Below are 72,089 nucleotides of genomic sequence, written 5' to 3'. Positions count from 1 at the left end.
AAGTGAATTGTTTCACAATTGAGTAGTTATCTTGGGAGATATATGGTGAGCGATCTTGGGGGCAGATTCTTCCCCACCCTTGCTATGATATTACAAATGTCGGGATACTAACTCGGCTCAAAGTTTCTATGTTAAAGTTCTTAATCAGGCTTCCCGTTTGGTCATCAGTGATAAACTCCCTCGAGAGGCTTCCCAACCTTTAGAACAAAGGCTTTACATATCACAAGGATACTGGGGGAAGGCTAATCGCTGCGCGCAACCATTGAAAAGGACTTTTGTCACTTTCCACTTTTGATTATAGTGGGTTGGAACATTTGGCTTCAAAGTCATTCCCCACTTAGGTTGTTCCCTTCACACCGGCCAAAGAATGACTTTAAGAGTTTTTGAATCCCTCGAGAAGGCAGGCCTGCTAAAGGATTTAATGCAATATCACTGAAAGCGTAAGAGTGGTCTGGTTTTTTGATCACCCAGTTAAGGGGAGAGCATATTCCTTCCACTTTCGAAATAAGACAGACAAGGTTCTTTTTAACTTTTCACTTCAATGATTTGCTAAAATCTATATGGAGATGTTGCTCCACGAAAACATGGTGTTTATTTTATCCTTTTAAGAAAATGATTTTCTGATTTATGAAAAAGAACTTGGTCAACAAAGTAGATTTGATATTTTGGTCAACAAAAGAAATCGATCAAAAGGGGAATATCTTCCCTCTCTAGTTGAAAATAATTTTGGACATGTGATTCTTTTACGTTGCAAAAACTTGAAGTGGATCTTTTTATGCACCAAAGGATGGTGAAGTTCTTTTTAAACACCTTTGTTTGCAAAAATGGAAAAATTGCCTTGTTCTTTTTAGAGCCCAATTGAAAAAATTTATCCTAGAAAAGCAAGAAAAGATTGTTTTTGTGGTTCTTTTTATAGCCCCAAATAAGGTGAGTTCAATTTTATTTAACAAAAACTAAAAAGACTTTAAATTCTAACTAACTTAAATAAGTTAGTAAAAATTTAAACTATTTATAATTCTAAAATAACATTAAGCTCCTCACTGCAATAAGATGTCAGATATAGGCTTTTGTGGACTTCAACAACCCTGTAAAATACCCACCAAAGTAGTTAGGAAAAATATAGGCTTTTGTGGACTTCAACAAGTCTAACTTTAAACTCGGTTACAATTTTAATTTTTGCCTTCTGTCTGTGATGCGCTACAGAAAGGATTGCACGCACTATAGGATAACTGGGATGCGTTATCGGACAGACCTGATGCGCTAAACTATTTTCGAGATGCATTTCTCTGTTGTTTTTCCGCGCCGAGACCTACAGGACAATGTTAGTAAAGTTGATGCGCTAAGTTATGGTCTGTATACGCTAGGGAATGAGTCCCACACGCTAAACAGTGAGCCAGATGCACTGGAAGATTAACCAGATGCACTAAGGGATGCTCCCCAAGCGCCGATTCTTGTTTCCCGCGTACTTGCAAAAGTGATTATATTTAAAAATCAATTTGATTAATGGGCTAGTGCCCCATGGTGGGTGCCAGAAATGTGTGCGGGAAAAGCGGGTCAATGAAACTTAAAATGCAAAAAATGCATTTAAAGAGACTTGTCCACATACCCATGGGACTTCTTGGTGCATTATGGAGTCATGAAGAATGACTCAACTTCCCAAGGTAGGTTTCATGGTTCTCTATTTCACAAGGTCCCTCAAGTCAATGCCTTTGCTCTTAGATCACTGAGCAAAGTGACTTAGGGATGAAGAATGCAAGAATGAGGGATGCTTTAGATTTATTTTAGCATTAAATGCATCCTATCTATGCATGATTTTATAAATGAAGTAAACTAGATTATAAGATGACAAGGTTAGGAGCAATACTATCCTAACATGATATACTAGTTAATGATTTAATGTAATGATAAAGGAAATACTCTAAAATGCTTATTAGATTAATTCCTATTACAAAAAGAAGCTAGATGTATTGATAAATTTGAGCATAAATGAGATACTAAAAGCTTGCATGGATCCTTAAAATGGAGGAATGGGAGCTCTATTTATAGTGAAAATACGGCAATGGATGGTCAAGATTGAAGGAGTTAATCAAGGGTCAGGATTGAAAGTTATCAATCCATGTTTACTTTTTTCACCAATTAAATGGTGACAATTGTCAACATAACACTGCTTGAGAGGAGATGAAAGAAGCATTAAATGCTTGAGAAGACCTCATGGGTACCTTAGAAGGTAAGGGATAAGGTTAGGTTAGGGTTATCCAATGGATAAAGCTTTTACCCAAAGGGTAAACTCTTGTGGAAAGGTTAAAGGGATAATCATGGTCAAAGAAATGAATGCTTGATGAGACCCCTAGGTTAGATGAGGGTTAAGTTAGGCAAAAAGTCTCTAACCATGCCACTAAGGGTTAGTTAATCATTAATGATTTGAAGACTTTTGGGAAAAAAATTGTAAGAGTCCTTCCAAATTTGGGGGTATTCAACAGGTTAGTTTGTTGAAGGCATAAAGGCTTTAATGCCTTTTGAAGACTTTACTCCAAATTTGAGAAGTGACCTCCTCAAATTTAGGGAAAGGGGATAATTGATGGGTTTAGGTTAATTGATTAGGATTAGATGGATTCTAGAAGAAATTAGGAATAGGGTTAGGATGCAAGTGGGAGATGTAGGAAAATGCAAGTGGATGAGGGATAATAGGATTAACTAAAATAAAATTGTTTTATTTCAATTTGGTTGCAAGTTGGGAAATTAAATAAATTAGATTTATTCAATTGGGGTAAACTATTAATTAAATGTAAATTTAATTAAAAAGTAAGGAGAAGGGATTTAATTAAATAAAATGATTTATTCAATTAAATGACATAAAGGGCTAAGTGAATTTAACTAAATAAATTGAATAATTTATTTAATTAAATAGAAGAATGTGGGTGATTTAATTAAATTAGATTTATCTAAATAGAGGAATGAGAATAAAATGAACATTGAATATTCATTTAGGAATATGGTCATTTTTATACGTCTACAGTGTCTATGGGATGTATTTATTTTAATGACTTGACTACAAAAAATTGTTGAGGAGAGCTATTATGATATTCATCATGCAGTGTTTTTTAAAATAAGGCAGGGTTCCCATGAGTGGGGTTTAAGCTCTATTTTTAAGGAATAGGTAGTCTCATGAATTATTATTTTTTGTGCTACGAGATTATTGGGAATCTTTTGCCAAAAAATAGGAGCCCCTTCTTTTTAGGCATGCATATTTGAGTGGGTGAAAAAGGGGTAGAGCTTGAAATTGCCCCACTACTTAGGGATGTTATCTGCCACTTGTCAAATATCTAAATTAAATTTTTATTAAAAAATATTTTTGGAGGGAAATGAATTATTTTTAGTTGTTTTTATTATGCACATAGTATAGAAGGCAAATTTTCATATAGTGTTGAGTATGTATTCCAATAAGTGTATTTCTAAGTTGGTGCACAAACTGAGGTTGGTACCTTAGTTGATCGAAGTTGGTGTTTCGAGGAGAGTTGGTGCTTTCTGTGAGTTGGTGCTTATTTATGTAATCTAGGTTGGTGCCTATTTTGGTAATAAAGCTTTTGGTGTGTTGTGGTTTTTTACTCGAAAGGGTTTTTCATGAGAAATTTGGTGTTTGCATTATGTTACTTGCTCTCTCAAAGTTTTATATGGCTTCATCTTTTTTTTAAAGTTTAAAATACTAATTCACCTCTCCATCTGTCCTTGCCCTTCAGTATCTTCTATGTTTTGCACTTACACAATACTGTGCCTAACATACATCTACTGATGGGATGTAGTCTATTCTAATAAAGACCAATCATAGTTGTGGTTTATTCCAGGCCAGAAAAAATTGATCTCAATTAGATTAGGTGTAGCTCATTGGGGTTAAAATGGCTTAAGCTTGGGAAATTTATTGAGTTTTGTTAGCTCATACACAAAAAAATGTTGAATTAAACATTCAACTGGACATCAGAATAACATATATGATGGAGTGTTATTCCCGCTCTAATGCTCTCCCGCTCTGCAAGTTCAAAATTCAAACCTATTTCGTTCATGGTGGTGTCTGCTGGTGGGGATCTCCCACCACCACCCACGGGCTCCATTTTGGACCCTGCGATACAAACACTGTCTGTCACATCCTCCCTTGGTCCCATGGCGGTTGCTCCCTCTGGTTCAGTGGTGCCTTAGATTGACGATTCTTCTTCGAAGAGCTCTCTGGCCACACCCGTGGTTTTTGATTTTGATCATATTCCCGACTTGTCGATTGTTCTAATCACGGAGCCTCTGGCTATTAACACGAATCTCAAAGGTTGGAAAAATGTGTTGGTTGGAAATACTAAGGCTGTGGACCCCAACATCGTCCCCATCTACTCGCAAACTGAGGAGGCTTTAGAGCTTCCTGACATTGCTTTGGACCGCATTTTACAGAACATGGCCAATACTCTGGTGGGAATGTTTGATGTAGAGGAATTCTTACACATAAGGACAAGTCCAAAAGGTTTAGTTTGATCCTTTCCAAATGGTAACAAGGATCCTACAAGAAGGATTCCACACCTTTAAGTTTGTACTACTCACACTCCTCTAGACTGGCACCTACTCAAGATGAGTAAATAGCCTCAACATTCCCAACATGCCTCACCATGATTCCTGCTCTTAGGGGGCTTGGATTTGGTGCACTCATGACATCTAAGAACTTTTCCAAGCATTGGTTTTAGACTTAGGCATTGATGCCCTATACCTCCTTTGGAAACCTACCCCCTAGGCTAGTAGCCCTATTTAGCGGGTATTTTTCCCTTAACTCTAAAATATTGCACACAACTTGACAAACAACTTACCATTCTAGATACCCTTTAAGGAGTTATACTCATCCCCAAAATGGTTTGGCAAGATCTTCACTTTAAGGGTCTGAACCCCTTAGAAGCCTAGAGACCTAATTAAGGCGATTAGGCCTATTTTACAAAGCAACCATCATTTCTTCATTCCAAACTACAAAACAAACTACATGGAAATGTGGGGGATGGTAAATAACTTCTAATTACAGGGTTGCATGCCTAGAATCCACCGCTACAAGGTTTTAGGGTGACTGTCTTAATTTTGCATGAGGTAGTCACATGGAGATGCCTACCTAGATTTGCCTCTTACTCCTCAAAACCAAGTCTTCCCTACAAGAACCCTTGAAAATACTAGAATACATAGGCCAATCCTACACTCCACCAAAGGAAGAAACTTCTAGGTGAAAGGAATGCAAGATATGACCATTTTTGGCTAAAACCCTAACCAAACCCTTACTTTCCGGGTAACAGTCAGAAATTTGAAGGGTTCTCCTTACTCACAAATGTTCACGACCTCAGACCATCACCAAATCAAAGGTGATTCAACCCTCCAACTATTCCATGAATAGTTTTGTCCAATTCAATCCGTACAAGGTCGTACAATCTCTGCAAACTCAGAATTTCTGGGAAAACTCAGTTTATTCAATGTTTATTTGCTTCCAAACTTCAAACCACAATCAATCTAACCTTGGGAATCATGTCCACAAGGTTTATATCCCTCTCCAATGATTTCCAACCGAAGTTTGAAGAGGTTGGATCCATAGAGAGGCTTACAACAACCCAACTTTGAAAAGTTGCACTTTTGCTCTCAAAAGTTACATTTTCAAAAGTTGCATTTTGACACAAAAGTTGTCAAACACCAAGCTTGGGATCCACACAAGTTGGATCAACCAAACACCATTAAGAGACCCTAAAAACCTATCAAACACCAAAACAAACATCCTACTACCCCTATTGACCAAATTGTCCAAATTGGCTTATCAAGATGCCTAATTTGTGACATTTGTTTACATGGTGGGGTCTTTATTGAATACATGAAAAGTTCACACACAAAAGACATTCACAATGACCCTAATATCCTATTCTTCATCATTAGTTGCATGATTATCTTGTTGAAGAGGTTCTCCTGCACCAAGTTTTTCTCCCTGTGCCACATGGTGGAGATGGTCAGAAAATGGGTCAAGGACAAATGGAAACTGTGAAGGAGTGTTTCTATTAGCGCCATGTATGGCACCCTCTTCCTCTTCAAATTCATTGTTGAGGAGGATGTCACCCTTTTCCTCTCTGGATGTTGGTCCTATGGTCAAAATAACATTTCCCTCTATCATTGGAAGGATGGCTTCGACCCTACGGCTGACTTGCAGAAAATTGCTCTGGTATGGGTTTGGCGTCTGGGGCTTCCCCTTGAATACTAGGATGAGTCCATCTTTAAATGGATTGGGAACTCCTTTGGTCATTTTGCTAGTGTTAATGATATCACTAGAACCAAATCGCGCCTAGTCTATGCTTTTTTCTGTGTTCAAGCTATTGTGAGCATGAATCTCCCCAACTTCATAACCCTCAAATCCAGGCTTGATAGCTGGACTCAAGCCCTGGTTTATGAAATCGCCACCCCCTTCTGCCAAAAATGCCGCAAATATGGGCATGTTATTTCTCAATGCAAGGCTCTGGCCCCCCTTCCTCTCAAACTTAAGGGCTCGGCCCTGGTGGAAGATCCTGTTCCAATTGCTCCTATTATTCATCAAGACCTGGTTGTGGGGCCTGTTGTGACTCCTACTCCTGGCCCGGACCTTCCTCCCTCAGCAGTCGAGGACTCGGTTATGGAAGAATACCCCTTTGCGTAGAGTATTAACAACCTTCTCAAATCTCCTGTAAAGAATGTGGAGGAAGCCTCTGATTCGGCCTGGAAGGAATAGTGCATCTTTGCGACAGTCAACTCGGTTTCACTAGTTGATCAATTGGAAGATGGTGAGATTGCGAGAGACCCCTCTCTCGCCCTGGAGACAACTCGCTCCCCATTGATGTTTCCCACCCCGAACTAGGGTATCCTCTCACCTGGTGCTCCTGGTGTGTCATCTAGTGGTTGCACAACTCCTGTTGATGAGGGTTGGATTACTCAAAGACGCAAGACCAAGAATGCAAAGCCTGATGTGGGGACGGACCTCAAAGCGGGTCGGCCATTGCAAAGACTATCAAGACAAAAGGAAGTAGCAAGGGATATTGCCAATGGCAGGCAATGGACCTTGGAGACATCCATAAAATGTAAGAAATGAAGGTCCTCTCCTGGAACATGAGGGGCCTTAACAACCCCCCAAAACAATATGCTCTTAAGAAGTGTATTTTTTAAAATAAAATTATGATCCTTCTTCTCCAAGAAGTTAAGATGTCTATGTCTTCCTTTTCCCTTGTTGCTGGGAAAATTTGGCCTGGTGCTAAGTTTGTTATTAGTGATGCTACTAGAGCCTCTGGTGGCTTGGTAACGATGTGGGACCCCTCCCATTTTTCTAGCAGTCTTCTCTCCTCCTTGACCAACCTTTTGGTCTCAAAACTCTCTTCCCCGATGGACTCTTGCATTCTTGTTAATGTTTATGCCCCCAATGTCAGATCGGGTAGACTAAATCTCTGGAATGACATAACTGCTCTGATACAAAATAATGTCAATGCCCACTGGTTGATTGCGAGTGATTTCAACTCTCTTTTGATCCCCTCTAAGAAGTTGGGAGGCCTTCCAGAGTACTCTGATAGCATGACTGGTCTTGCCAACTTCATTGGTAGGAACGGGTTGATCGATGTGGATTTACTAGGGCAAAAATTCACTTGGTCCAATCTTAGGAAGGGAAAGGATCTTATTCAAGGTCAGACTTGATAGATTTCTCATCTTGGGCAACTGGGGAATTGGTCCCTCCTTGAAGCTCACTGCCCTCCCTAGAACGGTCTCCGACCACAACCCCTTGCTCCTTTGGAATACCACAAATTCTGCAAGGAAGAATCATTCTTTTCAATATGAAATTATGTGGAACTCTCATCCAGAGTTCAAGGATTGCATTAAAAGATGGTGGAGCACCAACATACCTGGTACTCCTATGTTCAGGATTGCCCAGAAGCTTGACTTGGTCAAAAGAAACGTCTGGGGCTGGAACAAATACACTTTCAAGGATATCTTCAAGCAAAAAAAGGTGCTCAATAGTAAACTAATTGTTATCCAATAGCGTATTGATCAAGGTGACTCCCTTGAAGCCACCCATATGGAGGAGGCTTCCCTTTGTAGAAAATGGAAGGACAACTCCCACAAAGAGGAACTCTACTGGAAACAAAAATCCAGGGTTCAATGGCTCAAAGAGGGTGATAAGAATACAACTTTCTTCCACAGATCTGCTATTATCCACAGTTGTCGAAACCACATCTCCTCCCTCATGGACGACAACAATCAAGTGGTCTACGATGTTGATAGTTTGAGTAGACTGACTACCACCTATTTTGCCACTTTATCTAGGGATGATGGTGACCTGAGGGCCTCTGCTGGAGAGGATCTTCTCAACTGCCTCCCACCACCCCTCTCGGTGGAAGATAACAACCTTATTTTGGCCCATGTTTCTGAGGAGAAAGTCAAGTCTATTGTTTTTTCTATGGGCCCCTTCAAAACCCCGGGTCTTGATGGTTTCCCCCAAACTTTTTTTCAAGATTTTTGAGATGTGGTGGGCCCTGATTTTGTTATGGCTACTAGAGATTTTTTCAGATCAGGAAGGCTCCTTAACAAACTCAAACACACCTTCATTGCCCTTGTCCCTAAAACTCAGGAGGCATCTACTCTTAAGGACTTCCGCCCTTTCAGTCTCTGCAACACTATTTATAAAATCCTCAGCAAAGTTCTTGTCAATAGGCTCAAACCTTTCTTGGATCCTTTGATTAGCCCCTCCCAAAAAGGTTTTGTTCCAGGTATACAGATTCTTGAGGCGGTCATCTCTACTCATGAGATTATTCACTCCAAGGATAAGTGTCATTAGCCGGGGATGGTACTCAAGCTCGACATCTCCAAGGCTTATGACAAGGTCAAGTGGAACTTCCTTTTCAAAGTTCTCAAAGCTATGGGGTTTGGAGACAAACTCATCAAACTTATTGGGGAATGTATATCTGTTGTCACCTACACTATGCTGCTAAACGGGAGCCCCCTGAAGAAGTTCAGGGCCTCCAGAGGGTTGCCACAAGGGGATCCTCTATCCTCTTACCTCTTCATCATCCTTGCTAAAGTATTGGCCTCTAACTTGAACTCTATGTTTCGCAGGGGCGCTCTTCTAGGCATCAAACTTGCCTCTATGGTGCCCCCCAATGTTCTACAATAGTTCATCGACAACACTCTTCTTTTTGGTATCTCCTCTGTTTGGGAAGCTAAGGCTTGGAAGTTCTTTTTCAACACCTATGCTCTGGCATCTAGCCAACACATTAACTATGAAAAGAGCAACATTTACTTCTTTCACACTAATGTCCAACTCCAAGATAAAGTCTGCAAAATCCTTGGTTGTCAAAGGGCCTCCCTCCCTGGCACCTACCTGGGCCTCCCCTTAACTATTAAAGATGTCTTTAATTCCTTCTGGATCTCTATCCTTGAAAGAATGTAGAAGAAGTTGGCTAGTTGGAAAGGTAGATTCCTAAGTAGTGTTGGGAAATTGCAGTTGCTCTCCTCCCTCCAGGGGATCCCTGTGTACTTTCTCTCCCTCTTCAAGATATCTGCGGCTATGGCTGCTAAGCTAGAAAACATCAAAAAGACTTTCCTCTAGACGGGAATGGAAGAAAAGAAGAGGCTCGCCTTGGTGGGCTGGGACAAAGTTTCTCTTCCCAAGGCCATGGGCGGTTTGGGAACCTGTAAGATCTCAAGGTTCAATAAGGCCCTTATGACTAAAATTGCCTGGAAGCTATTGAATAAGGATAAAGATTGGAGTAGGATCATTAGGGCCAAGTGCTTGGGTAATGGAGACTTTTCCTCTGTTCTGAAAGAGGAGGGTCTTCTCAGGGGTTCCAAAATTTGGAATAACATCTTGAGCTACAGGGACCCTTTATCTCATGGTTTGAGGTGGCTTATTGGAAATGGCAGGAAAATTCTCTTCTGGGAAGATTGCTGGTTAGGAGAGAGACCCCTTGCTTCTTCCCCCTCCTTGAGAATGCTCCAGGATGCCACCAAAGGCTTCTTTGGTGAAAGAGTCAGTGATTACTTCAACAACTGCACTTGGAGGGTTGTTGCATTGACCATCCCTTCCTCCTCCCTATTGCTAGAGAGCTCCACAAGCTTTTGGCCGGTATATTCCTCCCCCTTTTTCCTAGGGAGGACATATTTATTTGGAAGTGGGACCCCTCTGGAGACTTATCTGTCAGAACTGCCTACACTAGCTTACTTAGAGAACCTATTTACTCCTCTATCTGGAAAGAGGTATGGAATCCCCAACTCATCCCCAAGGTTAATTTCTTCTGGTGGACTTCTCTCCTCAACAAAATTTTGACCCAAGACAACTTGGTCAAGCGAGAATTCCAATTCCCTAACAGATGCATCCTCTGCAAAAATGATGAAGAAAGTCCTGCCCATCTCTTCCTCCACTGTGCTTTCACTCGGGAGCTATGGGGGATGGTCTACAGTAAGGTTAATATCTATTGGATTATGAATGATAATTTGTTAAATCTGTCTTAGAAGTTTCAGGGCCCCTGTTCCAACCCCCTTATCCAACAACTATGGAAGTAGATCCCCCCCACGTGAGCTGGTGTATCTGGAAGGAAAGGAATGACAAGATATTCAAAGACAAAGAGGCCTTTGTGGAAACTATGTTTGCTCAATTCCTTAAATTGGTTCTTGAGAATATCTTTATTTCTAAAACCCGGATGGTGTCCAAGCCCCCCTCTACCTGGGACTGGGAAATTGCTCGATGTTGGAACCTTCCCCCCTCATTCTCTCTTGTTGACTGCTCTAAGAGACTACTACAACAAAGCATGGTATGGTTCCCCCTGGCTACAAATTTTAAACTCAATTTTGATGGGGCTGCTAGGGGGGCCTGGCTGCTGGCGGAGGGGTTATTAGATCCCATATGGGGGCCCTTGTTGCTACTTATGCGGGTAACCTGAATGGGCATTCCTCTAATCAGGCTGAAGCGATGGCCTTAGCCTAGGGAATCTGCATTGCCCTCTCCATCAAAATTAGGATTATGGACATTGAGGGAGACTCCAAGCTTATCATTGATGTTGTCAAAGGGCAAAATAAGATTAATTGGACAATTGAGGGAACCATCAGGGACACCCTGAGGCTCATCTCCAGGCTTGACTCGTTTAGAATTATGCATATCTTCAGGGAAGGAAACAGTGTGGCGGACGCCATGGCAACTGTTGGCCTAAACCTCTTAGGTTTGAGATGTTGGAGGAGTCACAATTCCCTCCCAGACCATGTTAACTTCCTTCTCGAGGAAGAGAAATCCAAAATCTTTACTAATGATTGAGCGGCTGTCAAGTGCTTCTCTTACCCTCCTCTCTTCCCTCGGGGCAGTTTGGAGGTGGTGGTTTCATAATTCAAATATTGGGAATATCCCTCTGATCCCTTCTGATGTGGTGGTGACTCATTCGGCCAGGCTGGCGATGATGCACGTGTTGCTGTGTTGGCAATTCCCTTGGGCTTGCAGAGTCATGATGAGGTACGATTGGATTGGAAACGTGATGGTTGCTATCGATATTTGCTGGCTCTTAATGCCTTGTAACTAGGAAATCATTTCTAAAAGTGACTTCATTTTTTCCCATCTGCCCAATTTCATTTCTCATTTATTGATGTTGGGCTCGCACACTTCCCATTATCTCTTCTTGGCTTGCTTCTCGAAGGGTCTCTGCAACTTTCTATGTGCTAATTTTTTCATGACTAAAGAAGCTCTGTTGGCGGAGGATATGGGGGGCGACAGAGTTAGATATGAACCGGATAATCCAGATGATTTTAAAAACTACCCCCTGGTTTGGAATTTTTGTGTTGAAGGTGGTGTTGCCGATTTTCTGGATTGCCTGAAGGGCCATGATGAGCAGCTCTCGACTGCTTTTGCCTCCTCCTGGTCTGGGAGGCGTGTCTCGGTTGGCAGCATTGCCTTTGATGTCTCTGAGGAGACTATTGCCCAAGCTACGAAGCTGACCCTTGATGACCGCCGCTGGAAGCGTACCAACCATGTTGCAAACAACGAAGGTTTGAAACAGTTCTTCTGTAACTGCGAAGAACCCGTCAAGCTGCAAGGTGGGTTTGCTTGGGATGATCTCAAACACCCGTGGAACATGATCTGCTTCATGATCATGAAGTACTTCACTCTCAAAGGCAGGCATAAGGTATTCTACTACTATCATTTGCCCCTCCTCAATCACTTCCACAACAATGATTTGCTTTGTCTGTCGTTTTATTTACTGCACTCTATAGAGAGTTCTGTTAAAGACACAATGGACCCCAAGCATGGGGATAAGCCACCCTACCTCCTTCACCAAGGTCTCATTTATAGGTTGTATAAATTCCATGAGGCCTTCTACCCCCCCCTGGAATCTTTTGCTCTCTCAGCCCCCCATGCTGACTCCTCAACAGCTTGCGGCCCTATCTATGGCTTTCCCTAGATTCTTCCAATATCCCCATGAGGGATTTGCTACGACCACCATCTCCCTTCCTGCTTATGGCTCGGTTGTTTCCTTATCGCCAGTCTCCCTTAGTTAACTCTATCTGCCTCTCCCAGTGCTTCCTGCTCCCTGTCCAAGGGCAAAGGGAAAACCCCCATTAAATGCAAACGCATTGTCTTTGATGATAATTCTTCCTCTGAGGATGCTGAGAACGACAATCCTTCCTCTGATTTTGAGGTTAAAAGGAGATCCTCCAGACTTGCTTCCAAAAGCCGCAAAAAGAAGACCCTGATGATTGAGAATCTGGACTCTTAGGAGGACCCCATTAGGGACAAGGAGGAAGAGGGCCCTAATACCACTATGGGGGGCCCTGATGGGGATGTTGTGGATGTGAATGCGTCTAGGGACCCCATGGTTCCGACCACTGTTGGTGCCGCTGACATGAGTATCTCTTAAATGTAAACCCAAGACCCCATTGATGTTAATGATACAACCCCTATGAACACGAGCACTGAGGGTCTTATGGGCATGGAAATCTCTGATAGCAAAGCCCTGAAATCTAGTAATTTGGACCTGGAATTAAAAATGGTTGAATAGGTGATGCATTCTATCCCTCTAATGGGCCTGGTTAATGATAGTGATAACTCCCTTGCTGGTGGTGTGCCCAAAGAGACTGAAGAGACTACGGATGACATAGCTACTGAGAACCCCCAGGATGTCCCTACTCTCCAACAAATGGAAAAGCTGAGCACGGATGTGCTAGACATCACGTAGAGAATTGAAAACCTCGACCCTATGCTTGATCTGCAGACTATCAAAGAGGATGTCAACCGACTCAAGAACAAGATGGAGGCTTGGGAAGCCCAAATGGTGGGCCTTAACAAATTCCATGTGCAGGTTTTACATAGCTCCGCGCTCACCCTCTCTCTATTGAGGGAACATTCTGCGGACACTGAGGAAGACAAGCAGGAGGCTAGGGACCTCTACAAGTTCATTTCCAATGAATGGAACAGTGCTATGGATGCCACTGAGGTGTGCAAGGCACCCCGTAGTTTGTTTTTTGTTTTCTGCAGTTGTTTCTAATTTCTAAAGACTTGGTTCCTTTTTGTTGATAGTTGTTGTTAATTGTTGTTATAGTGTTGTTTCTGCACTATGATTTTTAATAGTTTTGCTATGTAAAGGGTTAGTGCCCTTGTTCTCATTGCTTTTTTAATCAAAAACATATATAACGACAAGGCCAAAACCCCTGTATAATGAAAAAAAGGCAAAAATATGCCCTTTTTATTACACCACCACCCTCGACACTATCATTATAGTACAAGAGTTATTTGACCCATTTTACGCAGTTATGCTATTGATTTCCTCGAATTGTAATCAAAGTTTTAAGTTGCAAGACTTAGAACACCCGATTAAGGAGAGCTTTCATTAGCTTTACCCATCCCACCAGTCAGCTATGAAGAATGAAATAAAATAATAACTAGAATAAAAGAGAAACTTTTTGTTTCTTGAAGGCTTCCATTTATTTGACATGAATCTTCTTGCTTGCCATACAAGGCCTAAAGACTTTTAATAAGATCATGATCTATGCTAGATTAGGGCTGAAAAAGCCCATTATAGGTGTATTCATTCTTTATGTGTGGCATATCTCTACTGGCCCACGGTTGCTCTTTGTTTTTCTCATCAGTTTTTTGTATTCAGATTTTGGGACTACGTAGATTAGCCGTGGATGCTGTAATGCTGGTCTTATTCATGGTATCTTCTGAGCCGTACACTGCTGTTTATCTTGTTTTTAGTTCAATGTCTCTGCGAAAGCACCTCATTGGGCTGCGGTAGTTGAACCTCTATGGGCTGTAATAGCTTGGCTATACCACTGGTCTGCTGATTCTTGTTGATACTGCTGTGTATTCTCTATATTTTTATGCTAAATCCAATATAAAAATGTATTCTGCACATTAAGAAATGGAACAATTGCCATGAGAATAAGAGAAGCCTTGTAAATGAGCACCTCAAATAGAAAGAATAAAATTGGAAATATATTGTGTTCAAAATTTTACTTTCAAAATGTCTTCGAGGAAGAATAGGAAGTATTACATTCAATGCTGATCACTCCATCTGCAGCATGCTAAGCCAGCTCATTATGATTGGATGGGTGCATGACTCTACTCAATATGCACAGATGTTGTTCCGGTATGTTACTTCTTTTGTTAGTGTGGAAGGAATCTTGAACAGCTCTAGCGTCTTCTTGTCCAGAAGACTTTCAAAAGCAGGGTTTAATATACAATCAAGCACAAGATATCATTTACAAATTACAACAAACAGGACCAGATCCCTGCCGTAGCTTTCGCCAAAGGCATATCATTTTCGCAGGTCCTTGGTAGTGTGCAATTATGTAGTCTCGTTCACAGCCCATGTTAAAAAACTTATCATCATTAATGTAATGAATGTCTTGCCCACTTTTTTTGTACTCCTCGATCCAAATGCCCATAGCAACATCTTCCAGCTTGAAAAGCTGCAAAACCAACAATGTCTTATTTGGATAACTGTAAAATAGCTGTCTACGCAAGCTGAAATTCCAGCACCGAATTTTAACAAAAGCAGCTAGACAAGAATTCAATGCCTTTCATAAAAATATTTCAGTGTCGAATGTCATAGAAAATGACTACCAAAAGAATAAAGGACGGACCTTGAGATGCTTCTCTTGATGACCTCGGATGACAAATTCGGCTATGTCTTTTGAAATAATATAACCTGGGCCATGAGCCCATGGAGGATAGGAATCCTGAGAATATTCCTGAATTTAAATGGGAAATCATGTTATGATAATTTTACACAAGGTAACCATCAAACAGGTTATACAAAATCATAATGTTTTTTACTGGGGAATTAATTCCAGCTTTAAAATTTCAAATTGAAAATAAAATGCTTCATTGTACCTCTCGGCTTATGTACCATTTACTATCTTGACTCCTATGTGGATGAGATTCAAATGACATTAAACCATACAAAAGACCCTTTTTGGTGCCTGTATTAGTGACGGCTGAGAGGACTGCATCTACTCGCACAAATGTATCATCATCTGTTTTCATTATATACTGTGCAGATACAACTTTGATCTGCTGGTTCAGAAAGCATATTTCAATTAACAGAAATTCAAAATATATAACACCACCATAATCTTATATTTCTCAAACTATAACAATGACAGTTCGGTGTTACAAAAACCACTAAACCTCCTAAGCGTGACCCTACCCCATAAGTGCAGATAGCAATGGTCTTTAATGTAATCAGATTGTAGTAGTCGACAAAAGGGACAAGCTGAATATCCCCGTATGTCCGTGCTTCTTTCCACAGCTCTTCATTGACCCTCTTGTTCTTGTCCTGTAAGCAGTAATGAAAGCAATGTTAGCTTTCATTGTTTTTTCTCTCTACAAAACCAAAATGTCAATAAGAGACAAGCAAGACTAAACTCCTCTTGATTGCTTCACTTAAAACTGAATAATAAAAAACAGATCATAATTTTAACCATCAAATGATTTACTTCTTAAGTAGGCTAAAACCTCCATGAGTTGCTTTTGACATGTGACTTTTAAAGAATAGCTACCAAAACGATTAGAAATCTTCAAATAAATCAATAACAAAAATTGGTTAAGAGTTTCCCAATGGGGGAAATGTTATTAAGGTTAACATGAGAGATGAATTCGTGAATTCATCCCAAATTTGCACCTAGTCAAGCATAATTTTTATGAAGCCTCTACAGGGGTAACCTGAGTCTGGCATGAGTAGGTGGCATTCTACACTACTCCCTCAGCTTTTGTTTACAGGCTTAATCAAGCTTAGCACAATATCAATAACAGGAAGCAGTGGGTTTGGCTGAATGTGTCAAATTTATAGTGTCTCTAAAGATAAAATGCCTTGGAATTGAACAGGAATTGCCAGATGTGTTTCGTGCCATGTTAGAAGGCCCCATGCAGTTAAAAGCTTAACTCCATCCTAGAGGCGGGCACTTTCCTTGCATCCTGTTTTGAGTTTCTTTATTGGACTCACACTTAAGAGAAAGCATCACACAGCAGACTGACTTGCGAACTTGGACATCAAAATCATGGGCCATCTTTCTCACCACTTGCTCTCATCAAAGTAAAGAGTAGGGAATCTTTTCTTGGACGCAGCTCATATTTTCACCATTCTACCAGCACACTTATCTAGGCAAGGACTCATCATTCTTTAAAGTGTTTATTGGCATTATGAACTTAGGAATCCATGCACATTTCACATGGAAGCACCACAATATTGGATTGACCATTTCTCTCCAATCTATTCTTCTGCTCTCTTTGGTATCTTGTGTTTCTTTGCATGTTAGGATGCATGCTTCTTGAATGTGACTTACAAGGGACATGTGGGGGGCATCATGTTTACGATGGCAATGTCCTCTACTTCCTACATAACATGTTTGGAGATGAGGAATAAACAGCAAGTGCTCCTGCACAGAGCTTTAATCCTTTCTCTACTGGCATCTCAACAGCAATATTCAGTGAGGAAGCCCAACTTTCCTTTGTCATGTATAATTAAAAAACACAAGGAATTGTTACTATGGTTCTAGAGGACCCAAAACCCATTCTTAAGGCCCAAAAGTTGTCCTGGCAAGTGGAGCTTGCCATAACAAGAGATTTCTCAATTTATGAAAGATATTCGGCCCTCTATGTCTCCTCTTGTCCCCTTGCTTTCTCTGCCTTCTCCCAGCAGCACTAGTAATCCCTTGGCTGGATTTGCAAAATGCAGAAGAGGTTGAACAGCAGCACAGAAAGAGGAAGTCAAGCTCAGAGAAGCTCAAGAAGCCCTGTTCCTGATGACCAAGCTCCACCTTGACAGTGCTTTTGGCAGAGGTGATGATACCAATCCAAGTCACTGCCAGCCCTCGGCATAGGAAATGTGGTTTCCAGTGACTTTTAGCATATTTTCACAGTTTTTGGTTTCCCATATAGTGGGATGCTTGCTCTGCCCACTCTATTTCACAGATGGTTGTTTGCTTCTTCTTTTAGTTGCAGTCCCATTAGTTCCTCTGCAATTTTGTTACCTCTTTTTTGAGACAGCTTCCTTGCTTTTGTTTCCTTTCTACATTTGGTGTTGAATTTCTTGCTAGTCTGTGGTTTGCTAGAGGGCTCAATTATATTAAGCTTTAAACCATTTTGCTCTGTAATATTTTTGGCTTTAGTAATTAAAGGGAGAAGAAACCTAACCCATGAACCTAGCAAAAATAGCCAGTGAAGAGTTGCCATACTAGGTCAACCTGATGTGTAGCATCAACTACAACCAGTTCCAAGAAAATAACATAGTGAGAATGCAATCATGGTTCGTCCTTAGCACTACAAAAACAAATTCTACCATACTCCAGTTATTACAAACTGTGTTCAAGCACACAATTAACGAAGGAATCAATTAAGTCATATCTTACATCTTGAGACAGCAGCGATTGCCTGAAATAAAATTTCTAATGAAGAATAACTATAAGAAACAGTCTCTTTGTAGTTTGTAAAGAATACAAAAAGAGAGAGAAGATGTTGTGGTCTTACAAATGTGTGTAGGTAACAGAAGGATGGTAAGTGACTTCAAAGTATATTTTGAATATGATAACTCTTTTATTTAATTTATAGAATAACAATGGACCCAAGACCTATTAAAATGCAATACTGAGTATCGTTAGCGATGATTGAGTGGTGAAAAACTTTTAGCTGTAAAGCGTATATATCATCTGGCCTATACGGATTGCATCACACTCAAAGTCAAAAACTTACAAATTGAAGTCCAATATGCACCAATAGGAAGACTCAGAATGATTTTGAGCCAATGATGTAATTTAATGTTAGATGGATGGATACACATGGTGATTATGCACTTGCCCATACATTTCAAGCTTGTATTAAACAACATTCCATGGAAATGACTATCGAGACCCTAGGATGCACCAATGCATAAGTTACCCTCATACACCATAACTTATATGTTGGTGCATCCTAAGGGCTGGATAGCCACTTCCACATTCCATGGGGAAGCATCCCTAGGCTTTGATAGGTATCTTATACATCTTGGAAAAAAGTCACAAAACATACTCCAATCATTTCCAAGTGCTAACTAACAAAAATAGCATTTGGGCATATGCTATTTCTCCTTGAATTTGGGGGCATCTTAATGTCACATGAACACTATCAAAAAATTGGAAAATATCTGTTGTCCTAAAAACACATCCCCCCTTCCCATTCCCCAATCCTAGAAATCTTAAGAAACATTGTAGTTATATGAATATGAGTTAGTGATAAAGAATAGATAATACCTTTAACCATGCAATGAACTCTTTCCTAAGTGCATATTCCAAAGGATTCCTTCATCAACATTTCAAGATCTCATATTCCCACTCAAAATTTTGTAACATCTATGTTCATAGTTACTAGGAATATTCAATATAAGAACAAGGACTACATCCCTATCATTGTACCCACATTTTTCTGTAGCAAATTTATATATAATATAGCTTTACCCTTATTTACTCAATTATCCTAATTTCAATGGTGTCTCCATCTCACTGATTATTTTGTAATTACCCTAGGTTTTTTTAAGTTGCCCTAAATTGTTAGAGCTTACATAACTGTAGATGTTTGAAATTGACCACTCTTATTAAATAAATTATTTATTATTATTTAATTAATTATATCTTATTTAGTCTAATAATCTATGTTACACTGAGTTTACGGGATGGGAGGACGAGGGGAAGGGATGTTTTTTTTTCCCGAAGCAAGGGACGGCAGGGGACAGCTGTATATATATATATATATATATCTGAAATTTTAAATATATTCATGAATTATATATTTATAATTTTATATAATATTGTAACATAGTAACATTCATCATAGCAACATAATAACATTTATAAATCAAAATCTAGATTCTAAAATCATTGAATCCTAGGCATTGGACTAAAACGTGAAATAAAACACAAATCCTCAATGCTCAACGATGCAAGTAAATGGAGTACCATCTGGTGGGGCTTGAGCGATAAACCGACGGTCTCAAGCTAAGACTGTGTAGAGAAGTCATTCCCGAACACAAATACTAGGGGAGAATGCTTTGAGCATATGCTAGGCATCAGGGCATTCACTAGCTGGTAGTGTCCTCTGGGCCGGATCAACGTCTATGATTTGCCTAGCTCGGTCGAAAAAATTGTGACTAGCTACTTCCCTTCGAGATAGAATCACTTCACTGAGTTCACTTGGATAAGTCTAATCATAATGGAATCGCTTTAGATATCCATATTTAGGTTTACCATTTTAATATTAAAAAAACATTTTATAAAAAAATCATTTTTATCCCTCTTGCCGCCGGAAACGATTATCCGTCCCTAGGACAGTCGGGGGACGGCTTGGTCCTCCCTAGCCATTCGGGTGACGATCAACAGTCTTCGACTACATAGTTGGTCGTTTCCGCATTTCTAATACTGTTTCCGAAAATTTTGCTTGATTGGGGATGGCTTGGAAACATTTTCGAACGTCCCCCATGCCTGAAACTGTTTTTGTTCCCGAAACGTGTGCCTTGAGGGTGGAAACGTGTTTCCGAGTAACACTGGTAATAATTAATTAAATTACAGTGAATTAATTATTATTTCCTCTTTTATAATTAATTTCAGAATTAATTAAACTCAACCTTAGCCAAAACTCCAAAATTCCTCTAATCTTGGTTAGTTAATTAATTCCTTGATTAATTAACTAATACCTTAATTCCTAACTTCATTAACATTTCCTCTAATTTTTAATTCTCCCAAATCCCCAAACTTGTAGTCGTATGACATGTGTCCTCCAAGCCTTCATAAATGCTTGCATGCACATATCATTTTCCGACTTCCAAGTTATCTTTTGACCAAATATTTTATTTGGTGCTCTATTGTGACATTTTCACACATCGCCCCATTGCAAATGGGGACCCCTGCTTTTTGCTTTTTAGGGTTTGTTTTCTTGGTCTTTTAGGGTTTTGTTTGTTAGCCTTTGCATTTTGGGTGTCGCCAAGGGGATCACCTGGAAAGCAGGTTCTGCTTGAGTTAGGTCAAGTTGGTGAGTGACGAAGTCTAGAATGTCCTGGTCCTGAAATTTGGCTAAGTCTGAAAGTCCTGATCCTGAAATTTGGCTAAGTCTGGAATGTCCTAATCCTGAAATTTGACTAAGTCTGGAAACTAAAAAACCTCCGAAAACTAGATTTTGCAATATAACTCCTGGAGGTCTGAAACCACTCTCAAACATCCTGAAAGTATATATGGAATATAACTTAAAGTATAAAATGTTATATTCCATAAAATTATCCTGTCGGAGAGTTCAAAAAAGTCAAGACTCGCTCCTGACCCTTCCTGAAGGTCCAAAGCGAATCTCGCTCCTGACCCTTCTTGAGGGTCCAGAGCGAAATTCATTGTAGACATCATATGCCAACTCGCTTGAATTTGAAACCTTGTTCCTGGCCTTGAAAATGATCTTACCTTGCCCTGTGAAGTGGTTTGAAACTAAAAGATTGAGCAATTTAGCCTAGATTGTAAATTTCGCTCTTGACCCTTGTTGAGGGTCCAGGGCGAAAATGTTGTTCAAGTTTATTTCTCGCTAATTTTGGCTAACTTGTTTTGTGCAAGGTTTCCCAGAGAGAAGATTGGACGTTACTGGATGCATTTGAAAGTTTGAAAGTTTGAAAAATGGTGAATTTTGGGCAACAAAGAGAAAATCGCTCCTGACCCTCTCTGAAGGCCCAGAGCGAAAATTTCAAAGGCACAATTTTCTTGCAAGGACAAAGCAATTTTATGATTGAAATGAATGAGGAAGGGTGTGTTTTGCCCGTCGAAGATAATTTGGAGGGCTAACAAAAGATGGATAAGCTTGAATTTGCAAAATCGCTCCTACCCTCTCTGAGGGCCCAGGGCGAAAAACCTAATATCCAACCTTTTTCTCCAAAATTGAGCAAAGCTAAGCCTAGGCACAAGTTAGAAACGGTGTTTGAAATGCCTTGAAGTGGAATTGAGATGCTGAGAGTGCAAATTTTGATGACAATAGGGAAAATCGCTCTTGACCCTCTCCAAGGGTCCAGGGCGAAATTTCCAAGAGTTCTCACTTCCCTTGTATTTCGAGATGGTATTTTGTTACCAAGACTCAAAAGGGAGTGAAGAATGATATTCTACGCCTTGAGGGTAATTTGAAGTTGAAGTGATCAAGAATTTGTGCAAAAGACTCAAAATCTCCTGACCCTCACTGAAGGCCCAGGGCGAAATTTGCAAAACCAACAACTTCCCTTCAAGATTGCGCTAAGGCAAGGTTGTGCTAAGGTGGAAAGGTCCTCCAAAACGTGATGAACAAGGATTTACCTCCAAAACTTGATGATCCTAGCCTAAATTGCAAAAGTCGCTCCTGACCCTCACTGGAGGCCCAGAGCGAAAATCTTTGAAGCCCCTATTTTGCATTGCAAAAGCAAATCAAGCATGCATGGAACGAGTAAAGGAGATCATTGCTTACCCCACAAGGAGAATTGACAATTAAACAATGAAGGATTAAGAGAAAAATTGAAAAATCGCTCCTGACCCTCTCTGAGGGTCCAGGCCGAAAAAGTCCTAATGCCACTTTCCTCCTAGTGATCAAATGAAATCAAATCCAAGACTTCAGTTAAAAATGCCATTTAAATGTCTAGATGAAGTTTTGGGCCAAAAAAGGGAGGTATGCAAGGTCTAGATTGAAAAATCGCTCCTGACCCTTGCCAAGGGTCCAGGGCGAAATTAGTGATATCCTTCATTTTTACATTATTTGAGCATGATATTCTTAAAAAATTCACCAAATTTGCTAACTTTGAGGCCTTTGGAGATATTGAATCAAATTCGCATTAAATTAAAGGCATTTCAATTTAATAAATTAATTTTGTACCTTGAAATAATCAAAATAAACATCTTAGAGGTATTAAAATTAATTTAAATAATTAAAAGATTAAAGGTTGAGCGCACAAGGCATTATTTTGTCTTTATTTATCAAGTTGGCCTTCTTAGTGTTTTTTATATTTTATTTTAAGGCTTATTTGCTAGGTCGGCCTCATGGTTGAAGAAGGTGAGCGCTCTATATAATGGGAGAGGTTCTTTAGCAAATTCAAATCATTCTTGCATTATCTCTCATGCAAACTTGAAGAGCATATTTTGAGGAGCGAAATCCAGAAGATTGAAGGTGAAATTAAGCAAGTTTGAAGGTGAATTTCCAGATTTTGGAGAAGCTAGTGGAAGGTGAAGCTCTTTTGAAGGCTAAAGGAGGCGTATTTCATCCAAGGGAGGACTATAAATCTTGCCCAACAAAATCCGGTCTTCTTCCTTCATTTTTCAAGGTTTTGTACTTAAGTACTCAAGGGAAGGTATGAAGAATTACTTTTTTGAAGATCTCATTCAAGACTTATTATGATCCCATTGCAATTTTGTAAAATCTAAGTCTTGAAAATCCAATTTCCATTCATGATTAATTTGAAAATGTATAATTCTTGAATTATCATGACTTTTTTCAAGTTAATATCTTAAGTTTTACCTTTGAAAGGTCTTAAATTTCATGCTTTGAGGTTTGATGCTCAAAAGACTAACTTTAATATTTTGTGTAGGCATCAAATGGAGATCCCGGAGTTGAAAAATCAAGCCAAATCAAGGACGGTCTCCTCCGAGAAGATTAAGCAAGGATAAGGGCGACCTCCTCCAGTCGAGCATCGACAAGGATGGCCTTCTTCGATCCGGCATCATCAGGAATAACTTCTTCCAATCCAGCATTTCAAGGCAAGGTACATCATCATCTTGCACATCAAGGATAGAATAAGTCAGAGCAAGGGTTCGTTGAAGAAGCAGATAGTTTCAGAAGAGTCAATTAAAGCTAGCTTCTCAGCAACATCAAATCGGCATCAACCAAGTGTCAGATGAGTTGGCATCCCAGTCATCACTCCTCCAGTTGGATTGGTCCACCTTAGCATGTCCAAATTCAATGTACCTTACTCATGGAAGGTGGCACAAACTTCGATGTACCTACCCCGACTATTCATTGGTGGAATTTTTCAGAGAGGACATGTGTCCAAGCAATACAATTATTTCATTGGTCAACATTAAATTTTTTGTAATAAACCCTAATTAGGGTTTTCATTGTAAAATCTTGGCCATTGATCTCGAATTGATCTAAGCCATCGAATTGTATTGAGGGCACTATATAAGCCCTGACATTTCATTTGTAAAGGCTAAGAGAAAGAAGTTAGTGAATAGAGAGTAGTTAGAAGGTGATTAGCGAGTTGATAGAATAGCAATTAGAGTAGAGTAGAGAGAGAAGGCAAAGATTGTTGCCAAGATGTTGTTGTAAAAGACTTGTAACTTCATTGAAGAAATGGTGAAATTTATGGGTCGATTCGACAATTTGCATGGTCTCTATACTTCTCATATTTGATTTCATGTTATTAGATGGGTGGAAGAAATGTGTTTGATTGATGGTGAAATTCGTATATCCATACTACTAGCAGTTTGTTGATTGCAGACTTGCCTTGTGTAGTCAACTGGAATCATTCAGCTTAAGCTTAACTTCAATTGTCGCTTCTTCATTGATATGCATCGGCCTGATGGTGTCTATGCCTGCAGTGATGATTTGAACATCATAAAGCTTTCCTTCGAAGATCGCACCAACCTTGTGGAGATGGTCCTGGGATGTCAAAACAAGACTTAGTTAGAATTTCATCAAAGATCATTCATTGCTCTTACATTCTTCGTATCAGAATTAGATCCTTTCCTCGCCCTCGTCCTTTTTCCCTTTTTTTCAAATCTAAGTTAGTAAAATTCTGTGTTCCAGCAATATTCAAAGCAAATCAGACGTTTAGGTCATTGAAGTGTAAGTCCCCTTGTGATTCCAGCAAAATCACATCATACCACAGAGAGTTTATCCACACGTAGAGATCCTACAATAAAGAACCTTGAAGTCACCCTGATTGATCCTTTTCACGATATCTTCAGCATTCAGAGGCTTTATTCAAGAGAGGATAAGGTACCCTTAGGTATTTTATTCTGTGTTTGATAGTGTACAAAATACATGTCAACATGCTCTCACATGTGTGAGAAAACTCTTCCCAAAACACTTTCCTCTTTTCTCTATTTGTCATCTTTCCACTCAAACACCTCTTCCATTTTTGCCACTTTTGCTTACACTTGTCATCGCCTTGTTCTTCCCAAGATGTGCTCACATGTGTGAGCACACCTCACTCTCTTCCCTATGACAAGTATTATTCCCAATGCCCCCACCTTGTGACATTTGTCACAAGGTTAAGCCTTCAATCCAACTCATCTCCTCTCCTTCAATCTTAGCCCTCCATGCCACTTTAAATCTTTGCCCTCCATTACTCCATTTCAAATTCTATAAATTGGAGCCTTCTCCCTTCATTTGATCATGACTTGCATTCATACTTCTACCATGCTCTAATCTCCTTGAAATCCATATTAGTATGCTGCTTGGAGAGAAATCCACATATCTACAATCAAAAGAGAAAATCGGGTGAGTTGGGTACATCACTTTAGCTCAATCATAGAGAAGGTATAATTTCTTTTTGTGTTCAAATTTATGTTTGTTCATGTTTTTGAATTTATATTTTCCTCATCCACAATAACCACACACTCAGTTTGAAGAGAAAATGAAATAACATAATATTATTGTTTGCAATGAATTAACACATAGGAAACACCCATAATAGATTAGAAGTATAAAAAGTTCAAAATCTGAATCAAATTTATTATTCATGCACCTGGTACATGGTGAGTGATCTCACTGTTCTTTTCCCTTTGAGTAATACACTTTTTTGAATGCTCAGGGCAGAAAATAGACCTCTATAACCTCCCCAAGATATGATGGTTCGTTCAAAAGTTAATTAGAAATATTGTCAGCTTGCTGTTGATGATAAAATCAAGAAATGTATTAGCCTGAAACAATAGAAATTATCCAAACCAATCTAACCTATGACTTTTGAGAGAAGGTGCCAAGGGAATGGGTTACTTTTTCTGTTCAATGCCTCACAGGGAAGATTAGAGGGAAGTCTAGAGGGTTCCAGAATTTCCTAATTGAAAATTACAAATTTGATCAATGGAAGTATAAATGATATGTTGCTCAAAAATGAGGAAAAGGATACTCCTTTAAACCCATTGAGATGATGTTAGCACCGCCAAAATCCTTTCCTTTTCAAATCCATTAAGGCACTAACTTGGAGGACTTATAAATTCAAATGCAATTTTTTTAAAACAAATTAATATTATTATTTTGTAAATAATGAATATTTTATTTTATTAATAATCTAATATAAATAGAATGTTGATAAACGCTTTTTATTTTTATTATGCTAAGTCTCAAAAGGGAGATTTGGGAAGGACATGACAATGCCTACCTCTCAAATTTTGCTTGTCCTCAAGCAATTTTAGATTTGGGTGATTGAAGATTTCCACCCCTTCTCAAGTAGCATCCTCTATAGGTAATTTTTTCCATTTCACCAAATATTCTAGAATAACCTTGTTTCTTAGTTTCTTTACTCTTACATCTACGATTGTCTTGGACTCTAAAATCAATTTCCCTTCATCATCAAGTGGGGGTAGCTCTAATGGGGTGCCTTGTTGTCCATGGGCCTTTTTAAGGTATAACACATGGAAAATGTTATGAATCCTATTGCTCTAGAAGTTCCAACTCATATGCAACCTCACCAATCCTCCTTATGATTTTATAAGGTCCATAAATCATGGATTTGGCTTTTCAACACCACTTCCCTTGAGGAAATATTGTCTTGAGACTTCTAGCCTCAAGAATACCATGTCTCCCACCTCAAAACCCTTTCAATTCAGTGGTGAGTAGCATACAAATTTTGCTAGTTTTGGGGCTATTGTAGGTATTCTTTGAGTGCATTCACATTTCTAAGCTTTGTTGAATCAAATCTCTATCCCCCGGTTCTCTTCTATTTGAAATAATTAAATCCATGAATGAAATAGAATCATAACGATAGAGTGTCTTAAAAGAAGCCATACCTATAGACACGTGATGAGTAGAATTGTAGTAATATTCCCCAAGGTGCAACCACTTGACCCATGTTGTTTGCTTCCATATAACACAGTTTTTGAAGTGACCCTCTATCCCTTCATTCACTATTTCCATTTGTCCATCAATTTGAGGATGATAGCTAGTGCTTGGGGTCAATTTCGTACTTGTCAATAAAAAAGTTCTTGCCAAAAGAAGTTGATAAATTTGTTGTCCCTGTCACTTACAATGTTCCTTGGCAGCCCATAAAGTCTGATAATATCTCTTAAAAAAAGGCCAGCCACTTATGAGTCCATGTACTCTAAAGATATAGCATGGAAATTTGCACATTTAGTGAGTCTTGGACCTTTGGGAGTCTTGTGATGAAATCCATGGAGATACTCTCATATTTCTCATTTGGAATAGGTAGGGGCTACAACAAACCAGATGGAAATACATGCTCTATTTTGTTTTGTTGACAAGCCAGACACTCCCTAACATGCCTCAACACATTATTTTTGAGCCCTTTCCATGAAAATGCTCCCTTATCTACTTGTATATCTTGTAGTACCCTAGATGGCTAGCAATCGATGTGTCATGACATGCACTCAAAATTTTCTCCTTCACCTTTGATTTTGGTACAAGATACACCTGGTATTTATCAAAAGTGGTCTCATCAGCTACTTTCTAACTGTCATCTTATAAATTCTCGTCCAAAATGTCAACAACAAATGTAATCTTAGCATATTCTGCTATTATAGAAACTTTCCAATCAATAGATATATCAGTCATTGAGCATAAATAAGGTTCATCTACCACATTATTCTTTCCCTTAACATATTCAACATAAAAAATATAAGGTTGTAGCTTGCTTACCCATTTTTGTTGCCTACATTAAAATCCTTCTAATTCAGGAAGAACTTTAGGCTATTATGATGCATTTTCACCAGAAACTTCCTACAAACCAAGTCATCTGAAATTTTGATAGTGCATGCATGATGGCTAACATCTCTTTGTCATAAAGAAATAAGCAAAGAAGCTCCTCTATGTTTCTTGGAGCTTCCTACTCTCAAATGCTAAATGGTGTCTATTTTGCATCAACATTTCTCCAATTGCCTCTCCTAAAGAATCACATTCTAAAACTAAAGGAAGTGAAAAAACTAGAATAGCCAAAACAAGACATGAACTCATTGGCTCCTTGAGCTTGTCAAAAGCGAAGATCAAGTGCCCATGCGAAAGCTCCCTTTTTCATCAAATCTGTCAATGGGGTTGCAACCTATAAAAACCTCTTGGGAAACCTCCTATAGTAGCTACAAAGTCTCACAAATCCTCTCAAATGTGACAACATCTTAGATCTAGGCCATTCAGTTATACCCTTAATCTTCTTCTCACCCACGCTACCCCTTGAGCACTAATCTTATGAGCCAAATACAATATCTTAACCTTTCAGGAATACACTGGAGGTCTAGTAAGATTTGGAGATGACAAATCTTGTTTGATCAGAGGAAAAGACACTATATCTTTTGATGGTAAGCACAATATTGATAATGTTTACTATGTTGAAGGTTTGAAGCATAATCTTTTGAGTGTTGGTCAATTAGTTGAAAATGGATTTCAGTTACAATTCAAGAATGGTAAATGCAAAATCATGAATAGAATTGGTTTGGAAATTGCAACCGGTGATCAGACTAGAGGTAATATCTTTCATTTGAATAACAATGAGAAGACATGCTTGATTGCACATATTGATGAAAGTTGGTTATGGCATAAGAGACTTTGTCATGTAAATTTTGATTGCATTATGAAAATCAGTACAATTAAGGCAGTAAGGGATTTACCTAAGATTGTTAAACCTCACAATCCAGTATGTAAGGAATGTCAATTTGGAAAGCAAGTTAGAGCAACTTTTAGGAGTATTCCAGAAAAATCCAATAATGTTCTTGACTTAATTCATACTGATTTATGTGGTCCAACAAGAACTAGAAGTTTACAAGGAGATAGATATTTTATGCTAATCATTGATGATTATTCTAGAATGTGTTGGGTTACTTTTCTCAGGGAGAAATCAGAGGCTTTTGGGAAATTCAAACTATTCAAGGTGATGGTAGAGAATGAAACCGGTAAGAAATAAAATGTTTGAGATCAGATCAAAGAGGTGAATTCACATCTAAGGAATTTAATACATTTTGTGAAGTGAATGGAATCAGAAGACAATTATCAGCACCTCGGACACCCCAGCAAAATGGAGTTGTGGAAAGGAAGAACAAAACTATTTTGGATGCAGCTAGAAGCATGATATCAGAAGCAAACCTACCTCATGTGTATTGGAGAGAAGTAGTCAATACAGCTGTTTATACATTCAACTATGTTCACATCGAAGGTGAAACCGGTAAGACCCCTCATGAACTATGGTTTGATAATACTCCTACTCTTAAATATTTTAGAATATTTGGAAGCAAGTGTTATATTAGGAGAGATGATTATATTGGCAAATTTGATCCTAGAAGTGATGAAGGAATATTTCTTGGTTATTCATCTAAAAAGCGAGGCATATAGATGTTTTAACAAGAGATTAAAGAAAATCATTGAAAATGCAAATGTGAAGATTGATGAACAGTTTAGAAGGTCTATAGACTTTGAACTGGCAGTTGAGATAATCACAAATGAACCTACAATAAGTACACCGGTACAGAATGTTGATCCAGTCACACTGACATCATCTGAGAATTCCATAGTGACTGAAGAATAGCAGCAAGTGAATACACCCAAGTATGTAAGATTGAATCACTCTAAAAGTCAGATAATTGGTAATAAGTATCAAGGAGTTATGACTAGAGGAAGACTGGCAAATGAAGAGGTATGTCTAATTTCTCAAATTGAACCAGCAACTATTAATGAGGCATGTGAAGATAAACATTGGATTAAAGCTATGGAAGATGAATTGGAACAAATTGAAAAGAATAACACATGGACATTGGTTCCCCGACCTAAAAACAAAAATGTAATTGGAACTAAATGGGTATTCAGAAATAAACTGAATGAAGATGCTAAGGTAATCAGAAACAAAGCAAGATTAGTGTGTAAGGGATATTCACAGAAAGAAGGAATTGATTATAATGAAACCTTTGCACCAGTAGCTAGAATTGAGGCAGTCAAATTATTCTTAGCTTTTGCAGCACACAAGAACTATAAAGTATATCAAATGGATGTTAAATGTGCATTTCTGAATGGTGATCTTGAAGAAGAAGTTTACATTGAACAACCTGATGGATTTTCTTTGACAGATGACAAAGATATGGTTTGCAAGTTAAGGCAAGCTTTATATGGATTGAAGCAAACTCCTAGAGCTTGGTATGCTAGATTGGACAAATATCTTTTGAAGCTTGGTTACACTAAAGGTAATGCTGACAACAACTTATATTACAAAGTGACTAATGATGACATCTTGGTTATTGAAGTTTTTGTTGATTATATCGTTTTTGGAGGAGAAGATGGATTGTGTAAAGACTTTTCTAATAAGATACAGGAAGAATTTGAAATGTCTATGATTGGAAAGATAAAATTCTTTTTAGGATTGTAGATTTCACATACTGATAAAGGTATATTCATAAATCAATCAAAGTACTTGAAGGAATTACTCAAGAAATTTGGCATGGAAAACTCTAAACCGGTAAGTACACCTATGACTACAACTGATAAACTATCATTGAAGGATGAATCAGCACTTGTTAGTCCGACAAGATACAAATCTATGATAGGAGGTTTACTGTATTTGACACAAACAAGACTTGATATTATGAATGCAGTATGTATTGTTTCAAGATTTCAAAGTAATCCTAAAGAAAATCATGAATCAATAAGAAAAAGGATTTTCCGGTACCTACAAGGCACAACAAATCTTGGCTTATGGTATCCTAAAGATGAAAATTTTGATTTATGTGCATACACATATGCAAATTGGGCAAGAGATGTAGATGACAAAAAAAGCAACACCGATGGAGCATTTTTTCTTGGCAGCAGACTAATTTCATGGTTGAGCAAGAAACAAAATTGTACATCACTATCAACAAAGGTGAGGATAATGAGTAGTGATGATGGGTTTCACTCCTTCCTCAAGCTCAATCACATGCTGAAAGCCCCTATCTGGTGGTAAAATTGGACAAATTTCACTAGACACCTTGCTTTGTTTATCCAAGATGGATTGAATGTCAACATGATAAGACCTCTCATCCTTGGATGGACTTGTATTTGTAATCGAACACTTCGCTACCCAAGCTACTTGATCCCTACGAAAGTCCTCTCCACCCCCTTACCTAAAACAACAATGGGACCCTCACTAGAAAGGCCACAAAAGAATACCTCCTTCCCATCAAGTTCTAATAATTTTGTGTGTATTCTCCAAGTTAACGCAACCATTCTACTCCCAAGACCAAATCCATCTCACCAATGCCAATCACATAGAAATCATATCACATCGTATGCCCTCCAATAGACAACTCCATCTATTGAATCTTTCTATTGCATAGACTAGTAAACCCATTAGCCACTGTAACATCAAATCCCTCAATTTATAAATAGATAATGTTAGTTTTATTATTAGTGAATAAAACAAGTAGTTAGGTTAGTTGGGAAGTTATATTCGCATAAATAAGTAAGCACGGGATTATATTTGGCTTTAAAAAGCCATGATGCATTATATTGAACATCCGATTAAAATCAATATACCTTTGTATTTCTGGGCAATAATGATTTAGCTTTTCCAGTATTTTTTATGTTCTACCATTTCAATATGGTATTAGAGCAATTACATCTTTGTGCCTAAGAAGATAAGAAGTTCCACACTTGAAATTCTATTGCCTCTAGAATGGGAAGTGCCAGCGATTGTAGCTCATGCATTGGACAGGTTGTCGCTGATATGGATTAACGACCATTATGTTAACAGTACATTTGAAGATTATTCTTATGCATGTTTTTTTAATTAGTGTTTGATGACATCTGTGGAGGCATAGGTCTGTGGAGATGGTTACAGACTTACATTTCAGTTTGCGGCAGTGAAAAGAAAGCATAGAAAGAAGAAATTTTGTTTGTACTGCAGTCCAACAAGCACATGGTTTAGAATAATGAATGGATGAATAAGAGAGTTGGAGATGCAGCCAAGAAGAGATGCCTTGTGTGCAGTTGCTACCCTTTTTACAGTCATCGTGCCAACCAGTGAAGAAAACATTGTAACAGCTAGATAAAAATGTGAAGCCTGGATGTTCTAATTTGAGGGATTTTTATTAATTTCTTGAAGTTATATACAGTGGGGCCAGGGTTTCCTATTGCATTTCTCTCTATCGTTATTGACTGAGGTCTATTGCTCCCATTATTTGATATGTAGAACCATATAAAAGATGGTTTAAAAAGGAAGCCAGAGTAGTTGGATGAATGATAAGCACCAGGTTTAGGTCTTCCTTATAGTTAGCACATCAAATTCGAAATCAAAATAAACATGTACAACATAATTGAGAACTCTATTTTACAGTTTTTTATATACCCACCATATGAGAGTCCTAAAATTTAAACCGATTACAGGATATCGAGCTGAGGTTCAAAAATAAAATGAGTTCAAGAAAAATATTTCTTCTAAATGATCCAAGTTAAAATTGAAACTAAAATTTGAACCAATTGACATTTTTAATTCATTCTAAGAAAATAAAGACAAAGCAAGTAATCTTATGTAAATTTACCATCCCAACAAAAAAACGCACTGCTACAACTCCAGATTTAATAGCATCATACTGCATCCAAGATCTCCGAATTGCCATTCTGCGATTAAAATTGTTCCCTGTAGAAAAAACTCCTATAAGCAGGGTAAGCTTCTCCTGAGGAGCAAAAGGGCGTGCCTTAAGTGAGTCCAAGTCAAAGACATTATCATGATCTTCAGACATAGGCAATCCACTTGCCAATACAGAAAGGAGTTGCAGATCTCCTGCAAAGCGTACCCCACTGACCAACCATGGTTCAAGACTCTGCACAATAAAAGCAAAGGTAGAATTCAAACATATCAATAAAGAGGAAAATAAATTAAGAGCCCTATTTCATTCATGTGAAACATCATATAAAGCAGATGATTTAGCTATCTACTTATGTTCACCTCACGGTATTCAAATGATGTAATATGTTTCCCATTAACAGTCATATGGAAACCATCCTGGCCCACCCATATAGTTGCTGCAAATGGATATCTTTCCGTAAAAGGAAAATAGATACGTTGTTTAGCACCCTTTCTTATAATGCTCAGCTGTTTGTCAATTCCAGTGTGATTGCCATTGACATATTTTCTGTTAGCCGGTTTTCCCACTCGTTCACTGCATTTATCCAAATCATCCACTGCCAGACAACATTTCGCTATATGGTAAATGCTATGTATGAGGTGCTTAGCTCATTAGTTAAGTTCTTTCTTTCTGGTTATAAACAAGCCTAGAGATAAATATAGGTTAAACTTGTAGAACTATTCCATGCATCCTATTCTATAGAAGTACAGCTCTATCTAATTTTTGAATATGTACCATTTAGAGTCCAATTTACCCATTTTTCATTGGAATTTGGATGTAAAATTATAATTCCTTCTAAGAAATAGACAACATTGATACCATGCTTGTAATTTCTCTAACCGGTGTCTATTGCCCAAGTAAGGAAAGAGGTGTTACATCAGGTGAAGCTTTTGTGCTTCTACAAAGAGATTCCACCATCAAATCCCTAGAAGGTAGTTTCAGTCCAAAACCAAGTGGAAGCTATTACAGGCCTACTGTGGGAATAATGGGAATGATAAATATTAATGTGAAAGTTTACTTTTAGCACAAACAGAATGGCTAGTACCTGGTTTAGAGTTAAAATATATTTCAATTTAAAGATGTTCTTCACAGCAGAAGTCACTATCTATTTCACAGAAAACAAAGTCTTTATTTAAGATTATCTTTAAGAATTATAAAATGCCTTTTAATAATAGTTCCAAGGCAATACAAAATATTATATTCAAATTCCATAAGACTATAAGGAATGTAATAAAAAATAATTGGGACACACTACATATTGACAATAGTACATTCTGTTTGATAAAACATAAATTATTTTAACAGAGATGTCAGCTTTTCCAAAAAGCCATAATTATACTTTACAAGGTTAGAGAATGAATAAGCATCCCATAAAACAGAAAATGAGAGAACCCAAAATAAAAGAATGTGTAACAGGCTAACAGCATTACATAGCATTAACAATGACTTTATAATGTAGAGCAGCCAAATACAACCAACGTTGTAAGATAAGGAGGAGATTGCACCATTTTCAAGAGATTATCAAAAAAGTCAATGATATTCTCTCAAAGCCTCTTCTATGGATTCACTTTCTACCTTGTCCCTTTCTGTTGATCTCCACCCTGAAGAAGACGCCTTTGCAGTGGGCTTAAAGAGACTTATTCTAGAATTTGGTTCCATATAGTTGATGGCAAAGGTGAATTTTTTTACAGCTACTTGTTACATTTCCTCATGGAGATTCCTCTTCTGTTTCTCAGATGTTACGGTTGACTCAACTGCCTCAAGTGTGTCTGAGAAGATTGTGATGGTTAAAGAGAGATAATCAACACAGACCACAAGCTTTTTATTACTTTTCTGAATACTGTAAAAACATTTTAATTGCTGATGTTGAAGACTTACTATGATTTTCATGAGAGTTTTGGAGGCATCCTTGTGCTTGACCTGGATTTCTATAGCCTTGGCCAACTGTAACAGATTGCATTTGTGATAATTACGATCATGAGTAACTGACTTTTGGCATGGTGTTTAGTGAGATGAGGGTTACCATTTTAAGTAGTTGTTGGGTATGGATAGCGAAGGGAACAGAACTATTAACACGCTGACAATTGCAGCAGGGGTTGAATCAAATTGAAGTGGAGAATTGTGACAAACTTTAAGACAGGTGATGGCATTGAGGGCAATAAAGTGGGGGATGGCCATTGCTCTGGCTGTGGAGGGATGAAAAATCTCTCTTGGGTTAAGGAATTGAATGGATCTAACATACTCCCCTGCAGATATATGAGAATATAAAACAGCAGAGAAATTAGTGTAAATTTCTAGGTAAACATTGCCCTGAACTTGGAAAAAGGCCTTGAGTTGAGGATTTAATGTCAATGCTGCCTTTACTCATCTACACTAATGAGCTAGTTCGATTTAGTGGAACTAGGAGACATAGCAGGGCATTGTATTCTATTAACAAAAGCAATTTTCCTCCCTTTATAAACTTTAAGAAAAGATGCAGGGGAGTGCAAATATTTACATTTGCAGTTTCATAGGTCTCCTTTTATGGATTTTTGAAGGAATCTATTTTTACTTCTATTTATCCAGTTATACTTATGTTCCCAAAATTGGAAACCATGTTGATATGATCTGAATTATTACATTTGAAGCAGAGATATTGCTTATGATTATGACCAAGTGTAAATATAAATGTACAACTCAGTACTCTCAGTATTTACTCTTTCCTTTCGTGTCATTATTTGTGCAGTACTTGTGGGAGAGGTCATTAAAGCATTGTACAAGGAGATTAAATACAAGATTGTGAAATATATTGCAGCATTTAACACTAGATCCACTTTGGTCTGGACATTGATACCCTCCACAACTATACCACAATGGGATCATGGAAGATATCAACCAGTTGAAAATTGTTGGGAGATTCCATTAAGCCTTGAATGCCATTTACGTTAGTATTTCCCAGCTATTTGCTTCTTTATTGAAGGTGTTTAGAGTTTCGACAATGGGGAATACATTTTAAAGTGTATAGAAACATGTGCTTCAAGCCCCACAACGGCCATAAGGTGGGGAGAAGTGACTAGGGAATGAACTCTAATATGGATATGGTGTGAGTGGAGGGAGTGCTAAGAAAATATGCAAGGGAAGTGTCTAGGAAGGGGTTCATGCGGATAGGCTTAGGAAAATGAGGAACGATAAGGAATAAAGGGGAAGATTTGTGACAAAGGTAAGTCTGGGCCAAGGGCCCATGGGAGATGGAATTAGGGAGAGGGAATTTAGGATGGGTGGAGTGGCTAGAAATAGCAAGGTGACAATTGGAAGGGGTTTAATGTGTAGTATCATTTGATTTTTCATTTTTACAAATAAAAAAGATATTGAGAGATGAATTCATGAGATAGGCTTGAAGGGTATTTAGTTCCATACATATTGATAGGCTTTGGCTTTGGCAACGGTCCTACCAAAAGGCATTGAGGGATTTTTTTAAAATTAAATAGGTTTGTTGGAAGAGAGAAAATCATGATTGGCCATTCTACTGGCCATTCTACCTACAACAAAATTGAGGCTTATAGGAATGTGTTCAGTTGAGTAGGGATCAGAGTTCTATAGATTTAAAATAATGGTTTCAAACATTGGTCTCATCTTCCAATGAAGGAATCATTGTGAATAATTTTAGTGACAAGTTGAGTTGCCATTCTCATGAGAGATAGGTTTGTGTAAACCACTACTTATGAAATATGAGTCAATGAGTTTGACTAAAAAATTAGGCTATTATATCCTAATATTAATATCATAATTTGACACACTATGGAAAATGCCTCCTATTTGTCATTGGATGAGTTAAAGGGGATCTATAATGAAAGGTTCATAAAGCACAAAATTTGCTGAAAGTTTGCAAATGAGGTTGCAAGCTAAGTGAGCTTGATCTTGGGGGAAACTCCATGATTAAGAATGATTGATTTGGAGTAGTAGTAGGATGGGTGACCTCCTAGGAAATCCCAATGTTTCACCCTTGTGAGAATTACCTAGATTAAATGTGTCTAAATCAACCATTTATTCTCATGAGAGGTAGGTTCATGTGAATCATGACTAATAAAATATGGACCAATGAGTTTGACTCAAAAACTATACAATTGAATTCTGATATAAATATTTATAACTTTAACACATTGTGGAAGATACCTCCTACTTGTCAATGGATTAGCTAAAAAGGATTTATAATGAATAGTTCATAAGGCACAACACTGGTTGGAGGTTTTGCAAACAGGATAGCAAGTTGGCTTGATCTTTGGTGAAACTCCATGATTAAGTATGCTTGAGTTGTATCCTTCACCCTTGTGAGCATCATATAGATGCAATAAAGTATGCTTGAGTTGGATCCTTCACCTTTGTGAGCATAATATAGATGAAATGAATGCTAGTGGACCATTCATTCTCATGATAGATGGCATCATATGAACCAATGCTCATGAAATATGAGTCAATGAATTTGACTCAAAAGTGTTAGGAAGAAGTGTATACACCTTCCACAAGAAAAGAAAAATTTTAATTATGTAAAATAAATATTTTGTTGTGGTGCATCTTAGGAGATGTGTTTAGCTGAATATATATTTAATTGAGTCCCACTTATAAAATTGTATGTAACATTGGTTAGATATTTTACGTGTGAGTTGCACATTGGAAAATATTTAATATTGGGAAAACTTGGTATCAAAAAGTGTAGTTTTGAAACATATGGTTTACCTATGGTATCAAAAAGTGGACCATTCATTCTCATAAGAGATAACAAGCATTTTTTAAAGGGTTTGGAAGAATTTTGGAAGATAATTAAAAGAGATAAAAAAATGTGAAAAATGGCATGCGCCATGAAAGTCTATGTGGTCTCAAAGGATTTAATTTGGGTTTGGTGGTGGGGGCATTCACCCCTCAACCTCACTCTATATTGTGACAATGAGTTCTCTAGTAGCACTACCTCTCAACCCTCTTGGGGGCTCTACCCCAAACCCCTACATAGTGCGTTTAATGGGTTTTACCCCCAAATCCCCACTCTAGTTTTTCTTTTAAATGAAATCATTTTGGGTCATATTGGATGTGGCAGAGCAACATTTTTATATTCTTTCAACTTTTTCCAAATTAGATTACATTTATACTTCTATTTTTCAAAGTCAAACCCTTGTCCTAAGTAATGCTCCTATGATTGTAGCAACATTTACAAACTTGTCTAAGATACATGTGCACGACACCACACAAAGATAGCAATGTTGGGCTAAGAGATACAAACTCCTTTCTACCATACATCATAACTCCAAATTGTGAATTTTATTTTTGTTGTTGGGCCATATTGGATGGCAAAGCAACATTTTAATATTCTTTCAACTTTTTCCAAATTAGATTACATTTATACTTCTATTTTTCAAAGTCAAACCCTTGTCCTAAGTAATGCTCCTATGATTGCAGCAACTTTTACAAACTTGTCTAAGATACATGTGCACGACACTACACAAAGATAGCAATGTTGGGCTAAGAGATACAAGCTCCTTTCTACCATACTTCATAACTCCAAATTGTGAATTTTATTTTTGATGTCATGGATATTATAGTCCATGAGTTCGTACCCTTAAAACACTTAACAATATTTATATATTTATAAATGTTGTTGCTTTCTATTTAAATCCACTTCTATACTCATGTAAATGAGTATACTTGTGCATGTAAACAAAGTAGCTTCTATTTGATTAGTTTATTGTTTCTTTATAGTAAGATCTATATGCTTAAAAATCCTTGTATTTTATTGTTTTTTCAATTTGCTGAGTCTAGGCCAAGTCTGAGTCCAAGTCAAAAATCAGCTTGCCAAATCTAAGCTGAGCCTAAGCCTTGTAAAATTGGTTTGACTCAAAAACAATGCAGTTGAATCCTACGGTAAAAATCATAATAAGATTAAAAATTGATTCAAAAGCAATGTCAAACCAACTTCTTTCCAAATAATAACAATGAACTTTCAAACTACAAGTAGAAAGAACATTTCAATAATCAAACCTCCAATGAAACGCAAGACATTGCCTATACCTCAGAATTGACAACCACTTGAAATGAAAGCTTAACAAAGTGAAACATCATAAATTGGAAAAAAAATTGTTTTAGAAAGAAAGAAAAAGAGATAAGAGGTTCTTTTTTCATCAATAAATTTGAAAGAAACCCGAGAACAAACCAAACATTCAGAAGGCGCATCTGAGAAAAAATACTAAAAATACTCCAATGAGATGGTTAATGGGAAAAATCAAGGACATATGGTAAAAAAATCTTAGTCAAATATGGTATTGGATGGAGCTCTTTGCACATTCAAGCTACTTAAATACAAGTATATCACTGGTAGATTGCTGGAATCAAACCATGTGTGAAACACTGTTCCAAATCTTTCAAATCCAAGACAAAAATACCATGGAGAATATGCAGAAGTATTTACACAAGAAAAGTAATCACATACCAAATGCAGCTAAAATATGGCTTTTTGCACTTACACTCGGCATAAAAATTAAAAAATCACTGAGCACTTACATAAAAAGTATATTCTTGGGCAAGTAAATAAATTCCAATAATCACATCAAGCTTCTTAGGCATATGCAATAATATTGTATTCACAGAAGCCTCAGTCATAAATAATGAAGAAGTTGAGGTCTATTCATTAATCCACTTACCTCACTTCTATAATAAAGAACTAAGTAATTGTTCAGCATGATCTATAATGCTCACCTTGTTGGCTTTTGTGATCCTTTCATCCTTATGATCCTAAAGTGTTTTGTTCTATTCATGATAGTGTAAATAAGTGTTTTCAATGCTATAAGTGTTAGTGTGGTTGGTTTGAGAGTCTTTTAGTTTATTATCAGGGGTGGTTTTAACTTTTGACAGTGAAGTATTCTTGTCTTATTTGACAGTGAAAAGGGCATTGAAGAGCATGGGGTCCCACTGCTATGGATTCACATGTTGAAAGATGTGACCAATTCACAACTATAGCTTTTTGGTATTCAATCAAAATGTGCAAAGCTTTACTATTCTCTATTGCAGCCAAAGAAGTCACTTTCACAAGACAACCAACAAAAATTGAAAAACAGAGCTGTTTGTACACAACAAGAGTGTTTTATTTATCATAATAGATTTTCATTGTTAACAATGCTCATATGCTGTGGAGTTATAACTATTATAAGCTCTCGAGAAAAATATTTTCCATAAAGTAAAAAGAGTAGGTCTATGAATGTGCAAGATTCAGTGCCTCTAAGATACTTTGGTAGCAATTTTATTTACCAAAATTCTGATTGCATGTTGGAAAAACGAGGAAATTTTATCCCTTCATTTTAGTGGTGTAATGACAATAATAAGATCAGGTCATTTCAGAAGATATTAACTGAGAAGGGTATGAAGTGAACTCGAGAAGAGAAGGAAAAGGCAATTTAAAAAAAAACACAAAAGTTTATAATACAGTTGTTTAAGTTTTTGGGTGAAAGTTCAATTGTCTTCTTTGCCAAAAAAATATTTTTTAAAGAAAAATTAAAGCGTTCCTCATGTAATCAAGTACAATACATAGAGAATGTGATTATAATAACTTGTTTGGTATTCAACTTTCATTTGATAGGATACTAGTATACTTATATTTTAAAAAACAAATATATGTAAAATAATGCCGAGAGATATCACATAATTGTCTTGCATGTTTATTAGTTGTCAAGAAGGACATGAGGCTGAATAATGCTGCACTCTTTCACTTTCATTAAGATGCAACAGTTTCATATACTTAGAGACAAGTGGCAATGATTCTATTTTATTCAGAGTAATAAAATAATACTTATAGAGAAACTGAAACATGCATGCATTTACCTGTCATCTACATGTCAAATTTATTCAAAATCAATTTTTTGTTTACGGATATTTGTGTATCATTGTAGATGCCTCTCGGCATAATCAAGGGTTCAAACAAAGTAATTCTTTTAAGATGGAAAAATAAGGTCTACATATTAGTAAAGTATTTTGCAACTAAGGATATAATTCTTTTAGGGTTACATTGTAAAGGGTGCATTATAAATGGAATCTAACATGCCTAGCTCTTTTGAAATCATAATGGCTACATTAGATATGCATGCTTGAGATTTTGGAGCTATTGGAGATTTCTTTAATGATTTTTGTGTTGCCTTTGATGGATAAAGGTGGATTTAATAGAAGATTGGAAGATCCACTAGAAGAATGGAGGCTCATTTCCATCTCTAGTTAGCTTATTATTTAATGGTCATTTAGTTTTAGCTTAGTTTAGTTAGATAGTTTCTATTTGTGTTTCCTATTATCAATTGTTTATTTTAGAAACATCGTAATGTAATTGTCTATATGTAATTCGTTTCTCTTCATTGATTTGATGTACATTTAGCTTTTCATGGTATCAGAGCCAGTAAATTTTATGGCAAATTTTTTATCAACAAAAATTCGTGCTAATCCTAAAAACTGGTTTTTAGAAGTTTTTTTATTCTTTTAGTAAATATAATGAGGGTTTACATTTTTTGAAAGTTTTCTTTTCAAAATTGTTTAAAAGTCAAGGTTTTTCGTCTTAAAATTTCACGGATTCTGCAAAATCTTGTGTTGTGCAAAATCCAACGGATCTGAAGCAAATCACCTCGTTTTCTCAGATCACGGGTAGTGTGAAGATCGAGCAACAGTGTTGATCTTGCCCTCATTTCTAATCACCACGACCTTGTTCCAGGGTGCATGAAGTGTTTTGTGTTCGCATTTTCTTCATATATTGCAACAGGTTTCTGCAAATAGCAAATTTTTTTCAGCCCTTCCCGCTGCTTGCAATGGGGTTTTCACTGACCACAGTCTTTCCTCTGCAAATCATGCAACTCCATCTGTGTTTTGCATGATTTTTTAAAATCGTGGGTTACTATTTTCTGATAGTTCTAAATATTTTTGGAATGCTTGTGGCTAGGGTTTTCAAAACCCAAGGAATATATTTTGTTGAATGATTTTTTCCTACAAAAATTAGGGATTTACTTTCTAACAAGAACCTCAAAATTTGTGCCTCAATACATGTGTCTCAAGTTTTGTGCAAGGGTTTTGATTGATCTTTTTATCACAAAAATCAGTTGTTCATTGTTGTTGCTATTTTAGCTCATTTTCCATGCATTGGAAAGCGGGAGGGATGGCATTGTTGACCATCATAATGTTGGAAAACAATCAGCATTTCAATGGCAAAAATTATAACATGTGGAAATAGTGCATGCTCACAATATTTGAAAACCGATGTCTAGACCAAGTTGTTCTAGGTACGATTCTGTTGTGACATTTTCACACATCGCCCCATTGCAAATGGGGACTCCCCACTTTTGTTCGCTTTCTAGGTTAGTGGTCTTCGCTTAGTCGTTGTACTGTCTTTAGCTATCAACCTTTCACTTGAGGAAGTGCAGTGCTCGAGGTTGCCAAGAAATGAGCAAGTCATGTCCTTCTCTTTAGGATGAAATGAGCCAGTTAGCCCCCAACACCTTAGCGATGGACGATATATGATGATCATTTCATTTGATCATCATCTTCAAAGATAGAGGCAATGAATGCATGTATGGAGGTCAATCACAAGAGTTGAAATGTTAGATGTGAGTCAATCAAGGTAGAGGCTTATACAATATGGAAAAGATAGGTTGATGATGTACCCTTGAAATGAGTAAGGTTAGTGCCACAACCCATGAAATTGAACAAGAGGTCACTTCTTGTGACCCCCCAAAACCTTGACCTACCTTCACTCACTGTCAACGACCCCTTGAAACCCTAGCCTATTGCTGGAGAGCATTTCTTGTGACCCATCAAAAGCTCGATCAAGGTGAGGAAGTCCTTATACTCAGCAAGATGAATATCTCTTAAGGTAAGTGCTTGATGTTTTGAGAGATAGAGGTGATTGAGCAAGCGAGATTGACATTTTCAAGTCCATGTCACTGGACCTTCAAAACCACGACCTTCTTGAGTGATTGCTAGTGCATACTCAAATTCCCGCCCAAGGTTAGAGAAGATAATGTCTAAGGTGGAGTTTATAATGATTGAAAAACGATGATGAATTCAATATGTCAAATAAGATGAAGGAGAGATCAAGTGAATGATCAGCGAACTTTGAAGGCATGGGTGTAACAAAGATTGGAAGCTTTCACTTCCACCCAAGGGATATGAACACGAACAAGGGATTGCCAATGCCTACCCAAAAGCCCGACTATATTGAAGAGATTGTTAGTGCCTCTCAAAAGGTCTAAACTTCCTATGCCTCCCTAAAACCACGATCATTTTACAAGCATTATCAATGCTCATCAAAAATCCCAACCACTTTCAATCAATGCTCATCCAAATACCCAACCTCCTTATGATAATTGTCAATGACCTCCCAAAACCCCGACCTACTTCTTCTAGCACTGCTAGTTGGTGGTAAGATCTTCGATCTAACTTAAGATCATTTCTTGTAGCCTACTCAGGTTGGAAGACTTATGAATCTACTGAGATCAATGTTCCTTAAAGTGAATGCCTTAGAATTTTAAATCTAATGATGTTTGAAATGGAGAAGGTTGCATAGTGGTAGGTGGAAGCATGGTGAAATGCTTCAAAAGCACGACCTTCCTAGTGCCACTATCAATGACCAGTGAAAAGCCTGATCATTTTTTGATGATTGTCAATGCCACTCAAAAAGTCGAAACTTCCTATGCTTACCTAAAAGCTCGAACTATTAATGCTCACTGAAAAGTTCAATCTCCACAAGCCACTATCAGTGACCTATGAAAAGCTCGACCTGCTAGTGCTCCTTCAAAAGTCTGACCTATTGCAACATACTTCCAATTGCTCCTAGAATCAGTGATTTGGCCTAGAAGAATGGAATCAGCAATTTAAACCTATAAGCAACCAAAATCAGACTTGGAATCGATGAAGATCAAACCTTAATCAAACCTGACTGCAAGTGAATTTATTCAACAAATTACCATTTCCAGATCTGAATTAATGATGTGATGTATTAGGAGTATGAAAGGTTGCTTTATTATCATGATTTTAATTCATTGTATCTCCTTTTAGGTTTTTATGCAAGGATAGAAAGCTGAGAAAGATGAACATTCAGAGAGACATTAAGGAATTCAGCATGTGCAAAACAAGGAATCAAGTGCAAAGGGACTCTACTAAGGCGAAGACCCTCAAGGATGGCATGAAAAGGATTTCACAATGATACAATGAAGGACTCAAGCATCATAACAAGAAAGATCAAATCGTGGCAGCAAGGAAGTGTTCCAAAGTTTAAGGAAGCACAAGATTCACAAGAGCAAGTATGAGAATGCACGTGCTAAAAGAAGAAAATTTCCGCAATCTTGAATTTCCTCCGAAAATCCAAGAATTATTGCCAATACATCCAGGAGATAGTTCCAGAAGAGTTAATCAAAGTTATAAGGTGATGCAATTTGGAAATATCTCCTATCTTCGTCTCATTCATGATTGAGCTTAGAAATGTTGAGTATCAAGAGATATGCAGCAATCACCTACATTTGTGATGAATTACGAGGAGCAGCAAGCTAAGGTAGTGCCTAGTCATCACCAACTCACCCTACATATCATTCCAAGATAAGGCATCCGAATTCAATGCATCTAACTCATCCATCAAGGAAGATAATTGCCACATGTGGGCACAAAGTTCAATGTGCCTACCCTCACCATCTATTGGTCAAAAATTCAAGGATGTGTCCTATAGTTTGTAATTTTATCATTGGTCAAGCATTAAATGCTATGTAATGGGCGTTGTTGGTATTGCACACTCTAATGGTAGTTAAAGGTGATTGAAGGTGTTGTCATTGATGGCAACCTTGCAATCTTATGGCACCAGCACCGGCAGACTCTACACCGGCAGATAGTTCACCGGCAGCAACAATAATGTTTACCGACATCCTAGCCGACAGGATTTTGATTATTGTATTTTGTATTTAATTGTAATATCTTTTTGTAAGTCGACATGGCATGTTGTAATAAGACTCATATATAAGTATGAGATCTTGTAGATCATTTGGTGAGAGGATATATGATATGATGGATATGTAGAGCGAATATAGAGGCAGATTTTGTAGAAAGGTTTATGGTTGTTGTATGAGCTTAAACCGGTACTGAACCTGGCATAGCAGATGCTTTTTGTAGCAGTACATTATATTGGATTCTCATAATCCATTTTTGTAAGTCAGTGAGACTTCCTTTTGTAATTGAGCAGTGAGCTCTAGGCAGTTGGCCTTCCTGCATGTGTAGGCCCCTCTTGTAAGTAATATCCATTCATTGGCCAGTGAGTGAATATTGTGGGTCACAAATCTCACCGAGGTTTTTCCCACACCGGGTTCCCTCGTTAAACATCTTGTGTTATGGTGTGTTTTCTATGTTGTCTTTACTGTTCTTATTTACTGCATTAATTCTTGTTTACTGGTACACTGTTTTGGAATGCAAAATACTTAATAGGGTCAAATATTCTGTAAACCAGTTAGATACTGATTCACCCCCCCCCCCTCTCAGTATCTTTGGGACTATCATCAATCCTAACAATTGGTATCAAAGCCTGGTCCTCTATTTTCAAAAGCTTAACAGCTTGAGGAAGATTCTGACACCGGTACAGATGGAAAACTTGAGAAAGCAATTGGAAACAACTCTTGCAGACTTTGATGCATAAAAGTTGAAAAATATCAAACTTGAAGATGATCTAAGGGCTGCACAGGAATTCATTCAAGGACTTCAGGAGAATCTCACTATTGCTAGAAACAAAAGAAGAGAACTTCATGAGAAGATACAGAATGATGATGATGAAAAGGAAACTCTTAATGAGCTTGTAAGCAAAATGAGGCAAGAAAACATGACCTTGAGGAATGAAATGCAAGACATGACTATGAGATTTTGTAAAGACATTGAAGACAGAAAGAAGAATGAAGATGACTTGACTAGGAGACTCAATGATGCTGGAAATGAAAATCTAAGACTCAGTCATGAAAATGATATGTTAAAGACAGATCTGATTCACATGGAACATGATAAAACTAAACTTATGAGACAGAAGGGAATTTTGGAAAATGAGTTGGCTACTGCAAATCAACACAAAGAGAAATTCAAGAAAAGTTCAGAACAACTTGATAACATGTTGAAAAATCAGAAACCTAATAGAGATACTAATGGACTTGGATTTGAAGTTGGTGAAAGCTCTGGTACTGCAAACAATCATGATCACAGCAAAGCGGTAAGACAACCTAATGCCTACAAATTTAATGGGAAATGCTTTAACTGTAACAAGTATGGTCATAGAGAAAATCAGTGTAGATCTAGAAACTATCAGAACACTAATGCACCCACCGGTCAATGTTCCAAATGCAACAAAATTGGTCATAATTCAGAAAATTGCAGAATGAATGTAAGATGTTATGTTTGTGGAAGATTTGGACACTTATCTAATCAATGCAGAACACAAACCGACATAGGATATGGAAAGGCTATTCACAAGAACGATGTGACTTGTTATGCTTGTAACAAGGTTGGACATATTGCAAAATTTTGTAGAAGTAAGGCATCACCGGCAAATAACAAAGGACCTAGTTTGAAAGACAAAGAGAAGGTAGATGAGGTAAAGCAAGAATTTTCAAAACAATGGATTAGAAAGAGAGATCAGAATGTTGATGAGACTATTCCTTCACCGGTAGAACAGAGTATCACTCCAATGGCAGAAGATTCTTCATCCAACTGAAAAAGAACCTTTTGGGGGTATGGAAACAAGTTGAAAATCATGCAAGTTTACCCTCGGTTGACAGTGAGAAGATGAACTTCTTCTTTACCGGCAGATGTGTTAAGTTACACTTAACCGACAGGCATTTATTGTGGTTGTTGAAGGAAAAGACATTATAAATCAGTATTTTTCCCTCTTTTTCATTCGCTGAGCATTCAAACTTTCCTAAGAGCGCGAAAAACCCGAGCGAAGGCATCCAAAGAGAGAAGTGAAGCAAGTTCTTTCAAGCATCCAAACCTATCAAGCAGATTAAGGTATTTTTCAATGGCTTCCTCCTCTGCTCCAGAATTCATTGCAAACCCTACTGTTATAGAAGTAATTAAACGCCCTAGGCCCGTTTTCAAGATAATCCCCGAAGTAGCGAAACAGGATGATACCCTAGGTGCTTTTTCAAAAATCCCTAAAGGAGTTGCATATGCAGAAGACCCTAGAATTTACATACATTGCCATATTGAGGAATTAGGTTTTGAAGAAATTATGAAAATGTATAAGAATGATATCTGTGATGAGAATGGAATTGTGAAACCCGAACATAAAGTTATTGAGACCCTAGGTTTTGTGGAAATCCTTGACATCCCGGAATTTCCTAAGGAAGTTGTAAGGATTGTGCTTAGCAGAGTTCATGGTGAATTCTTTTGGCTTGACTCTATTCATAAAATCACTAAGGAAGCAATTAGGGCAGTGACTGGCTTACCATCCACCGGTAGCAGGCCAGATAAAACTAAGAAAGTTTCAAATAACACAGTGATGACTTTAACTGGTGCAACCTATGACAGCAAATCCCTAAGAGTTAATGATGTAAAAGATGAAAATGTTAGATTCATTAGCATGATATTAGGATACAAAACCACACATGCTAACCGACTGAACTCAGTTTCTAGTCTATGTATCAAAAGTGCATATGATATGGTTAACAATGATGCTAAGATAGATATATGTGAATGGTTGAAAGATCAGTTGATTGACAATTTGAAGAAAATAAAAGGAGATAAGAAAGGTACTTTCCGTTTTGGCAATCTTCTTGTATGCTTAATGCTATATCTTACAAAAGAGGTTCCTGGTATAGGCAAGAAAGACTTTGGTTATGATATACTGGTAGGGAAGCAACTGTTAGATATATTCACCAGTATGGGGACAGATAAGGATAACAACATTACTGAGTATTTCCAAGAATTTAAAGTAAAAATGAAAACTAGGGAAAGGTTACCTCAAAGTATTGTCGACAAGTATGAGAAAGAAATTTGTTTTATGATTAAGAAGGATGAAATTTAGATGGAGGCAGTTCTTCCTAGAACTGTTTGGGTGACAAAGATGGGATATGAGGTTGATGTAAACATAATTGAAACATATGCCAAAGCCCTACTTGAAGCCCCTAGAGAACTGGAAGAAAAAGTGTTTGGTAATGCTGAGACAATAGAAAGTGGTGTTCAAACACTTAAACAAAGGAAGAGAAGATAAAAATATATAAGGAGTGCATCTAAGCAGGTTAAAGAAATAAAGGAAAACATAATGAATATCACTGGTATCAATGAAAGTGATCTGGAAGGATTACAACCGGAGGCTCATCTCTCACCGGTTGGTACATCCTCTGACAGTGAAATTCCTGCTGAGTTTATAAGAGTTGATAGGAAGAGAAAACCCTCACCGGTACCCTCTCCTCCTCCCAAGAAAACCAGGACAACAAGAAAGAAACAACAGGCAGTGAGGCCACCAGCTAAGAAGCTGACACCAAGAAAGAGAAAGGAAAAACAGGTCATTCCTCCACTTGACAACCTGCTAAATGAGATAATAGATGATGAAAACTTATCTAATGTTAGCAGATTATATGATACATTTACCAATGAGGGTAAGGAAAGTGTTAAAAATAGCATCATCTTACACCTTGTATTTATAAGAAAGTTTTAATAGAGGTTCTAGATGATTTGCCTAGTGATCTATATAGGCAATTAGATGATAAAAGGTTAGCCATTATGGAGCTAGACAAGAAAATCAAGATTGAGAAACTGCTAGTTGTTCACCTTGTGAAATCAGTTGAAGAAATAGATGAGTTGATCAATGAAGCTAACAGAACAGTCTTTTCTAGTGGACACCGGCATATAAGTCTAATGGCCGGTAGAGTAAATGAGATCTCAGAAGAGACAGGAGATAAATGGGACATCTTCTTTGTGGAGAAAGAAAAACAAGAAGAACTAAAAAGACCAAAAACACTCAAGGTATACCAAAAGGATAAGGACAAAGGAAAAGGCAAGGTAGGTGGACTACCTAATATAAAAGTGACAGATAACCTTCCACCACCTTTAGTTACTCCACCGGTACTAACTGACAACGCACCGGCTACTAAGAATGTGGAGACTCCACATGAGGATACAAATCTTGAGTCTGAAATTTTGTACACAATGAACATAGACACTCAGGAGGTCAATATTGTAGTTGATAAAGAAAGTACTGAGGAAAAGAAGAAAGATATTGCTACTGAGCAATTGGCTGACAATGTTGGAACACAAGCTGAAAATGTTGAAGTTGAAACACCAGCTGATAACATTGAGATTGGGGTTAGTGAAATGGTTACTGGCAGTACTATTGATGCAAACATTGAAAAACCGATAGAGACAGAGAAATCGACTACAGAGAATGCAGTGAAACCAACTAAGTCACCGGTAGTGGACAGTGTAGAGGTACAAACAGAGAAACCGGCAGTGGATACAACTGAAAAACCATTAGAAAAACCGGTTGATAACACTAAAGAACAATCAGAAAAACAGGCAGAAGAGAGCACAGTGAAACAAACCGAGACACAAGCTGAGAAACAGGTTCATACAGAGACAGTGCCACCAGAAAACGCTGAGAAGCCTAAACCTTTGCTAGTTGAAATGCAAACACAAACTGACCTACCAGAGGTTGAGACAAGCAAAGTTGTTACTACCACCAGCAGCATGGATATTGTTAAGGTAGTTGGACAGTCATCTGGTAATTCCATGACTGAATTTAGACCCACAAATGTGACTAAAGTGCTTTTGGATTCTATTAAGAAAATTATAGATTGTAATGTATTGGCATATAAGGCTATAGATGATACCATTCCTATTCTTAAATTGATTGCACCCAAGTGTAATGTAGATAATAAGAATTCTTTGAGTCAGTTAGACACATTGTCTAAATACATCACCGGCAATATACTGACTGTGGACCAAATAAATAAAGAGACATTTAAGGAGAAAATGGACAAGGAAAAACGGAAATTCTTTGAAGAGACAATAAAGAAGTGCACGGAACACATTGACACTCTTTTACCGGACCTCAGTACAACCATAATGGAATTTAAGGAACTGTATAGAGACACCTGCAAGACTAATCTTCTAACAGTGGATATTGATAAGGAAATCAGAAAAGTGCAAAAAGAAATTGATGATATAGCTGACAATATCATTGGTTCATCTGAACCAATATCAGTTATAGAACAGGAGATAGCTGGATTTGAGGAGAAACTTGAAAAATTGGAGAAAGAGAAGGAAAGAATAAAAGGCAAGGCAAAAGAACTTAAATGTACACTCAGTCCTAAATTGGATAACCTCATCTCTTTGAGAAAAGAGATCTCAGAGGCACTTATTCAGGGACAAAAGACACCGGAAGAGCAAATGCATCACCTCACCGGTACTATTCAGAGAACGGAGCCAACATTAAAGGACAGCAACAGGTTCACTCAGACCTTGAATTTGGTATTAGCAGACCTATCCCAGATTGTAACCAACCGGTTACAAGGTACCAGTTGAGACTGCACTCATTGACATTTTGACAACCTTTGTCATTGATGTCAAAGGGGAAGTAGTAGAACTGAGAAAAATGACTTGCAAAAGAGATCATCTGCTCAGGGGGAGTACACAGTTTTGGTAAGATTTTTGGACTTCAATTTTTGGATACAATTTTGAATTTTTCTCATGAGTGTTGTCATCAATGCCAAAGGGGGAGATTGTTGGCATTGCACACTCTAATGGTAGTTAAAGGTGATTGAAGGTGTTGTCATTGATGGCAACCTTGCAATCTTATGGCACCGACAAGCACTGGCACCGACAGACTCTACACTGGCAGATAGTTCACTGGCAGCGACAATAATGTTTACAGGCATCCTAGCCGACAGGATTTTGATTATTGTATTTTGTATTTAATTGTAATATCTTTTTGTAAGCCGACATGGCATGTTGTAATAAGACTCATACATAAGTATGAGATCTTGTAGATCATTTGGTGAGAGGATATATGATATGATGGATATGTAGAGCGAATATCAAGGCAAATTTTGTAGAAGAGGTTTATGGTTATTGTATGAGCTTAAACCGGTACTAAACTTGGCATAGCAAATGTTTTTTGTAGCAGTACATTATATTGGATTCTCATAATCCATTTTTGTAAGTCAGTGAGACTTCCTTTTGTATTTGAGCAGTGAGCTCTAGGCAGTTGGCCTTCCTGCATGTGCAGGCCCCTCTTGTAAGTAATATCCATTCATTGGCCAGTGAGTGAATATTGTGGGTCACAAATCCCACCGAGGTTTTCCCCACACCGGGTTTCCTCGTTAAACATCTTGTGTTATGGTGTGCTTTCTATGTTGTCTTTACTGTTCTTATTTACTGCATTAATTCTTGTTTACCGGTACACTGTTTTGGAATCCAAAATACTTAATAAGGTCAAATATTTTGTAAACCGGTTAGATACTGATTCACCCCCCCTCTCAGTATCTTTGGGACTATCATCAACCCTAACAGGCGTAACAAACCCTAATTAGGGTTTTCATCTTTCAATCTGGACCATTGATTGTGAATCAATTTGAGTTGCTCATTGTAATGAGAGCACTATATAAGGCTCTACTTCATTTGTAAAGGCTAATAGTTTAGTAGCAAACATTAGCTAATAGTTAGATAGCAGAACTTAGAAGTAGAGTAAGAGGAGAAAGCAGAAATTGTTGCTAAGTTTGTAAATAAACATCTTTTTCATTAAAGATATGGTGGAGTGTGTTGTTTCTTCTACATAATTGCATGTTTCTTGTTGGATCTTTATGTTAGATGGTGATAATTAGATGGATGAAAGGTATTTGTGCATGATTGACGGTGAAGCTCCTAATGTTTATACTACTAGTATTTCATTGATTGTGAAGTATCTTGTAAAGTCAATTGAACTCATTTATCCAAGCTTAACTTCAATTATTACTTCTTCATTGATATGCATTACTTTGATGGTCTCTATGTTCATGGTAGTAATTTGAACAACATATGCTTACCTTAGGAGATCACACTAAACTTTGTGGAGTTGTTGTTTTGCATGGAAAAGAAAAGTCTAGTTGAGTTTCACCAAAGATTGTATGGCTCTTGCATTCCTAGGATTAGATCATCTTTCTAAACCCTTTATCCTTTTTTCCTTTTTTCAAATCAAGTTAATTTCTACATTCCAATGACATTCGAACATTTAAGTATCAACGTAAGTCTCCTTGTGATTCCAACAATATCACATCATACACACTGGGTCTATCCAAGAGCACGTCAAGACTTGACATTCAGAACCTTGGAGTCACCCCATTTGATCACACAATTTAGCACTTGGGAGGATTTTTGTTCAAGAGAGGATAGAATACTTAGTATTTTATTCTATGTTGCATAGTGCATAAAAAACACATCAACAGACTCTTCGCCCCACGGTGACGGGAAAAGACCAAGACAACTACGATGAGCGCAATCAGGAAGCAATTATGCTCATCAAATTGTCAGTCATCGACGACATGCTCCCACAAGTTTCATCAGGAGAGTCAACTTTGGAGATATGGACACATCTAAAGGATCTCCATGAAACGCCAAATAAGAGCCAAGCATTCTTTCTAAAGAACATGTTTTCAATAATGATGGATGATAAATGTCTCTGTAGGAGTATCTTACAAAGATCAAGGATATTTGCAATCAGCTAGAAACTATTGCTCACAAGATGAAGGAAGAAAACATGGTGCTGATCACTCTCAAAATTTTACCATGCTCGTACGAAGACTTCATTGAGACGCTAAACATTACATCAACAAATGTTGACTTAAAATTTCCTGAACTGTGCAACAAGCTTCTGCAGCAAGAAAGGTGAAAAAAATAGTTTGGGAGCGGCAATGAATCATCATTGACAAAACAAGCCTTCATTGCCAAAGCCAAGGACAAAGGCAAAGGTAAAGGCAAGTCTTTCAACCAAAAGGACAAAGCAAACCTGAGAGTAGCTCCAAGAAGGTTATCACATGTCACTACTATGGTAAGCTTGGTCACATGAAGAAGCAATGCTGCAAACGGTTGGCTGACAAGCAATCCAACCAAGGAAGGTCTCAACAATTCTTAATGTATTCATGATAATCTCATATAAGAATGGGTACATTCAATCCTTCTTACTGTCATACATATCGCAGTCTATATTTATATTATTACTAAATTTTGCATGTGAACATTATCAGGTTTCATATATTAAGCATACATATTAAGCACATCCCCCATGCATACCACCAAGAACAAGGATGTTGCTGCTTGTAACTTAATAATAGTTCTAATCTGATCTTGATTGATGGTGATGTCACTGGATGCTTTGATTCCTTTCCCTTATATCTCCCAATGTGAGGGAGAGCTCCCACCTCTTCATCATGTATGCACTTTGGCAAGAGACGCACCCTTTCACCATTAGCACCCTTTGAATGAGTGCAACTCTTCATTATTTCTGCCCTTTGAAAGGGACACGACCTTTCACAATCAGATCTGCACTTCTTATTTAAATCAGATTTGCACTTCTGAGTCCCAAATTATCCCCCTCAAATGAGGTTCTATTCTCCCTTTTATATCTCATGCTTGAGGAGTCACAACTTTTCATTTCATGTCTTTTGACCATTCATTAACTTGATTACATTTTAATTATATTCTTTTATATTTTAATTTAAGTTTTAATTTTATTCTTTTGTATTTTAATTTTATTATTATTATTTATTATTAAATTTTGTTTCAAAGTGGGGACATTATAGATTCAGTAGCAGACACATGGTGTATGCGGAGCTTGCCATGTAGGGAAGCAACATCGAACTCCATTCTCCAACAGACAAGCTTGGAGAGCATCCAAGGTGTTGCTGATAATTCATGCAGATGTTTGTGGACCAATGAATATGGCATCAGTCACTGGTGTCGGGTATTTTCTTCTGTTTATCGATGATTTTAGTAGAAAAATGTGGGTATTTTTTCTCAAAGCGAAATCAGATGTCTTCAATGAATTTCTGAAGTTTAAAGTACTAGTTGAAAGAGTCACGACATCAGTTCATAACTCTTAGGTCAGATAATGGGGGTGAGTTTTGTTCCATGGAATTCACAAACTTCTATGTTCAAAATAGTATCAAGCGTCAATTCACCTCACCCTATACCCCTCAGCAAAATAATGTTGTTGAGTGGAGGAACCGAACTATAATAGAGATGGCTCGATGTATGATTGAAAACAAGAATGTGCCTATAAAATTTTGGGTTGAAGCAATGTATACTAATGTATACCTTCTAAATCGTTCTCACACACAGGGTATTAAGAAGATGACTCCCGAGGAAGCTTGGTCAAGGAGGAAACCAAAAATCGGCCAACTCAAGGTTTTTGGTTCAACTACATATACTTGGAATCCTGATGCCAAGAGAACAAAGCTGGATTCCAAGAGTTGGAAGTTGATGCTTACAGGCTACAGTGACAATCATAAGGCCTATTGGCTAATTGATGTGAACATTGATTGTCTCACATTCAATAGAAATGTGGTTTTCGATTAAGATAGTGGACCCTTTCAACTCACTTCTCCCATCCAACATCCTGAAGATCAACCTCTATAGAAAACAGATATTGGTTTTAGGCTTCCATCAGCTTCACCCAAAGGGAGGGATTTTGATGATTCCAAACCTAAAGTTGTGGAATCACCAAGGCATGATATTGTACCACCAGAGTTCCCTCAAGAAAGCCTAGATCAGCATCCAAATGATATTATTCCAGGCAGCCCAAGTCTTGTTGCTACACCTGATTTGGAAGTAGATGGTTTTGCTCTCCGTCCTAAGTGGTGGGAAAATCTTATCAGTGATGTGTGAGATGATGAGCTTGTTGAGGGTAGATCTTCTAGAGCCAAGAGAAAGAAGAACACAATCAACTTTGCTCTTATGGCCAACATTCAGAGTGTTTGTGAGTCCCAAACTTATTCAAAGGAAGAAGGAATACCTGAATGGGAAAAGGCTATGGAAGCTGAACATCATACTCTTCTAAAGAATAACACTCGGGTTCTATCCGATCTTTCACTTGGAAAGAAACCCATTGGCTGCAAATGGGTCTACAAAGTGAAATACAAAACTGATGGAACACTTGGTAAATATAAATCTCGGTTGGTAGCTAAACGCTTCTACCATAAGGAAGGAGTTGATTACGAGGAAACCTTTGCTCCCATAGCAAAGATGAGCACCATCTAACTAGTTCTAGCCATTGCAACACAATCTGGCTAGAAAGTCCATCAGATGGACATAAAGAGTGCCTTCCTCAATGGTGATTTGGAGGAAGAGGTTTACATGATGCAACCTCAAGGTTTCAAGGTTGTAGGCAAAGAGCACTAGGTATGCAAACTGGTAAAGGCTCTTTATGGCAGGCTATTTATGACCTAAAACAAGCCCCAGGGCATGGTACATCAAGATTGATCAATACTTGGTTGAACAAGGCTTTCAGAGAAGTCCCTTGAATCGTAATTTGTATGTCAAGAGTGTTGGTAATGAGACCATTTTTCTTGTCATCTATGTTGATGATATCATCATTACTGGTAGTGGAGAACACTTGCTTGAGAAAATCAAACAGAACTTGTGTCGAGCATTTGATATGATAGATTTAAGACTTGCATTATTGTCTCAATGTAGAGGTTTGGCAGACAAGTGGCAACATTTTCATCTCTCAATAAAAGTATGCCAGGAGTTTGTTGGAGAAGTTTAGGATGCAACATTACAAACCTCCGTCTACACCTATGGAGAAAGGGTTGAAACTGTCAACCAAATTTAATTCACCTGTGGCAAATGAGTCGGCATTCAAGCAACTAGTTGGCAGCCTCATCTATCTTATAGCCACTAAGCCTAATCTTAGTTATGTTGTGAGCTACATATCTCGTTTCATTATAGCCCTAAAAGTAGAACATTGGGTTGCAATGAAGCGTATACTAAGATATGTGAAAGGGAGACCTGTGGCATTTTGTACAACAAAGATCCTCACCTGATTGGTTTTATAGACTCCGATTAGGCAAGTTTTGTTGATGACAAGAGGTCTACTTCTGGGCATGTCTTCAATCTTGGCACAGGTGCAATCACATGGACCAATAAAAAGCAGCAGGCAGTAGTTCTTTCCTCTATAGAAGTAGAGCATCGGGGAACCGTTAAGGCAACATGTGAGGCAATTTGGCTTCGAAGGATGCTTTCTAACATGAAAATGTATCAAGCAGGGTCTTCAACCTTGTTCTTTGACAATCAAGGGGTCCTGAAACTTGTCAAGAATCCAGTCTTCCACGAGCACACCAAACATGTAGAGCTTCATTGTCACTTCATTCAATAGCTTGTTGAAGATGGAAATCTGGTCTTGAAGTATGTTCCAACTGTGGACCAAACTGCAGACATTCTCACCAAGTCTTTGAGTCCGGACAAGTTTGTAAAATTTAGGGGACAACTTGGTGTAGTTGATAGGATGACCATTAAGGAAGGGTATTAAAGTATTTATTATATTATTTAATGGCCATTTAGTTTAAGCTTAGTTTAGTTAGATAGATTCTATTTCTATTTCCTGTTATCAATTGTTTCTTTTAGAAACATCATAATGTAATTGCCTATATGTAATTCGTTTCTCTTCATTAATTTGATATGCATTTACCATTTCAAAACTTTGGGTGCTTTGCTTGAGAGGCAACATTGGTAGTGTGTTGTTTCCAGTTTCAATATGGTATTTTTGGCTTTTCAAGTGGTATGGTGTTTAGCATTTGTTGTACTGAAATCTATTTTAGTTTTTGATTGTTAGCTTTAATGAGGAACAATCATTCAATGGAATTATGCCACTTTGTTTCTCATCTCTTGACTGCTGGGGGACATTAGGTCTTCCTAATTTATTGACAAGTGGTAGTTCCTTTAATAAGTGTAACTATGCAAAACTGAGGCAAAGTGTGGTCAGCTAATGTATGTGTGGTTAGGTAGTTGGGCATTGGTTGTGGATGCACCTAGGGATTGTAGGTATAGAAGAATCACCAAGACAATGCTCGCTGTAGTTGGGAAATGATGTATCTTGGTCATACTGCATGTGGTACAGATGTTCAAAGAAATTTTGCAATAGACTTCAGCATGATCATGTCAGGTAGTATTAATGAGAGGAAATGGATCTTCAAACTGCAAGAGGCAATGGCATGGAGCATTGGATATGCATGACTAATGAATAAGAGTTTTTCTACATAGAATGTGCAACGAAAATTCAAGCAACAGGAGGACGTGTACAAGTGGCAGCACAAGTTAATCATACCAGGAGACAAGAGATCAAGTTTACAAAGTTGCAAGGTGAATCAGATTTATAGATGCTCCAGAACTTTTGATTTTCCCCTTTTGGATCAAGGGGGATTTGTTGGCTTTTGTGATCCTTGCAATCTAAAAGTATTTTGTTCTATATGCGTTAGCGTTAATAAGTTTTATTAATGTTATAAATATTAGTTTAACGTAAACATGGTTGGGTGATTAGTTTATTGAGTAGGTAAGTCGGTTGTATGGGAAAGGGCAAGAATTGCTTTATAAGACAATATATTGAAATGTATTTGTTATCCCATGAAGCTCATGAAGTGTTATTTTTTTTGTGCATTCATGGTGTAAAATCAATTTCATGTGCTCTTGGATCCTACACACCTTTAGTTCAAGAATATTCAAGAGGAAAAAGGAGCATTATCTATACAATCATATCAAGATATGAGGATATGATGCATTCATGGAAGATGCCATTTTCTAAAAGGCATGTACAAATTGTCTTAGATTGGCACTTTTAATATGCATTTAAAAATGGCCTCTCAGATTCTTGACCGTCAAAGAAGGGGTTACAAGAAGTCGCTCAAGTAATCAACACATAGGAGGTAGAGAATCTCAGAATTCCTTGCCAGGTTAAAGAAAACAAGTAGGTTTCTGTTTTTAGAAGTTTGCCATGAAGCAGTCATATAAACTAGTTGACGTATTGAAGTTTACATAAGCATCTCCTTAGAGGCTCTTGCTTTTGCCTGGGCAAATCATAGAAGCTCTTCTCATTTGCAGCAGCATTTCTAAATCCTATCCATAATTTCTTTCTAATATACAAAAGTACTATTAGATTGGTAAATTTGCCATTACATATTGAAGTTTACATAAGCATCTCCTTAGAGGCTCTTGCTTTTGCCTGGGCAAATCATAGAAGCTCTTTCTCATTTGCAGCAGCATTTCTAAATCCTATCTATAATTTCTTTCTGATATACAAAAGTACTATTAGATTGGTAAATTTGTCATTACATAATACACCTTATCAGAGGCTGTAAGCAGAAATATTATCAGCAACTGGAAAACAATTGAAAACTTGACTAAAATCACTGCTTTGGCAGAATGGATACCCCTCAGTCCTTAGCACTAAGCCAAAGGAAGTCAATCACTGTGCACCCAATATCAAGGGATGCATAAAAAGGTTTGGGATGAAGATGACTATACTGGAAAGATGTATTCCTGAATAGTGATCATTTAAGACCTTGGAGGAAAAACATAAGACATTAATTTAAATAACACTATATAGCTCAACAACCAATTCAGCAATGCTCTTAGAAGATCAGAACAAGTGCACTGAAAATTTTTGTACCCCACTCCATTTGATTGCTGCCAATATACTATTCAAACATTGTTGCAAGAGAAAGGAATTAGCCTAGACTTGTCGCTACTGGTTCTTCCCATCAGCTTTCTTTTCTTTCTCAAGTCTTGCTTTATAAGTTTATTGATTACTCTATTAATATTTTGTAATCACCATACTTCCATTAAAGACTTCAGTATTTCAAATAGATAACCACTTAACAACTTTACTTTAGCTCTTACCAGCTTCAAAAAATTTGTGAAGTGCAATGAACAAATCCCAAAAGAATGTTGATAGAGAAAAAGAATTTTAAGTATTACTAAGTTTAATCCTTGCTTTCAGGTTGTGACTCAATTCCATCTTCTTTATGCTAGCTTATACAAGAGAACAATAAATAAAGAAGGAAAAAAACCATTGAAACTACCAATCTAAATCTTTACTTTCCTGATTGAATGAAAAGGCAAAGAGCAAAGAGCACACAAGCTACCTTTCTGTCTTTCTCCAGGAACAGGCAAAGGGCAACGTTCTTCTTCACCCCATTCATGTCCTATTGTCCATGTGTTTTGAACAATGACTGGATTTTCTGTTATTTTATCTCCTTGAAGGCGCACATTGTAATGCAAGACAATAGGTGGATTTGGCTCTTCGGGAAGTTGCGACCCTATAAGCTCTATATAAAAGCTTCCCAGAAGCCCATCTGGAATGCCAACAACAGTGATAGAAGAATCTTGAACCAAACCACAAGGAATCTGAAGTTTAAATCTGTCACTTTTAAATTCCGTTTGATTTATCACACTTAAAGAGTAGGGACACTGTTCTTTTGTATGGTTCTTGAAGCTACTACCATCTTTTGCAATAAATACTTTCTCCTGATTAATAGAATCTAGAAGATCCTTCCATGCTACGACTGCTTCTTTTACTGCATCAAATGTTTGAGGTAAAAGTTCTGTGTGATTAATAACATGCTTAAAGTGATTCCAAGTTTGTAAACTCTGTAATTCTTCTTCTGTAAGATTTTTCCAAGAGAGGAGATGCTGAAAATCTTCACCAGGAATGGCCGGAAATTTAATCACCTGATCAATGTTGTCTGGACTCTGAGAAGGTTGGATAATTTCATTCTGTTCCACATGAAGAGGATTGAGGTTTCTGAAAAAATTGAAAGGTGATTGTTTTGGGGGAGAACTCTCTAGTATACTATACCTCAATACCAAAATTACAACTAAGAAAATAATTAGCGTGCCTCCTGACCATTTCTTCATTGTAAGCATACTGACCATTTCAATGACAACAATAAAATTCAAATATTGTCTCTTGAACTAATTTTGGAAATTTCAATGTCTCAAGGATTGCAGCATTACACTTCACTGGCTATTAAAATATGATTACTGTCAAATATTCTTAACTTCTTTAATGACAAATCATCTTGGAAGTGATCCTGAAAACATTGAGTACCTCCATCCCTCTCCTCTTCTATCATCAACAACAGAATAAAACTTAAGAACTGCACACCCACAACATGCTGCAATAGGAAAGTACCTGTAGAATATAAATGTGATTTTCCATCATATAGAATTTGTCAATAAAAATAAAAGGAAGATGCAAATTCAATTTTTTATCAAGAAATTTGATTACTCAACCATGTATGACTAATGTCACTTCTGACACCTATGATATATGCCCTTTTCAATAATGCATGCACATTGAAATGCTATAAACACACATGGCATGTTCAAGGTTTAGTAAATCTGATAAAATGCAGCAGAAGTGTGCTACAAAACTACTGCCATTTGCCAAGTCTTTTGTTGGCATCTCAAAAGATTAAACTGGACAGGAAAAAGAAACATTAATCAGGCATTCTGAATCTAACTAAAGCATTATGATATTCTGTCAGAAACAAGATGAATTGCTAATAAAAACATATCATACCAACTAACATTTGAGATCTTCATCTTGTTGTAAGAAACAATAGCATGCTTCTTCAAACACAGATTCATTTGGGATGTTCAGATAGAATAAATTGGGTCCTTTTCATGTCCAGAACATAGTTGTGTTCTATACTTCTATTTGAATCTGGAAATGCATTTAGTTACAGGTTTACTGGTGACACTTTCAATATACATGATCCGGTTCACCTCTTCAATAGGATCCTCAGATTTGTTGTTCTGTGGTGATCTCTATTTCACAATCACTCCATTTAATGGTGGTTCTTTGGTGTTTGAGATGTCATAGTTTGTTATGGTAAAATAGAACTCTCTGGTTTTACTTGTACATCCCAGTTTTGTCATTTTGTTTTTTATTCAGTCACTTTATTCTCTTAGTTTTATGCTATGTTTTATTAAATTTTATCAGGTAATGATATCCTAGGGTGATATTATTTCTAAAAGGATTCAAAGAAACTTTGAGTTCAGTGATTCTCACAGGCAGATGTAATTGCAAGATAAAAAAGGAAAATGTATCTATCAAAGTATCAAAGAAAAAACACAGTTTAGATTACTTTACTTGGAAAGGAAAAGGAAGTGATCTCGAAGAGATATCCAACTAAGGCAGTAAGATTAAAAAACTCCACATGAAATGAGTCGATGATATTATAAAGTCCCAGAAGGATCTGGAAATGGAGCAACTAATCCTAATCTACAACTAATAGCAGCAATTCTATTAATAAGCTTTAAAAGACCATAATGCTCTGGAACTGAATAGGTTTAAAGATGACCTTAGGGATTAGTTTGGCGAATGCCTAATGCTCTGGAACTGAATAGGTTTAAAGATGACCTTAGGGATTAGTTTGGCAAATGCGTAGGATTAATTTCGACAGTAGCACCATATTCTTAAAATACATGGAAACATGGTGATCGTGGAAGCATATATAGGTGGTCTCCAGGCTCCAAATATGATTGACGAGCCACCAATGAATGTGAGCAAGAAGACAAACAAGGAATTAATTAAATGAATGATCAGATGGATTTATAGCATGAGAATATGACAATAAAGAAGTTAATAATGCTACTTAATTATCATCCCATTTGAATCTTGTATAATAATTCCTCAGCACTATGTCATGTTAAATATAATAAATGGAGTATACGACTGTTAGTATCTAGTGCTATTTATTTACAAGTATGAAAGAATGGTATATTAATCTGCTGAACCCAGTGGCTTCATATTAGTCAGCAGTTGGAAGAATGATACCAAAGCCTTAAGGTGCAGAACACAGGATGACCATCAGAACACTTATCATATATTGGTGTTATTTAGTGGTCGACTCTACTTCATGTTGAGAATTAGGCCATCAAGTTATCATTCGTATGTTCCGTGGTAAGTTATCATTAGTATGTTGAGGATTGGGCCTTCTAGGTATCATTGTGGCACTGTTTAAATATATTATATAAATTCAGAAAAGTAAATCAAGAATAACAACACAGCCAATGGTCCAGGCTAAGTCATCTGGTGCATTAACAGTTTTTGAAATCACTAACGACAAGAAAATGTATCTTGTGTTTGATGTTTAGAATTCTATGAATATATAAGAAAAGAAAATATGAATACAGAGACAGATCTTAAAGAATGACGGAGTGCACTAGCAGGAAAAAAAAATGCCCCGTACAGAACAATACAGACTCACTCCAAAGAGATGGGTACGAATCTTTACATACCATTCCATATGGCCTATTTTTTATCCCAGTTATTGTCAATTCCATGAATGGCGACAAATAGAATGTGCCTCTTGTATGCGGTATCCCAAAAATTTCTCAATACATTTCCAATGCTCATTTAAAAATTGCAGAATAAATATACAGCTAAGCTAGCCACCAAATTCAGATGAAGAACATCATGTTCCTTCAACATCAAATAGATTGCGATCAATTCTTACAATATTAATGCTAGAATGAACAGTAACATGAGAGCAGGGACTTGTATATATGATTGGGAAGCATTTAAGCATTAATAATGAAAAGCTCATCATCAAACTCTGTATTGTTTAAGGATCGGTTGTTACAACAAATTTATTTCCTGTTTAATCATTGTGGGAGCCCACAAGATAAGTTCCAATGATGGCATTGACTGAGGTATATGACAATAGGGTCCCAATCCTATGAAACTTAATTCGAAGTTGATCCTCATAGCCAGAAAAATTAGGTACAAGTAGATGCCCAGGTACTTCCTTGTGATGCTTACGACCAAGACCTCAAGAACTACCTGCGGAGAAGCACAAATCATTCCAGGCTGGTTATCCTAGACCCTCATAACGTGAGAGCTCACAAATTTAATTTCCCTGTCGGCTCTTTTTCCACCCACAAGCTGAAATTGCAAGTTAGTTGCTAAGCCTGCTACTACAATCACCAGGGGCAGACTCAAATTCAATTGTAAGTCACTGTATACAAGGAATTATCATGTGTTGCACTGTCAACAATGTTTTATGCCAATCAAAGACAAACTGGTACAGAATCAAACAGGCAATGATTATGGTCAGCCCAAGTTTTATTGAATTTGTAAGGTCTTGGACTTTCAAAGAAGAAAGCAAAACAAACAAGTAACAATGTCTTAAGCCATTCCAAGTACTGGGTATAGTCAGGGCAATGTTTTACTGAATTTGTAAGCCTCTTAAACATTCAAACAAACTAACAATTCAAACAAGTTTGTTCTAAGGTATTAAAAAACAACTCTAGAGAACTGTCATCCAAGACAGCGGTGACAACTACCTTGGCTTAGATGGATTATCAAGGCTTGATTTATCATAAAATTGGTCAAAGGGTCAAAACTGAAAGAGGTGTAAATTGGAAACATAAATGAGGTAAATGGTCAGACTATCCTGAAGGTTTCAACAAGAGGGAGTCATGCACCAAATGGTGTCTCCCTCTACCTTCTCACCTTTTACGAACTGCAACTACTGACCTGAAAAACTAACTTTACCCCTTTGTCTTTTATCAACTGCGACCACTGACCCAAGACAGGTCACCCTTAAAATTTTCATCAAAGATATAGTTAAAAACGCCATGGCCGCAAGCTAAAAATGCCACCTTTTACCAAACGCAACTAACCGAACGCAGCCCGTGCCTGAATTAAATTCACTGGTCTCTGAAGAGGAAACAAACAATTGTACTGAATTGGGTCAGCGAATTAGTAGGCTAATTTTTATGGCAGAACAAAATTTCGGAGAATTCGCCATCAATCCAGGTTTCTACATAACATGGATACACGACACGCATGTACTAACAGCGAGCCTATGTTTTCTCCTCAATTCTATTCTACAGCATATTTATTTCTAATACTATGAATTTATGTACTGGGAGTTTGCCTAACTCTGCACTTATGAAAGCCTCCATCAGGCCCACAACATAATAGTATACCCAAGAAAAACATAAAACAAAAATCTAAAACATGGGTCTGTTACCCAATTGGTCATCAATTCTGTTTCTGTAACATTTAAGCGTTCTAACTCACCTCAATAAGCCTGAATTTTCTTCACCTCGATGCATGCATGGTTATGTGATTTTACACTGAATTCTTCGTTATATTAATTTCATGGCTGAATTTTATTCCCGTAACATCGGGATAACCCCTGTTCAGCCAATTAAGGTGTTCGAGTTTCAAACCTTTGAAACTTTGAAGATGATCTCTTATCAAAATTGCCGTCCATGCCGGCCTATGTAGGAAACATGCACTGAAATGGACACCTTCGTAAAAGGAAACCTTACAAAAGACAGAGTCCAGGTCAAATCTTTGTTAAAAGTCATGGGAGAATACGAAAAGTACATAGGATTCAGCCACGTGTCTAAGAAACGGTATTTGAGCTGGTTCATTCTGGAAAATCGGACAACTTCAGCGATTATTGTAAAGATGGAGAGGTGATATTTGTCAAGACTCCCGAAGCCTTAGGTGATATAAACTGACTCTTTCTATGATTGGTTCAAACTTGTACACAGCCAAATGTTATGCACTGCTTTCCTTGCCAAAGTATTAGTCAAAATGATACACCCAGTCTTTAAATGAGTAGTAGCTGATATTAATTTAGTGGAAAATAGCACACCTCCTTTTAGAATAGGAAGAATGGAGAATAAATTAAGTGATTGGATTAAATTAAAAAGGGCGGTGATTGGAGTTGGTGCAATTTGAAATGAATTTTATTGATTTCATATGAATAGAAGATTGAGGATTGATTGAGTACTGCATTATAGGAGTAATTTCAATTTTCAAATTCAAGATCTCGTGTAATAATGTAATTGATATTATTTCATGAGTGTTTATTTGTTTGTCTTTTGTTTTCTATGGAATTTTATTGTTGGTGTAGACATCTAAGTTTGGCTAATGTATTTATATTCATATTAATTAAATATTTTTTATTATCTTTAAATTATTTAGTTAATGTATTATCATTTTATTTTCATTATTAATTAAATAATTTTAACTATTTAATTAATTCATCATTTTTTTCAATTCATCTTTTTTGGTCCACTATAATTAATTAACTAGCTAAGACTTCCTCTAAAAAGTAAATTCAAACAATTTATTATTTTTCTCACTTCAAAATAAATAAATAAAATATATTTTATTTATTTTCTCTCTGCATTTTATAGTTCTTTTTATCCTTCCACCTCATCAATCCATGTGCAATTTTACATCTCGCACTCGAGCTCAAATTTTCTTGTCCATTGATCTTTCTAATCAATCCCTACCATTGAACAAATGTTAAGTGAGACATATAAATAAGACCTTTAGTTATTCATTTTCCATAGTTAACATCATTATTATCAAGAGCGCTTCAATATCCTAGCACTATCATTACCAAGCATCTATCAAGCATTAAGCATCTTCATCTTATCATGTTGATATCAAGATTATGCTACAAAATTTGAGAACAGATCTACATCAAGCATTCAAGCAAGTATTAAAGAAACAATTGAGCAATCTAAGGTCTTTGTTATGATATTATTGTTTATTATGTGATTTGTGCATAGAACTTAGGCTTCATTTCATGATTATGTGGATTGTGACTTTGGATTTTGCATTGCATTGTTTTCATATTATATAGATTCAAATTTTCATACATTTATATTTTGGCACGCTTGGTGGGGCTCATGTCCTTAATTTTAATAAGGATTTTCATGAGAAGTGTGCTATTTTGAAGCTACGGGTCATATTTGCACATTCAAACCAACTAATCACACATATGGGCCAACATAAAATGGATTAGGTATATATGTAACAACTATTTTTCCTTTGTAGAAGAGTTTATTTTATTTTGCAGGTCAAATCCCTGTACTTGGTTAGTATTTCAATGCATCTAGTTATCCTTTCGTACATTTGGCTTATTTTGTCACGTATCTAGAAAGTTTCATTGAGATCTTGATTGCCCTATGCATTTTTGGTCAATTCTAGGGTACATTTGGTTAATTTTACATCACATTTGGCATTTTGACATGCATCTAGTCCATTTTGGGGCACATCTGATATCTCTAATTTTGATTTTAGCAACTAGTTTTTAGAGCCATCTATTTGGTCATAATTGTAACATTTGGTCAGTATTGCAACACATTTGGTCCATACAAGGGCACATTTGGTCACTTATGCAAAACCTTTCATGAAAATGGGAATAAATTTTGATCTACATATCATATTTTTCAAACTAAATTTGGATCTACATGTCATATTTTTCAAACTAAATTTTGATCTACATATCATATTTTTCAAACTCAGAATGTGTTGGGAAGATGATTCAAAGCTCTACATTGTGGATCAAGTTTCTTTTTTATATATTAAATAAAAAATTAGGTAAATTCATTCAAATTCACCCTTTCTTTTCAAAATATCATTTTCTAGGGTTTGTTCCTTCATGGTTTGTGTTTCTTTTGTATGTGTGCAAAATTTCAAGATCTAAAGTTGGTAAAGCTAGCTTGGACTTCATTGGATTGGATCAAGGAAGATTGAAAGGATTAAATAAGTGCACTTGTTCTAAACCCTCTTTTTTTACATTTCAAGTGATCATAGTCTTTATTGTCATTAGAAATTCAATGGTTGCTATTATGTTTGGTGTGTCTTCCTCACATTGAAATTAAGCTTAAAATCAACCTTATGCATTTGGATCTGGATCTAAAATAAATCCTTTATCTTTTAATTCCCAAGGTCTACTTACATATTCTCTCCTCTCGCGTCCTGGCAACAAGCTTAAGGACCACAATTAAATTATCTTTATTTTTTATTTTTTAGGGTGGATGCCTATACAAATAATCACTCTATGGGATGACCTCAACTCTTGTTTTTTGATGCAGTATAAAGAGTAAGGGATGAATCAAAAGGCACTCCTCTTAAAAGTTGAATATTATCGATTTGATCTAAGCCTCTAAGAAATTTATACCTTAGAGAAGTGAAGTTGGAGAATGGGTTACCCTTTCCTCCCTTTCATTTGTCAGTGTTCCCTTTCATCTATGGATTTAAGCCTCGGCGTACCCTTTGTGGTATATAGAGGATACCCCTACTCAAACTTGTAAAGCCTTTAATTGAACTTTTTGGACATCTTTGCTTGTTGTACATTCATGACTTAAAGGATTGATAATCCCAATTGAGTAGGCTTGTTGGTGTGTCTTAAGAGTGTAGATCTCCTTCCCTACTTGAAAGAAAAAGAGGACAAATATCCAAATTGAACCATAAGGAAAGTGTGTTTCTCCCTCATCTCTTGTGTATGTTTGCATCACATTTTAAAAAGAGAGAAAACATAAAAAATTAAAAATAATCAAGTTCAAACAAACTACATGCTTTGCATTTGTGGATTTAGATGTGTATACATTTTGCATTTTCTTTCTATGCACTAAAAATTATTGAATTGGGTCACTGTTAAAGTAAGAATCTTTTGGCAAAATCATAATTTTTTGCTAAAATTGAAAATCTTACTAAAAAACACATTTGGTTGTAGAACTACACATTTGGCACATATCCCCACACATTTGGTACATATCCTAGTGCATTTGACACATATCCTTGTGCATTTGGTACATTCCCCAACATATTTGACATATTCTTAGTGCATTTGTTTAAGCATCAATCTTTCAAAAACTTCTAAATACAATAGAAACATCATAGCTTCACACTATCAAAACTAGAAAAAATTCAAGCAAAAAACTTGAAACAAACTTCAAACTTGTGAACTTAAAATTTACACATGTCAACCACAAGATCACAATACAAGAAAATCATCTTCAAAGTTGTTGATAGAAGATATTCATAGAGATCCTACATTGGAAGACATAAGATAATTTGAGCGAGATCCTAAAGGCATGCATGTCATTGAAATGTTCTTTGATTCAAGTCCTAATTACTATCTTTAGTTGCTACGTGCTAAGGGTGTCACGTTACCTTTGGGTGTTATCATCCCTACTTATAATGAACAAGATCACATAAATTTTACTACCTATAGCTAAACAAATCTAGTTAGTGTGTCCATTCTAAACATACTACTAGTCGACATATAAACTCCACCATATAATACTTCCAAGGTTCAATGAAATTCATATCAAGACACATATGATCAATTCACACATGATCCATCTTCTTCTATTGCACCAACCATCCCTGCATCCACCACTAGCATGGATCGTGTATCTACTCCACAAAATTCTCCTCAAGCAAGCCACATAGCATCATTACTTTTATCCTTATCCACTCTGTTACAAACAATATCCCACATCATTTACACCCACCAACAAACTCAACCAATGACCTCTCATACCTCTACCTATCAACAAACCCATCCAATGTCATCCCATGTGTACATACATAATCAAAACTACATCCCACCTAGTCAACCCCTTGACTCCACTTACATCCTACAAATTCAACCCTTATATTAACTCGTGGTTGAATACAAATCAACCTCCTTGGGCACCTCTAAGTCACTTGGCATCTAAAATTTAGAGCTTGAAGCAACAAGTGATATATATGCAAATGGGACCTACTAGGAAGAGCTACACACTTTAAGACATATACATTTATCACTTTGATAGATCTATAGCAATGATACTTTTTTCTCAAAACTTTGGCATACCTAATTTTGACAAGTATAAATCAAAAGGTGATCCTCATCAACATATTTGAAAATTTTACCTAGATTGCATGGAGGTTGCTTATAATGATGCTTATCTCTTGTGCCTTTTTCCTCATAGCTTGGGAGGACAAGCTATTGAGTGGTTTTCACATTTACCTCATGGGATCAAGTCCTTTCATAAGTTGGCAGAAAAATTCATTTCATAGTTTTCTTACAATATTAGACATGAAGTTTCTATGAATGACCTATACAACACAAAATAAAGAAATGGAGAGACATTTTCTTCCTTCTTACAATGATGGAGGAATTTAGCAAGTAAATGTTCTTATCACCTTCTTCAGAAATAACTTGTCAACATATTTGTCCAAAACCTAAATTCTAGAATGTCCTTTCACTTGAAGATCCAATGTGCTAATATATTTGTTGCAATCATAGAAAAATGCATCACCATTGAAGAGGCCCTTGTTGTTAAAGGTATTGTGAAGATTTACAAGGACAATAAGGATAACCCCTCTACTTCAAATGATAAACCTTGTCTCTCGGATAAGAACAAGAATATTGTCAATGATGGTGTAGTGGACTCTAAATCTCATCCTTTTGGAAAGAGATATGTTTGTTATTGGCTTGTTTGTCATTTGGTATTTTTTCTTTTTGATTTATATTTTAAATCTACTTGTATTTACCATCTTATCTTGATCTTTGATCTTTTTATCTTAATCTTTGATCCTTGAGCTTTTTATCTTAATTGTTATTCCTTGATTTTTTTTTATCTTAATCTTTGATCCTTTACCTTTTGATCTTTGTATCTTTTTATATTTTCTTTCAACCTATTTCAAGAAATCACAATGAAACCTCAATCTTGATATCATTGTCGAGAGTGAAGAATGGGGCATGATCTTTGCTTGAGTTTATATATCTTTTTTTTATCTTTTCTTGTCACCTACTATGAGGAAATTTGATGAAACATTGATCTTGATATTGCGGCGAAGAGTGAGGAATCAGGTATGGTTATTTCTTTATCATTTTATCTTTCATCTTGATCTTTGACTTTTGATATTGATCATTATTTTCTAGTGTGCTTCTTGCTTCATTTAAGATGCTTGTTGATAATATAAAGTATACAAAATAATAGAAGGCATATTCACTAATAATTCATACCATTTTACATATCCTTCCATTATCATATCCTATCTATCTTGCACATTTCCATTCATCTCACTACCCATTTATATGCACTTCACCTTATATTTGATCAACGGGCCAACTTGAATATAGTTGCACACACATCACATCTCCTCCTCATCAAGAGTTTGACCTAAAAAATATCTTTATGGCCATCTCTCAAGGGGGAATCCATCCATCCTTCCATCCTACTTCTATCCTATCACTAGGCATATCTTTACTTTTAGTTTTATATGAAACAACACCATAAAAAGCATTGTCTCAAAGAGGGGCAAAATGTAGACATATAAATCTGACTAATGCATTTTTATCTTAATTTCTCTATCCATATTAATTTATTTATTTTTAATTATTTAATTAATTCGTTATCCATCCAAGGGGTTGAGCTTAACTGGTTAAAAACACTGGGTTCTCACAATGGAGACCCAAGTTCAATTCCCAATAGGGACATCTAAAGTGGAATTTTAAGTTGTGAATCTTGGCCTTCCATAGGATGGGGAAGGTCTTGGGTCAATCTAATCAAACATAATAATAATAATAACAATTCAAAATATTGCAGCTATGACCTATTACCTATCAAAAAATTAAAAAAAAAATTATTTCGTTATCCTTTTCCTTTCATCATTAATTAGATAATTTTAATTATTTAATTAATTCATCATTTTCCCTTCATTTTTAATTAAATAATTTTATTATTTAATGAATTCATCTTTTTGCTCACTATAATTGAATAATTTTTATTTATTTAGCTAACACTTCCTCCATAAATTAAATTCAAATAATTTATTTAATTTTCCCACCTCAAATGAAAATATATATTTTTATTTATTTCATCTATACATTTTATACCTTCTTTATCCTCCCACCTCATCAATCCATGTGCAATTTTAGGTCCTACCCTCTCTCATTTTTTTTCATCTATTGGTATTTCTAATCAATCTTTACCATTAATCAAATGTTAAGTGAGCCATAAAAAAAGACCTTCACTCATTCAATTTTCCTAGCTAGCATCATAAGTATCAAGAGCACTTTCATATCCTAGAACTATCATTATCAAGCATCTAGTATCAAGACTTAAGCATCAAGCCTTCATATTATCATGTTGTTATCAAGGTTATGCTACAAAATCTGAGAGAAAATTTGCATCAAGCATTCAAGCAAGTATCAAAGAAATATCGAAGCAATCTAAGGTCTTTGCTATGGTATTATTTTTTATTATTTGATTTGTGTATCTACATATTAGTCTTCATTTCATGACTATGTGTATTGTGAGTTTGGATCTTGAATTGCATTGTTTCCATCTTATTTAGATTCACATTCTCATACCTTCATAGCTAGGAAAGCTCACATCCATTGATTTAAAGTAATCGAAAAATACAAAAATCCTAGAAGTTATTGGAGTTCATTATTAGTCTCGATGCGTGTCAACCATCCAGTTTTTTTTAGCCTATGGTTCACACAATATCAAGGAAGCAACAAAGAAGTCTAAGGGTTTATTTCACACCATTGGCCAATGAATATATAGGTTGGAATATGTGGTTCAATTTGTTTTCTTTTGGTTACTTATTATGCTAGCTATCATATCAAAAGTCCATCCAACCATTTGCACAATTTTACAAGTTCCTCTATAAGGTTGCTAATTCTCTATTATACCATTGGTTATGGTTTTCTTTTCATCGTTTGTGGCCCCAAGGAGAGTTATATTATCTATGCATGTCATTCCTTTTAAGGGTTTTAATCTATGCGGAATCCATTAAATCAATCACATGATGGCCTATCCTAAGGTATGTTCTCTCTCATGAACTCATTCTTGATATTGTCAAAATATTTGTGCACTATTTCTTAGAGAATTTACTTCAACAAGGTGTGAGCTTAATACCTTCCAATAGGTTCTTATAGTTATTCATTGTGCTAGTATTCATGGTGTATAGCACCTAATAGGAGTTGAAGATAATCTAGCCATAGCTTATTACCACCATGATTTTTAAATTCACATTGTACTCCAAGAGATGTGTGGCCACCTTAAAGATGTAATCAAGCAAGTATTCACTAATCCACTGTAGATAAAAATTTACGAGCATTCATATATTGAGAAGAGACGAATATTTGCAATATTTTTGCATGAAGAAGTTACATGTGAGCATCCCTACACAATTGAGGCATTATTTTTCAACTCTTGTGTCATATATTTTGTTTTACTATTCTATTTGGTATAAATAAGAGCAAGTTGTTCATCATTTGGTTAAATTGTATTAGGTATGATCATGTTAAAGAAATATGTTCAAACTATTATCTTCTCAAGCACTTTTCAATTTTAGTAGCATTCACATTTCTAGACATAATTTAGTGCCTTGAACGGTGATCATACTAAATTAATTATCAATATATGAAATTCTAATAATTTTTTCCATCTAATTGCTAAATTAACTAGTCATTTTCTATTCTCTCGCTACATAAGTTCTATTTTCTATTAATCATTCTTATGTGTATAATTAATAAATAAATCTCATCAATTATCTAGTGAATAACGCATGGTTGTTTTCTTAGATTAATTTGTATTTCTTTATTTTCCTTTAGTATCTTTTTTCATTTTACCTTAACCAAAAGAACTAAATAGAAAGAGCTCATTGAAAATCATAAAATGAGTTGACCATTTAATCATGAAGACCATCCTATGAGTCATGTTCCATAGTCACAAATTTCTCATTCTTGGTATTTATATGAGCACAAGATTTGAGTGAGAGTACAAACATAAATAACTTCAATATGTGTATGGCAATGAATATATTTCCAAGAAATGACTCATAGGAACCAAGGATCTTACAAATCCAAATAAACTTTCCACAATGAATTAGAATGAAAAATATAGATTATCATTAATATATCAATAGATTTCCATAGTCACAAATTTCTCATTCTTGGAATTTATATGAG

At 36.7% G+C, this 72,089-nt stretch overlaps 1 protein-coding gene across 4 annotated transcripts; it reads right to left on the bottom strand.

Annotated features, from left to right (window-relative positions):
* Window positions 1-13,921: 13,921 nt before the first annotated feature.
* LOC131039319 (beta-1,3-galactosyltransferase GALT1) lies at window positions 13,922-63,668 on the bottom strand. Of its 4 annotated transcripts, none has more exons than XR_009359183.1 (9): window positions 63,380-63,666; window positions 58,428-59,476; window positions 32,631-32,866; window positions 32,224-32,505; window positions 15,693-15,821; window positions 15,377-15,556; window positions 15,127-15,234; window positions 14,498-14,952; window positions 13,922-14,388 (listed from the first exon to the last, which is right to left on the bottom strand). XR_009359183.1 is itself a non-coding variant. In XM_057972028.2 (8 exons), exons 2-8 carry the CDS (start codon window positions 59,215-59,217, stop codon window positions 14,743-14,745), a joined length of 1,935 nt encoding a protein of 644 aa, XP_057828011.2. In that variant the 5' UTR covers window positions 59,218-59,476; window positions 63,532-63,668; the 3' UTR covers window positions 14,442-14,742. The 4 variants fall into 4 exon arrangements, 2 of the variants coding, with proteins under 2 accessions (XP_057828011.2, XP_057828010.2); XR_009359184.1 differs by having other exon boundaries at window positions 14,535-14,952; XM_057972028.2 differs by lacking the exon at window positions 13,922-14,388 and having other exon boundaries at window positions 14,442-14,952; window positions 63,532-63,668.
* Window positions 63,669-72,089: the final 8,421 nt, after the last annotated feature.

The sequence above is a fragment of the Cryptomeria japonica genome, chromosome 10 (genome assembly GCF_030272615.1).
Source record: "Cryptomeria japonica chromosome 10, Sugi_1.0, whole genome shotgun sequence".
Taxonomy (NCBI): domain Eukaryota; kingdom Viridiplantae; phylum Streptophyta; class Pinopsida; order Cupressales; family Cupressaceae; genus Cryptomeria; species Cryptomeria japonica.
This window is presented reverse-complemented; position numbering and strand designations above follow the sequence as displayed.

What these genes read in the sequence shown, in the direction of transcription:
- LOC131039319 (XM_057972028.2), bottom strand. Translation starts at nt 59,217, where the DNA reads ATGGTCAGTATGCTTACAATGAAGAAATGGTCAGGAGGCACGCTAATT. An exon ending in TGCGTTTTTTTGTTGGGATG is followed by an intron (nt 15,822 to 32,223) that starts GTAAATTTACAT and finishes TACTGCTTACAG; the next exon opens with GACAAGAACAAGAGGGTCAA. An exon ending in ATCAAGAGAAGCATCTCAAG is followed by an intron (nt 14,953 to 15,126) that starts GTCCGTCCTTTA and finishes TTGGTTTTGCAG; the next exon opens with CTTTTCAAGCTGGAAGATGT.